Here is a 54,822-nt window from a genome sequence, read left to right as displayed (position 1 = left end):
ACAGAGTGAGTCTATGAATTCTTATTGACATTTCAGGTTTTCATTTTTAATTAATTTAGAAAAACGTATAATCCTGAATGAATTGTGACTAATGATGAGTGAGAAAGTTAGAGGCATAAATATCATACCCCCCCCAAAATGCTAACCACCTCTGTTATTGTAATGGTGAGAAGTTAGCATGTCTTGGGGGTATGCTATTTGTGCGTCTAACTTTCTCACTCATTATTCACAATTCATTTGAGACTATCCAAATTCACACGTAAGTGAATTTGTCCCAATACCTTTGGTCTCCTAAAATGGGGGGACTGTTCAAGAAGTGGTGTAATTTCTAAATGGTTCACCCAATATGGATGAAAATAGCCTCAAATTAAAACTGACAGTCTGCACATTAACCTCAGTCATTGTATCATTTCAAATCCAAAGTGCTGGAGTACAGAGCAAAAACAACAGAAAATGGATTTGATTTTTATACCTGGAGAGACAGAGGTAGACTGCTGCTTGCCTCAAACCACACAGTTCTAGGATCAGACTATATCCCTAACCTTATCCATCAGGGGGATGATATACAGTATCTGACCCTTGACCAATGGTTAGTTTCAACTTCTACAGGCCTAGTCCTGCTTCCTTGCCGCTTACCACAACTTTTTCCAACTCTTGCTGACTTACCCGTAGGTCGTTGTGCCTGACCTCCATGTCGCAGACAGCGTGTCCGTGGCTGGAGGAGCAACAGTACTGAACAGTGGAACAGCTGGTATTTGATATGCCATTTTCCCCCACCGACAACTTCTCACCTGAACGCATTCCATTTTTTTCTGAAGGTGTTGGGCAAAGTCTGAAATTGGGGTTGGGAGTTACCCTTTAAAATAACAACTCATCCGCAAAATATCAGCAAATATATGGCTCTGGGGCAACTCATCCGAGATTCTCATTATGATACCCAGGGGGGTGGAATCATATGAAAGTTATCGTTCTGCTTCAGTCTTTGTCCTATGTAGGCCTACCACTGCGAATGCATGTATCAGAGCGTCTCTTCAAGATGAGAATACTACAGAGGAAATCATTGGTAGATTCTCAAATTGTTTTTTCTCAACTCCTCCATCCTCTGGAAAAAGTTCAAAGGTAATCGAGGAGAGGGAGCGAGGAGAGGAAATGTAGAAACAAATGCGCTTGTATGAAATTACTCTCCTTCACTACTGGGTCATGCAAGTGACATTTACAGGGGTGGAATCCCAAAATAAATGTGTAAAGTAGTAAACAAATGTAGCTAGTTGTGCTAGAAATGTTATAGATAAAAACTATATGCTACTTATTTTAAATATATGCATGCTTTTCTCCTCGGACAAAACAGGAGCTGATTCAAACGGCGTGGCGGATTTCAAAACTCTTCCACGAAGGACTCTCTTGTGCTTCCTCGATGGGAAGAGGCAAGGAGGACACTCCTCCATTCACCTACTAGCCAATTGACACCCTCCTAGACCACTTATTGGTTTCCCGGTCACGAAGTAAAGGAGGACGGAGTCGTCGACAAGAGGATGAACTTTTGCCCAATTGAGAATCTCCCATGTCAAAACAATACCAAAACATTCCATACACCTTTCTACATATCTAATTATATATTCAATATATGGAAACAATTAAAGAGATTCGCCGGTACTTTTGGATATTTTTCAGCCAGTCGTTCTGAAAGTAGTGCCCAAAAGCGGTTACCGAAAATTGCATACTTCATCACGTGTAGATATGTGCACCACGTTTTTGCTCCCTCTCTCGCTCTAGTGGATGCATCATGCGCATATTGCTGGCTCTCACTCATATTTAAAAAAAAAAAATACTTCGTAGTCACCGAAGCATGTCTTTCATTTATTTACACTTCAGTATGTCAATAGACCATTAGACCAAAAACCACTGACTTTAATGTACATTTATGTTTAATGCACTTGTGATTACATAGAAACAGGCTGTTAAGTAATTCATTCACTCATTATAAAATAACAGTATTACAAAACTCACCTTTCAAAAATGCCCTAATAAAAGCTCTTTTACATTTTCACTCGGGAATAAAAACAGAAAGACATAGTAAAATACATATTGTGAACAGGAGGCCACTGTGGAAAGAGAAGAAAGAGTTACTTAGCTCCTGTTCTTGACTATCTAGCTATGGAATGCAGTCACGGCATTAGAGATATCTGGGATGCTGTATGTCTATGAAGACCGAGGTCCTTGATTGAAACCGATGTACATTAAAATACAGGAGCAGTAGGCAGTGGATAGTCTAGACAATACATGGAGTCTAAACACTAAGGCCTTGGTAGACAAATGGCAGCGAGCGTCAATCTATGAGAACCCAATACATTAACGTAACAGTTGAGGACATGCATTGTGACAGTGATAAAAGGACAAAGTATCACAAGTTTTGGCTTTGGAATCAACTAAAGAATGAGTTCCCAAGAAAGTATTGATCAGAAACGTGGAGTCGACCAAGGGTTTGACAAGTTCTACTGACCTAAAAACAAAACACAGAGATGGGGGAATTAGCGTGAGTTCTATCAACAACTCTGATTCAATTAAAGGACAAGAAACACAATACAGTAACTGTTAATCAGTGAGAAAGTTATACTAAACTTTGTGTGGCCACATGGGACGTTCTCTGAAACGCTCTCCCACATTTCACTCTCTCTCAGCCCTTATAAAAACTCTTACAAACACAATCTTTCCACTGACAGTAGTTGAGTCATTGCAGAGCTTTAGAGATACATTTCATGAGCAAGTTACATAATAGGGTAATTTTGATCCAAAATCAAATGAAGGGAAAATACACACAAAAAAATCTTACTCTATAAAATAATTGGGCTCTCTAGGCAGAGGGAGAACTAAAATTTGAACTAATATTTGACAGACACACAATAGAATGAGAGGATTATGTGGTTTGATTGATTTTCACAGTCGGCATCCAAAATGGCACCCTTTGCCAGGGGTCAAACTTTTCTTGCCCAGACAAAATAAAAATAAGATCTCATCAGGTGAATGATAATGGCAAAGAGAGATGATCAATAATTAAAAATGAATAGATTTGGTATAGTTTTTCATTATTTTCACCTCACCAGTTATAATTAGCGACATTCATGAAAACATTGAAATAAACAAGATCCCACAAAAAAAACATATGTTTGAACTAAATCAACTGACCCTGCATCTTTGCTTGTGTTACAAACGTATCGAGTCTAGTGGATGTCTCATTATAACTAGACATTTGACCCATTCACAAGGCATGGCAACCACGTCTCATCTAACAAGGCAGCTATTTGGAGAAACAGTTTCCAGAACATTTCCAGATGTTTCTAAACGTTTGAAAAACCCAGTAGAAAAAGGTGGGTAGGTCAGAGAAGGCAGTAACAGTCTACAGTCAAAGGAAGATGTGATAGACATCCTGCAGTAGCTGGGTCAGATTCTCTCACCCTGGGTATACAAGGCAGACCAGAGCCCCTGGAAAAGAGCATGGTTGTGTTCAGTAGGCACAAAATGAGAGATAAATGTCCGAAACGTGTGTGTGTGTGTGTGTGTGTGTTACAGGAGTTACTATCTGAACTTGTCCAATAAAATTTAAAAAAAAATGTTTTCATATTCTGTTGCAAAACACTTTGCTACAATTTGTCCTAATGAACATGACCCATTTAAAGGCTGGGTGAACAGGTCCATCCATGGGAACTGACTGTGTAAGGAGGTCCAGAGTATTCTGAAAAGAGGAGTGGATCCCAGTCTCACTGCAGAGGGTTGTCAAACACAGAGTCAGGCAGGACCGAGATCTTCAGTTTCTTCTCTGGCCAGCTATATTCCTTCGGTAACTTGGTCTGGAAGGAGGAATCAAAACAGGGGAAAAACATTTAATGACAGATGCAGATCAAAGTTAAAATTCCAGAAACTTTGCAGGGTTTTTCCTTCCCTGCTTATTACGGTAATTCTCAAACCAGGATTCTAGAAAAATCTAGGAAGTTTTCTGTAATTTTGCAACCGTAATATTACAGAACAGCTTCTTTATAGGCCGAGGATGCAGATCCATAGGTAGTCCCCCCCCGGAAGCCTTCCCCAGAGATCCTAATCTCATTCGGTGCATGCATTTCTTTACCTCTACTTTATGCACACATTTTCATGGTCACCCTCCCTTCACATTTCTCACCGTCAATCGTGAGTGATAATTCTTCAAGTTTTACCGGCGAAACAGCCATGCAGCATCTGCATACCAAACTTTTGACCTCAATCAGTTTCATGGAAATATGCATTTATATGAGTGTTGATTTCAATTATAGTGCATTCGGAAAGAATTCAGGACCTTGACTTTTTCAACATTTAGTTATGTTACAGCCTTATTCTAAAATATATTAAATTGTTTTTCCCCCCTCAATCTGAACACAATACCCCATAACGACAAAGCAAAAACAGGTTCCTAGGAATGTTTGCAAATGTATATACAGTACCAGTCAAAAGTTTGGACACACCTACTCATTCCAGGGATTTTCTTTATTTTTACTATTTTCTACACTGTAGAATAGTGAAGACATCAAAACTATGAATTAACACATATGGAATCATGTAGTAAGCAAGAAAAAGTGTAAAACAAATCAAAATATTTCATATTTGAGATTCTTCAAAGTAGCCACCCTTTGCCTTGATGACAGCTTTGCACACTCTTGGCATTCTTTCAACCAGCTTCACGAGGTAGTCACCTGGAATGCATTTCAATTAACAGGTGTGCTTTGTTAAAAGTTAATTTGTGGAATTTATTTCCTTAAGTCAATCTGGTAAATTTCAATAACTTTGCAAGTTTCTTCAAGTGCAGTAAAAGCATCAAGTGCTATGAGGAAACTGGCTCTCATGAGGACCGCCATAGGAAAGGAAGTCCCAGAGTTACCTCTGCTGCAGAGGATAAGTTCATTAGTTACCAGCCTCAGACATTACAGCCCAAATAAATACTTCAGAGTTCAAGTAACAGACACATCAACATCTACTGTTCAGAGGAGAGTGTGAATCAGGCCTTCATGGTCGATTTTCTGCAAAGAAACCACTACTAACGGACACCAATAAAAAGAAGAACAGACTTGCTTGGGCCAAGAAACACAAGCAAAGGACATTAGACCGGTGGAAATCTGTCCTTTGGTCTGATGAGTCCAAATTTGAGATTTTTGGTTCCAATCGCCATGTCTTTGTGAGACGCAGAGTAGGTGAACGGATGATCTCTGCACGTGTGGTTCCCACCGTGAAGCATGGAGGAGTGATGGTGTGGGGGTGCTTTGCTGGTGACACTGTCAGTGATTTATTTAGAATTCAAGGCACACTTAACCAGCATGGCTACCACAGCATTCTGAAGTGATACGCCATCCCGCCATGACCCAACACACCTCCAGGCTGTGTAAGGGCTATTTGACCAAGAAAGAGAGTGATGGAGTGCTGCATCAGATGACCTGGCCTCCACAATCACCTGACCTCAACCCAATTGAGATGGTTTGGTGTGAGTTGGACCACAGAGTGAAGGAAAAGCAGCCAACAAGTGCTCAGCATATGTGGAAACTCCTTCAAGACTGTTGGAAAAGCATTCCAGGTGAAGCTGGTTGAGAGAATGCCAAGAGTGTGCAAGCTGTCATCAAGGCAAAGGGTGGCTATTTGAAGAATCTCATATATAAAATATATTTTGATGTGTATCACTTCTTTGGTTACTACATGATTCCATATGTGTTATTTCATAGTTTTGATGTCTTCACTTTTATTCTACGATGTAGAAAATAGTACAAAGTCAAGGATTATCAATGGAAACAGGATGCACCTGAGCTCAATTTCGAGTCTAATAGCAAATGGTCTGAATACTTAGGTAAATAAGGTAGTTTATTAATTGTGATACATTTTCTAAAATTCTGAAAACCTGTTTTCACTTTGTCATTATGGGATATTGTGTGTAGATTGATGAGGAAAAATGTATAATTTAATCAATTTGTCGAAGGCGGTGACATAAAATGTTGAAAAAGTCAAGGCGTCTGAATACTTTCCAAATGCACTGTATGTACAGTGATGGTGTTAAACTGTAGAATACCTGTGTGTTGTTTCAATCAAAGCACATACAGTGCCTTCAGAATGTATTCACAACCCTTGAGTTTTTCAATATTTGTTGTGTTACAGCCTAATTTTTTTGGTCAATGGCCTACACACAATACCCCATAATGTCAAAGTGGAATTATGTTTTCAGAAATGTTCACAAATTAATAAAAAACGTAAATGTCTTGAGTCAATAATCATTCAACTCCTTTGTTATGCCAAGCCGAAATAAGTTCACGAGTACAAATGTGCTTAACAAGTCACATAATACGTTTCATAGACTCATTCTGTGTGCAATAATAGTGTTTAATATGATCTTAGAATGACTACCTCATCTCTGTACCCCACACATACAGATAATTGTTACCGTCCCTCAGTCTAGCAGTGAATTTCAAACAGATTCAACCACAAAGACCAGGGAGATTTTCCAATGCCTTGCAAAGGGCACCTATCGGTAGATGGGTAAAAAAAAAAGCAGAAAAAAAGCAGACATTGAATATCCCTTGGTGTTGGTGTTAATTACACTTTGGTGTAATTAATTGTGTTAATTACACTTTGGATGGTATATCATTACACCCAGTCACTACAAAGGTAAAGGCGTCCTTCCTAACTCAGTTGCCTGAGAGGAAGGACACCGCACAGGGATTTCACCATGAGGCCAATGGTGACTTTAAAACATTTTATTGGCTGTGATAGGAGAAAACTGAGGATGGATCAACAACATTGTAGTTACTCCACAATACTAACCTAATTGACAGAGTGAAAAGAAGGAAGCCTGTACAGAATACAAATATTCCAAAACATGCATCCTGTTCGCAACAAGGCACTAAAGTAATACTGAAACAACAAGAAAATGTGGCAAAGAAATTGACTTTTTGTCCTGAACATTAAGTGTTATGTTTGGTGCAAATCCAATACAACACATAACTGAGTACCACATTCCATATTTTCAAGCATAGTGGTGGCTGTATCACGTTAAGGACTGGGGAGTTTTCAGGATAAAAAAAGAAACCGAATGGAGCTAAGCACAGAGGAAAACATGGTTCAGTCTGTTTTCCACAAGTCACCAGGAGATCAATTCACCTTTCAGCAGGACAATAACCTAAAACACAAAGCTAAATCTACACTCGAGTTGCTTACCAAGAAGACAGTGAATATTCCTGAGTGGCCACAATACAGTTTTGACTAAAACTGTTTGAAAATCTATGGCAAGACCTGAAAATGTATTTCTAGCTATGATCAACAAACAATTCGACAGAGCTTCAAGATTTTTGAAAATATATATATATTTTTTTTTAAATGGGCAAATGTTATACAATCCAGGTGTGGAAAGCTCTTAGACTTACCAGAAAGACCCACAGCTGTAATCAATGCAAAAGGTGCCTCTACAAAGTATTGACTGAATACTTATGTAAATTAGATATTTCATTTTCAATACATTTGCTACAGTTTCTAAACGCACATTTTCACTGTGTCATTATAGGTTACTGTGTGTAGATAGGTGGAAAAATAAAATCAATGTAATACATTTTGAATTCAGGCTGTAACAACAAAATGTGGAATAAGTCAAGGGGTATGAATATTTTCTGAATGTACTGTATTTTGCCAACAGTAGTGCACAGTTGAATTTTGGCCACATGAAAGAAAAATGCAACCACTCGCACAATCCATAAATCTCCTAAGAAAATGTGGTGTTTTTGTCTTACAGTAATGTTATATTGTATTATATTCTCTTGTGTAGAATACTATCGTTGATCTCGTAGACATTGATTCACCTTCGATCTAACTTTATTAAACAAACACCATTCTCAATTCATCACACAGAGTAAGTAGCCTGTTCTCTGAGCAGCCGAACGAGTAGAGCAGAGTGTGCATAAAGTAGAGAATCCCACACATGCACAGAAGCTTCGTACCTTCAGCTGCCGGGAAGAGGGTTCCAGAAAACTCGAATCCACAGCCACTCCATTCTTTATATTACCCCTGTAAAGAATGTAAAAGGTGTTTCCCTCACCTCCTCTCGAGTGTTGAGCTCCGATAGGTCTCCAAGCATCTGTTCAACAAACTCTTCAGTCAGCAATATCTGAGGAGGAGATATGGTAACATAAATACATGCAGCAAGTATGCACTTGAAGCAGTTTGTGTGTGTACCAGGAGCCAGTGTGTGTTTACCTGAAGCCAGGGTCCATGTGCGGCGTACGGGTGTTCCTCAGTAGCAAAGGCCCCCTCTACTCCAGTGGATACGAAGGTGATGGCTGTGTCTCCATTAATACTCTTATAGGTGAAGTGTCTACCATGGAGCAAACGACCCCTAAGCATAGAAGATGACCAGCACAATATCATTAAACATCAATGAATACATACTGTATGTAAGAAGTTTGCTGGATTGGAGAGCCTGCTTCTTCTCACCCTCCGTCTCTCTCTCACACGCCACTCCCAATCTCTCCCGCTTTCACACACAAAGGGCTCAGATGACCCTGGTCTTGTTTTATGTAATCTGTATGTATGTGGGAAGACCCAGGCTCACCCCCAACTCCAGTGTGTGTGTGTGTGTGTGTGTGTGTGTGTGTGTGTGTGTGTACCTGAGACAGAGGGGCAGCAGTGTTCCTGACTCCTGGTTGAATTTCAGATGAACACTTTCCAGTTGTCTGGTACGAACTAGCTCGTGAGGAATGATGGCCGCGGAACTCTCACTCTCCAGACTGTCCTTACGACTTCTAGAGAAAGAAGGGGAGTCAGAAAGAGATTTAAATTACCACTTATGTTCAGGGGAAACAAGTCCGATGGTGGCGTGTAGCTCCCTATAAAGTGTGTGAATGAGTTTGTTAAGGAACTGGACATGTACGGAGAAACCAGGGGGAGAATTGTACCACATACAATTTCATACACCTATCATGTGTTGTTCAATGTCCCAATACTGTGTACACACTTGGGTCTCATGGCGTGGTCTCTGGATGGGTTAAGGGGAGGTGTATGCATGTGTATAGTCTACTCTAGAGAACACTACAAAGGAGGGGGTGAAAGCTGTTGATGTGACATCACCGCTTGAGAGGAAAGAGAAAAACATGAGTGGAGTGCGTGTGCCTGAATGCTGACTCCGAATGAACATTTCGAGTGGGAAAGTGAGAAAATAACAGCTGCACTGTGTGGGTATGTACTCACTGAGGCCTGTCGTGTCCTTGTTTCTGTGAGTTGATAGGGGGTAGTGCTGCTTTAGTGTTGAACTCCAGTCCTTTCCTCAGGGCTTCTCTGATCTGCTCTGTATCTGCAGTGGACAAACCATTGGGTTAGTTTTTGGACATACAGTAACATTAGGACACAAAATCACTCCGTAAGGACTTTACCTGTTGAGGACAGATGTTCCGCTAGCGGAACCCCGTTCCGCCTGCGGAACCCCTAGCCAACAGCATCGCACGGCGCGAAATACAAAACCAACTAAATTACCACAATTCAATTTTCTCAAACAATAAACTATTTTACACCATTTTAAAGATAAGACTCTCGTTAATCTAACCACATTGTCCGATTTCAAAAAGGCTTTACAGCGAAAGCAAAACATTCGATTATGTTAGGAGAGTACATAGACACAAATAATCACACAGCCATTTTCCAAGCAAGCATATATGTCACATAAACCCAAACCACAGCTAAATGCAGCACTAACCTTTGATGATCTTCATCAGATGACACTCCTAGGACATTATGTTATACAATACATGCATATTTTGTTCAATCAAGTTCATATTTATATCAAAAACCAGCTTTTTACATTAGCATGTGATGTTCAGAACTAGCATACCCACCGAAAACTTCTGGTGAATTTACAAAATTACTCATGATAAACGTTCACAAAACACATAACAATTATTTTAAGAATTATAGATACAGAACACCTTTATGCAATTGCATTGTCAGATTTTAAAATAGCTTTTCGGCGAAAGCACATTTTGCAATATTCTGAGTACATAGCTCGGCCATCACGGCTAGCTATTTTGACACCCACCAAGTTTGGGGCTCACTAAACTCAGAATTACTATTAGAAAAATTGGATTACCTTTGCTGTTCTTCGTCAGAATGCACTCCCAGGACTTCTACTTCAACAACAAATGTTGTTTTGGTTCCAAATAATCCATAGTTATATTCAAATAGCTCCGTTTTGTTCGTGCGTTCAGGTCACTATCCGAAGGGTGACGCGCGAGCGCATTTCGTGACACAAAAATTCAAAATATTCCATTACCGTACTTAGAAGCATGTCAAACGCTGTTTAAAAGCAATTTTTATGCTATTTTTCTCGTAAAATAGCGATAATATTCCAACCGGGCAACGTTGTATTCATTCAAAGGGTGAAAGAAAAAAATGGAATAGTCTGGTCTCCAGTCTCACTGTCCCCAGGCTGACCACTTACAAATTCTCCTGCTGTTCTTTGCCCAGAGACAGCAGACACCCCATTCCACTTTCTGGCGGCTTTAGAGAGCCAATGGAGGCCTTAGAAAATGTCACGTTACAGCACAGATGCTGTATTTTCGATAGAGATGCAACAGAAGGACAACAAATTGTCAGACAGGGCACTTCCTGTATGGAATCTTCTCAGGTTTTGGCCTGCCATATGAGTTCTGTTATATTCACAGACACCATTCAAACAGTTTTAGAAACTTTAGAGTGTTTTCTACTAATTATATGCATATTCTAGTTTCTAGGCAGGAGTAGTAACCAGATTAAATCGGGTACGTTTTTTATCCGGCCGTGAAAATACTGCCACCTATCCCAAAGAAGTCAAATCACAATTTTGCTTACACTTATCTGGTTAGTGCCCAATAGATTTGCTGCATAGAAACCACTACTAAAGGACATCAATAAAAAGAACAGACTTGCTTGGGCCAAGAAACACAAGCAATGGACATTAGACCGGTGGAAATCTGTGCTTTGGTCTGATGAGTGCAAATTTGAGATTTTTGGTTCCAGACGCCTTGTCTTTGTGAGACGCAGAGTAGGTGAATGGATGATCTCTGCATGTGTGGTTCCCACCGTGAAGCATGGCGGAGTGATGGTGTGGGGGTTCTTTGCTGGTGACACAGTCAGTGATTTATTTAGAATTTAAGGCACACTTAACCAGCATGGCTACCACAGCACTCTGCAGTGATATGCCATCCTATCTGGTTTACGCTTAATGGGACTATCATTTGTTTTTCAACAGGACAATGACCCAACACACCTCCAGGCTGTGTAAGGGCTATTTGACCAATTGAGATGGTTTGGGATGAGTTGCCCGCAGAGTGAAGGAAAAGCAACCAACAAGTGCTCAGTATATGTTGGAAATCCTTCAAGATTGTTGGAAAAGCATTCCAGGTGAAGCTGGTTGAGAGAATGCCAAGAGTGTGCAAAGCTGTCATCAAGGAAAAGGGTGGCTACTTCAAATATTTTTTGACTTGTTTAACACTTTTTTGGTTACGACATGATTCCATATGTGTCATTTCATAGTTTTGATGTCTTCACTATTATTCTAAACCTTTTCCTTCATCATGTTCAACTGTTGCCATGCACCCTTTTTTCACTATTATTCTACAAAGTAGAAAATAGTAAAAATAAAGAAAAAACATTTAATGAGTAGGTGTGTCCAAACGTTTGACTGGCACTTTATGCATGTATGTACGTACGTACGTACAGTTGAAGTTGGAAGTTTACATGCCCTTAGGTTGGAGTCATTAAAACTAGTTTTTCAAACACTCCACAAATTTCTTGTTAATAACAGACAGATTATTTAACTTATAATTCCCTGTATCACAATTCCAGTGGGTCAGAAGTTTACATTCACTAAGTTGACTGTGCCTTTAAACAGCTTGGAAAATTCCAGAAAATTATGTCATGGCTTTAGAAGCTTCTAATAGGCTAATTGACATCATTTGAGTCAATTGGAGGTGTACCTGTGGATGTATTTCAAGGGCTGCCTTCAAATCAAGTGCCTCTTTGCTTGACATCATGGGAAAATCAAAAGAAATCAGCCAAGACCTCAGAAAAACAATTGTAGACCTCCATAAGTCTGGTTCATCGTTGAGAGCAATTTCCAAATGCCTGAAGGTACCACGTTCATCTGTACAAACAATAGTATGCAAGTATAAACACCATGGGACCACGCAGCCGTCATACCACTCAGGAAGGAGACACGTTCTGTCTCCTAGAGATAAACGTACTTTGGTGCGACAAGTGCAAATCAATCCAAGGAACAAAGGACCTTGTGAAGATGCTGGAGGAAACAGGTACAAAAGTATCTATATCCACAGTAAACGAGTCCTATATCAATATAACCTGAAAGGCTGCTCAGCAAGGAAGAAGCCACCACTCAAAACCGCCATAAAAAAAAGCCAGACTACGGTTTGCAACTGCACATGGGGACAAAGATCGTACTTTTTGGAGAAATGTCCTCTGGTCTGATAAAACAAAAATAGAACTGTTTGGCCATAATGACCATCGTTATGTTTGGAGGAAAAAGGGGGAGGCTTGCAAGCCGAAGAACACCATCGCAACCGTGAAGCACGGGGGTGGCAGCATCATGTTGCGGGGGTGCTTTGCTGCAGGAGGGACTGGTGCACTTCACAAAATAGATGGCATTATGAGGATATATTGAAGCAACATCTCAAGATATCAGTCAGGAAGTTAAAGCTTGTTCGCAAATGGGTCTTCTAAATGGACAATGACCCCAAGCATACTTCCAAAGTTGTGGCAAAATGGCTTAAGGACAACAAAATCAAGGTATTAGAGTGGCCATCACAAAGCCCTGACTTCAATCCTATAGAAAATGTGTGGGCAGAACTGAAAAAGCGTGTGTGAGCAAGGAGGCCTACAAACCTGACTCAGTTACACCACCTCTGTCAGGAGGAATGGGCCAAAATTCACCCAACTTATTGTGGGATGCTTGTGGAAGGCTACACAAAACGTTTGACCCAAGTTAAACAATTTAAAGGCAATGCTACCAAATACTAATTGAGTGTATGTAAACTTCTGACCCACTGGGAATGTGACGAAAGAAATAAAAGCGAAAATAAATCACTCTACTATTATTCTGATATTTCACATTCTTAAAATAAAGTGGTGATCCTAACTGACCTAAGAAACTGAATTTTTACTAGGACTAAATGTCAGGAATTGTGAAAAATGTAGTTTAAATGTATTTGGCTAAGGTGTATGTAAACTTCCGACTTCAACTGTATGTGTGTATGTATGTATGTATGTATGTATGCATGCATATAGTTTTGCAACAGAAAACAAATATGAGCCGTTCTTGTTGGAGAAGTCCAGATAGTCCCTCCCTGTCTCAAAAATAACAAAATTTAAAAAAAGTTGGTGACTATTGAACACAACCCAGGTCAGATCTATGACGGTCCATTAGAATTGTCTAGGGATATAAGTTAGGTGTGTGTGTGTGTTATACCTTTCTCCGACAGTCTTCGTGGCTGAGATCCTATACAGATGGAGCGGCTGTCCTCTTCATCCTCGGAAGGCCGGCTGAGGTCGTCCCACACACACTTTGCGCTCACGCCACTCAAGTTGGATCCCTCTGTCTCTATACCCTGGTCCACACGCTCCTGCTTAGGATGAGCAAACACACACGCAAACCTTAACACTAGCCCACACACATTAATGCACACTCAAACACATTGTGGGGACTGAACCAGCAGGTGGCGCTGTTTGAATGAAAATACAATTTGAATTAATACACAAAGTAACTAATCAAAGCCTTACTTGTAAATGCGGGTCGATGTCAAACATGGTCTCTCCTCTCCTCATGTCAGTTATCAACCAGGGTCCTCCGGCACTGAACACAGACAGCATGGTGGAGAAAAGTGAATCATGGACTCGTTCACACTGGGTTAATATGAAATAAGACTGGTAGTCTGGTAGGGAGGTATGTCATATTTCAAACTCACACATGGACCCCTCGGAGAAGCTCCAGTATTCCCTGGCCGTTCCACTGTTGGGCCGCCTGCAACTCTTCTGTACACACACCCACAATCTACAGAGGAGAGGGAGTTAACACACAAAAAGAAAGAAAGAGGGTAAAAGGACACACACAGAAGGCTATTATAGACTCAACGGAGGGAGTTGAGGGAGTAGGCCGGAGAACTTGGGGCTAGATTAGCTCACCTGCAGGAAGTTGACCAGGCCGAAGGGTGTGTGGACCGGCGATATCTGGGGGTCCTCAGTGAGCAGCATGTGTTGGATACGAGACTCACTGTTGTCCAGGGGACTGTGCCACGATATGTGGTCTCCACTGCAAAATGTGTTTTCTACAGGAAAGATGGATGTGAAAGACCACTCTGTGATATATTGGAAAATATGTTACAGTTCTCTCATCACTAGCCTAACAGCAAACGAGAAAGGACCATCAGACAAAGAAAAGAGTGATGGTAAGAATGATAGGAGAAAAAGGGATGAAAAAAGGGAGAGTATGTATACAGTGCATTCGGAAAGTATTCAGACCCCTTTACTTTTTCCAGATTTGTGACTGACCGGCTCGATTCGGTCTTATGTAGCAACATTTTAAAATTGTGTTTTTTACATTAGATAAAAGTAGAGACTCAGAGCTAGAACATGGTATATCATACACTACATTTGAGGAACAATGGGAAAGTAATTCTGCTTTTTAAGTTGAAAACTTGTAAACCTCACTTTCCAGAAAATTGCCCTTGAATGTTTTGGTACACTTACTGGAGAGCTCTTCTTTGTCTACACCCATTGAGTATCGTTCACACCCTCTTAAGCTTTAGCTCCACCCATCTCTAAGTATTTACATGTGAGGCCATTTACTAAACAACCAAAGATTTAAAGACTAAAGGCTTGTTTATACTACGGGTGTGTTCGTAAATTTAATTTGGAGCGCCAGAGTGTGCTCTGGGCGTTCGAAAACTAAGAGCGTTGTCCGTTTGTAAATTCAGAGCGCTTCACTCTCGGAGCGTTCAGACCTAACAGCAGTAGTCAAGCACCCAAGCTAACTGGCTAAAGTTGGCTAGCTTGCTAGCTGCTGCCAGAACAGCTCACTCTGACCATTTTACTCGCACTAGCAGAGCTGGTTAGGCTGTTTTCATGTTATCCAGAGTGTTGGTGACTGCAACTGCGCTGTTTACTGACACTGGTCATATTCAACGGGTGTTGAACGTTCATAAATTCTAAAGTCATTCTGCACTCTGCCACACTCAGTGCTCTGAAATCGGAGTAGATAGCTGGTAAATTCGCTCTGGCTACGTCTATCGACAGTTGTTGCAGTGACATCATGAACATTCTATTGAAATGGTTACTTGCATAGTGAAGTCCTTTCTTTAGATATTTAGCTAGCTCGCTAAACAATGAACCATGTTGCCAGCAGCACAGTATTTATGCTGCAGTAGTTTATGTGTCGGGGGCTAGGGTCAGTCTGTTATATCTGGAGTACTTCTCCTGTCTTATCCGGTGTCCTGTGTGAATTCAAGTATGCACTCTCTAATTCTCTCTTCCGGAGGACCTGAGCCCTAGGACCATGACTCAGGACAACCTGGCATGACGACTCCTTGCTGTCCCCAGCCCACCTGGCCGTGCTGCTGCTCCAGTTTCAACTGTTCTGCCTGCGGTTATGGAACCCTGACCTGTTCACCAGACGTGCTACCTGTCCCAGACCTGCTGTTTTCAACTCTCTAGAGACAGCAGGAGCGGTAGAGATACTCTCAATGATCGGCTATGAAAAGCCAACTGACATTTACTCCTGAGGTGCTGACCTGTTCCACCCTCGACAACTACTGTGATTATTATTATTTGACAATGCTGGTCATTTATGAACATTTGAACATCTTGGCCATGTTCTGTTATAATCTCCACCCGGCACAGCCAAAAGAGGACTGGCCACGCCTCATAGCCTGGTTCGTCTCTAGGTTTCTTCCTAGGTTTTGGCCTTTCTAGGGAGTTTTTCCTAGCCACCGTGCTTCTACACCTGCATTGCTTGCCGTTTGGGGTTTTAGGCTGGGTTTCTGTACAGCACTTCGAGATATCAGCTGATGTAAGAAGGGCTATATAAATAAATTTGATTTGATAATCACAACTCATAATGTTCCTACCCTGCATGAATCAGCAGGTAGCTAACCAACAAGGTTCAATGTTAGCTAGCTAACATTAGGCTATAACTAGCAATGCAAATGGCTCTGAGATACGAATAATATTACTACACAGATCATACACATAACGTTAGCTAGCAAGCTAACAGTACACTAACTTGTAAACGACTTTGACTAAATTTGAAATGTGTAATATCTGAAAATGTAGCTAGCTAGAATATCTTACCCGTAAACATGGAAGGACACTTCTCCCTCTCTACCACGGATGCCATGGTTGACCTTAGAAGGCTGTTGTATGAAACACTTTTCGCTCTATGTTGTCTTTTCGACAATCAAACACCAGAATTAGCTATCATACTCTAATTCCACTGATTTCAAAACTCGGTCCTCCTGAAAGTGAAGAGCAACCCTTATGCAGTTGTACTGTGATATCTTTCAAAAAAAGCCGTGTTAAAAAGGATTACCTACACATACCGACCAGCTCATGTTATAGACAGAAGCCGGCTACATGGCAGACCAATCCGAACTCATCTCTCGGCATGTCCAGCCCACTCATCTCAGCCAATCATGGCTAGCGGGAAGGTTGTTGTCTTTTCCCATGGCTAAACCAACTAGGCTCATAATTTAACAATTTGATTTGTATTTACAGATGACATACACATTTGTTATTAAGGCACATGAAACTTCACGTTCCAGAAGGCATCTGCCAAAAAACGTATTTTGATCAAATCAAAGTTGTCGTTCAAATGGCTCTCCTGTGAAGTAGACGCGCAACATACGCGTAGTTTCCTAAAACAAGTCACATTGTTACATTACAGCCGCATTCTCAAATGTATTAAATCATTTTTTCCCCTCAATCTACACACAATACTGCATAATGAGAAAGCATAAACAGGTTTTTAGAAATGTTTGCAAAAACCAGAAATACCTTATTTACATAAGTATTCAGACCCTTTTTTATGAGACTCGAAATTGAGCTCAGGTGCATCCTGTTTCCATTGATCATCCTTGAGATGTTTCTACAACTGGAAAATGTATCAAAAAAATGCCTGCAGCATTCAAGGACCCCAAGAACACAGTGGCCTCCATTCTTAAATGGAAGAAGTTTGGAACCATCAAGACTCTTCCTAGAGCTGGCCGCCCGGCCAAACTGAGCAATCGGTGGAGAAGGGCCTTGGTCAGGGAGGTGATCAAGAACCTGATGGTCACTCTTACAGAGCTCTTGAGTTCGTCTGTGGAGATGAGAACCACTTCTGCAGCACTCCACCAATCAGGCCTTTATGGTGGTGGCCAGATGGAAGCAACTCCTCAGTAAAAGGCACATGACAGCCCGCTTGGAGTTTGCCAAAAAGGCACCTAAACGACTCTCAGACCATAACAAATAAGATTCGCTGGTCTGAGAAACCCAAGATTGAATTTGTTGCCTGAATGCCAAGCGTTACATATATGGAGGACACCTGACACCATCCCTACGGTGAAGCGTGTTGGTGCCAGCATCATGCTGTGGGGATGTTTTCAGTGACAGGGACTGGGAGACCAGACGGGATCGAGGCAAAGATGAACGGAGCAAAGTACAGAGAGATCCCTTGATGAAAACCTGCTCCAGAGTGCTCAGCACCTCAGACTGGGGTGAAGGTTCACCTTCCCACAAGACAACGACCCTAAGCACACAGTCCTGAATGTCCTTGAGTGGCCCAGCCAGAGCCCGGATTTGAACCCAATCAGACATCTCTGGAGAGACCTGAAAATAGCTGTGCAGCGATGCTCCACATCCAACTTGACAGAGCTTGAGAGGATCTCCAGAGAAGAATGGGAGAAACTCCCAAATACAGTTGTGCCAAGCTTCATACCGTAACATCATACCCAAGAAGACTCGAGGCTGTAATCGCTGCCAAAGGTGCTTCAACAAAGTACTGAGTAAAGTGTCTGAATACTTATGTAAATGTGATATTCCAGTAGATTTTGAATACATTTGCAAAAATTTCTAACCAGTTTTTGCTTTGTCATTATGGGGTATTGTGTGTAGCTTGATGAGGGGAAAAAAATTAGAAGCGAAAGAAGCAGTGAGAGTAAGCAAGAGATCCTGCCAGAGGAATCCTCACAAAGTAATCATTGCGCATGGTTAAGTGATTTGAAAGACTTAGCAAAGTGGAGCACACACACACACACCACACCACGAAAGGTCTGGGAGAAAAGAGGGAAACTTATTTTTCACAGATGTAAAGAAAATACTATTAAGATGAGAGGAAATTTGTCAAGTATGACAAAGTTTAAACACACTTCCCCCATCAGAGAGAGAAATGGAAATTAGACTTCCTGAGTTTCCCCAGAGCCCAGAGGAACTTAACAGTGATATGTGAATGCTAACATACACCATTACACCTTATCTAGTACAATGCACTCGAAGCAATTTTTCAACTAACCTTTACTTGGTGATCATTTCTTCGCTCACGATTCGTAAGAAAGAAACTCTAATAAACATAGGTGTGTAGTTGCAGGTGGTATTCCAAGAAACAGAGAATATTCGCCATTTTAGCTGCCAGACATCTTACATTTCCCAACATCTTTGCAAGAACTAGTTGTTTCAATGCGATGTGGCCTCAGCCACATGTAGTAGTAGATGACAGGAAGCTTGGCCCAGTGATGTACTGGTCCCTACGCACTACCCACTGTAGCGCCTTATGGTCAGATGCCGAGCAGTTGCAATACCAGGCGGTGATGCAACCGGTCAGGATGCTCTCGATAGTGCAACTTTTTGAGGATCTGGGGACCCATGCCATATCATTTCAGTCTCCTGAGGGGAAAAAGGTATTGTCGTGCCTTCTTCACGACTGTCTTGGTGTGTTTGGACCATGATAGTTTGTTGGTGATGTGGACACCAAGGAACTTGAAAATCTTGACCGCTCCACTACAGCCCCGTCGATGTTAATGGGGGCCTGTTTGGCCCGCCTTTTCCTGTAGTCCACAATCAGCTCGTTTGCCTTGCTCACATTGAGGGAGAGGTTGTTGTCTTAGCACCACACTGCCAGGTCTCTGACCTCCTCCCTATAGGCTGTCTCATTGTTGCCGGTGATCAGGACTACCACTTTTGCGTCATCAGCAAACTTAGTGATGGTGTTGGAGTCGTGTTTGGCAAAGCAGTTGTGGGTGAACAAGGAGTACAGGAGGGGACTAAGCACACACCCCCTGGAGGGGCCCCAGTGTTGAGGATCAGCGTGGCAGACATGTTGTTGCCTACCCTTACCACCTGGGGCAGCCCGTCAGGAAGTCCAGGATCCAGTTGCAGAGGGAGGTGTTTAGTCCCAGGGTCCTTAACTTAGTGATGAGCTTTATGTGCACTATGGTGTTGAACGCTGAGCTGTAGTCAATGAACAGCATTCTCACATAGGTGTTCCGTTTGTCGAGGTGGGAAAGGGCAGTGTGGAGTGCGATTGAGATTGCGTCATCTGTGGATCTGTTGGGGCAGTATGCGAATTGGAGTGCGTCTAGAGTATCCGGGATGATGCTGTTGATGTGAGCCATGACCAGCCTTTCAAAGCACTTCATGACTACCGACATGAGTGCTATAGGCGGTAATCAGGCAGGTTACCTTCGCTTCCTTGGGCACAGGGACTATAGTGGTCTGCTTGAAACATGTAGGTATTACAGACTCGGTCAGGGAGAGGTTGAAAATGTCAGAAGACAGTTGCCAGTTGGTCCGTCCATGCTTTGAGTACACGTCCTGGTATTCCGTCTGGCCCCGCAGCTTTGTGAATGTTGACCTGTTTAAAAGTCTTGCTCATATCGGCTACCGAGAGCGTTATCACACAGTCGTCCGGAACAGCTGGCGCTCTCACGCATGCTTCAGTGTTGCTTGCCTCGAAGCGAGCATAAAAGGCGTTTAGCTCGTCTGGTAGGCTTGCGTCACAGGGCAGCTCATGGCTGGGTTTCCCTTTCTGGACCGTAATAGTTTTCAAGCTCTGCCACATCCGACGAGCGTCAGAGCCGGTGTAGTAGGATTCAATCTTAATCCTGTATTGACGCTTTGCCTGTTTGATGGTTCGTCTTAGTTGGGGCATGTACATACGATCACTGTGGGGACGACATCGTCAATGCACTTATTGATGAAGCCGATGACTGAGGTGGTATACTCCTCAATGCCATTGGATGAATAACGGAACATATTCCAGTCTGTGCTAGCAAAACAGTCCTGTAGCGTAGCATCCATGTCATCTGACCACTTCCGTATTGAGCGAGTCACTGGTACTTCCTGCTTTAATTTTGCTTGTAAGCAAGAATCAGGAGGATAGAATTATGGTCAGATTTGCCAAATGGAGGGCGGGGGAGAGCTTTGTATGCATCTGTGTGTGTGTGGAGTAAAGGTGGTCTAGAGTTTTTTCCCCCTTTGGTTGCACGTGACATGCTGATAGAAATGAGGTAAAACGGATTTAAATTTGCCTGCATTAAAGGTCAAATGTCCCCGACATTTACTTCTATTTAGTCGTTATTCTACCAGGTAAGCTGACTGAGAACACATTCTCTTTTACAGGCTACATGAGGAAGTTGCGGTGGAGAAGCAAGGGGTTGAAAGAGCCAATTTGAAGCTGGAGTGCTCTCCTTAGCGAAACGTCACCGACGTAGAGTGACATAAGGTTACAAATATTGACATGCACCATTATCTCAATATGGAGGTAGCGGAGCCCTCTGTGCTGTGTGTGGTGGAGAGTAACAAAACGGTCCGAGCGCCTGGCTTATAATTGGTAGATAACTACCATCTCCTAACCTTACTCTAATTACTAAATCCCTTCCACACTAGACACACACACAGAGCCTGGGTTCTTACCTGATTGGAAGACGTAGCGGGCCAGGCCCTGCATGAGTTCAGCCGGCCAGGTAGGGGGTGCGGTCTCTCCCACCTCTCTCTTCAGCCTGAACGTCAGCTCAAAGCCAAAGCCACTGGGGCCTTCCTGACCTGTAAACCTGACAATGCACATATAGAATACACACACTTAATTCAAGCTGTCTAACCCACCTCTCTCTTCTGGTGTACATGTGTGTGTCTTCCGCTCAAAAAACCAAACCCTGGGCCGTCCTTATTTGACCATGAGTCAACACAACCCACGACAACACAAACCCAATACAGATTAGCCTTCCTTTTAGCTTAATTCCATTACTCCACTAGGGGATGTGACAAATGAAAAAAAAGCTCTTAACGTTTAAACTAGAATAACATTCGTAAAATTACACATGAATTCACATTGCACCTGTACGTCAATACCACCGTTCAAAGTTTGCATTTCCTTCTCATTTAACTTCTCAAAGTATTCACCTTCCTCTGTCATTTTCCCAACGATGGTAACGTAGTGGTGAAGAGTCCACTCCAAAATAATTGATTCCTTGCGCATCAACTCTAGTCATGTGCATTTTACAGGGTTCGTAGGACTTTTTCAAGCACTAATATTTAATTTCAAGGACCATCAATATTTAATAGTTCCTATTATGCAATTATTTCTAGTCGCCACCAGAAGGCAGTATATCACCACAACCTAATAAAAAAATAAGCACTATTCATCTACTCAATAATACTTGTTTCACTACTTATTTACTACATACATGAGTGATAAGTCAGTAATGATGAAATTCACTGATTTCCTGATATGAACTGTAACTCAGTAAAATCTTTGAAATTGTTGCATGTTGCATTTATATTTTTGTTCAGTGTACATGATAATAATTTTAAATTGTCTTTATATATAAATTGTCTTTATATTTCACAAAATGTTAAGTCCCACAGGCTGTCCCAACACAATGACATGGTAGTGAATTTTGACAGTGTAACAGGCCCTTAGTTGACTTTAAAATATTGTATTCTATTCCCATTTGAAGAGAAACAAGTTACTAATGTGTTTGAAAAGATGAAAGATTCTCTCCGGGGCCTCAAGTTTGGGTACCACTGTACTACTAACCGAGTCTCTCTGTGGTGGCCACCAGCTGCATTAAGTACTGCAGTGCATCTCCTCCTCATGGACTGCACCAGATTTGCCATCTTCCACCAAGGCACCTGCAAGTTCCCAGACATTTCTGGGGGGAATTGCCCTAGCCCTCACCCTCCGATCCAACAGGTCCCAGACGTGCTCAATGGGATTGAGATCTGGGCTCTTTGCTGGCCATGGCAGAACGCTGACATTCCTGTCTTGCAGGAAATCACGCACAGAACGAGCAGTATGGCTGGTGACATTGTCATGCTGGAGGGTCATGTCAGGATGAGCCTGCAGGAAGGGTACCACGTGAGGGAGGAGGAGGTCTTCCCTGTAACGCACAGCGTTGAGTCTGATGATGCTGTGACACACCGCCCCAGACCATGACGGACCCTCCATCTCGATCCCGCTCCAGAGTACAGGCCTCGGTGTAACGCTCATTCATTCGACGATAAACGCAAATCCGACCATCACCCCTGTTGAGACAAAACCGCGACTTGTCAGTGAAGAGCTCTTTTTGCCAGTCCTGTCTGGTCCAGCGACGGTGGGTTTGTGCTCAACGTTGTTGCCTGTGATGTCTGGTGAGGACCTGCCTTACAACAGGCCTACAAGCCCTCAGTCCAGCCTCTCTCAGCCTATTGCGGACAGTCTGAGCACTGATGGAAGGATTGTGCGTTCCTGGAGTAACTCGGGCAGTTGTTGTTGCCATCCTGTACCTGTCCCGCAGGTGTGATATTCAGATATACCGATCCTGTGCAGGTGTTGTTACATGTGGTCTGCCACTGCGAGGACGATCAGCTGTCCGTCCTGTCTCCCTGTAGTGCTGTCTTAGGCGTCTCACAGTACGGACATTGCAATTTATTGCCCTGGCCACATATTCTGTCCTCATGCCTTCTTGCAGTATGCCAAAGGCACATTCACGCAGATGTGCAGGGACCCTGGGCATCTTTCTTTTGGTGTTTTTCAGAGTCAGTAGAAAGGCCTCTTTAGTGTCCTAAGTTTTCATAACTGTGACCTTAATTGCATACCGTCTGTAAGCTGTTAGTGTTTTAACAACCGTTCCACAGGTGCATGTTCATTAATTGTTTATGGTTCATTGAACAAGCATGGGAAACAGTGTTTAAACCCTTTACAATGAAGATCTGTGAAGTTATTTGGATTTTTACGAATTATCTTTGAAAGACAGGGTCCTGAAAAAGGGACGTTTCTTTTTTTTGCTGAGTTTAGCTGGCTAGCTTAATTTCAGCCAACTGCTCCTGCTGAGGTCAGGCTCCATTCAACTTTAGCTTTGAATGTCATCTTTCTAGCCAGCTAGTTATAGCTAGCTACCTGGCTAATAGCCAGAGCCCTTGAGCTGGCTAGCTAGCTAGACATCTGACTGAAATATCAGCGACTATTTACCAGTTATACGATCTCTCTGCAACTTGCCACTGTAGGTCTGGGCTAGGTAGTTCGTTTCACATCTTGGCTTATGTCGTGGGTGGAGTTTTCCATTGGGCAGAGTGGTGAATGAATGCAATGCTAACAAAAAAAATCAGGGGTATTGGGCAAACATAATGAGGATACATGAATCATTCATGATTCCACTCATTCACAGAGGTAAGCGCGATTAGAACTCAGATCAAGAAGCCTTCTGAGCGTTGATCAACGCTGGGAACGCAACAATAAGTGGGTAAATGATAATTAACTAAATAAAAAGGTGAGTAAACTAATTCACAAATAAAAAGGTGCCTATATGGCATTTACTCTCCACTAAATCCCTGTTTGGGTCTGGCAAAACCCATTAATAAACATATATTTCCTGCCAGGCAGGATTGAATGTACAATCTAGCTATCAATGTGACGTTTGGCAGCACCTAATCAGTCAGTTCTGTACCTGCCTGGCTGAGTGGCAGTGTGGGTGGAATAAGCGAGCTCACCTGGCTGCCAGCGTGCAAAACACGTGAGGAAATAAAACTTGCTTGTTTGCCTGGAAATTAATTAGCAAGACCAATACATTTCTATTATTTTTCATATTAACATTTGCTAATTTTCTGTTCTCCATTTTAATTAAAGTAGTTTTCAAGAACCAACTTGAAAAAACGTCTGATTTTCAAGGTACTCCAGTACATGAATTTCAGAGTTTAAGCACCTTGTGCGAACTAGAGGTCGACCGATTATGATTTTTGTTTTATTTATTTGTAATAATGACAATTACAACAATACTGAATGAACACATTTATTTTAATATAATACTACAATAAAATCAATTTAGCCTCAAATAAATAATGAAACATGTTCAATTTGGTTTAAATAATGCAAAAACTAAGTGTTGGAGAAATAAAAGTGCAATATGTGCCATGTAAAAAAGCTAACGTTTAAGTTCCTTGCTCAGAACATGAGAACATATAAAAGCTGGTGGTTCCTTTTAACATGAGTCTTCAATATTCCCAGGTAAGAAGTTTTAGGTTGTAGTTATTATAGGACTATTTCTCTCTATACCATTTGTATTTCATATACCTTTGACTATTGGATGTTCTTATAGGCACTTTAGTATTGCCAGTGTAACAGTATAGCTTCCGTCCCTCTCCTCGCCCCTACCTGGGCTCGAACCAGGAACACATCGACAACAGCCACCCTCGAAGCATCGTTACCCATCGCTCCACGAAAGCATCGAACCTTGCAGAGCAAGGGGAACAAATACTTCAAGGTCTCAGTGCGAGTGACGTCACCGATTGAAACGCTATTAGCGCGCACCCCGCTAACTAGCTAGCCATTTCACATCAGTTACACTAGCCTAATCTCGGGAGTTGATAGGCTTGAAGTCATAAACAGCTCAATGCTTGAAGCACAGCGAAGAGCTGCTGGCAAACGCACGAAAGTGCTCTTTGAATGAATGCTTATGAGCCTGCTGCTGCCTACCGCCGCTCAGACTGCTCTATCAAATCATAGACTTAATTATAACATAATAACACACAGAAATACGAGCCGTAGGTCATTAATATGGTCAAATCCGGAAACTATCATTTCGAAAACTAAACGTTTATTCTTTCAGTGAAATACAGAACCGTTCCATATTTTATCTAACGGGTGGCATCCATAAGTCTAAATATTGCTGTTACATTGCACAACCTTCAATGTTATGTCATAATTACGTAAAATTCTGGCAAATTAGTTCGCAATGAGGCCCAAACTGTTGCATGTACACTGACTCTGCGTGCAATGAACGCAAGAGAAGTGACACAATTTCCCTAGTTTAATATTGCCTGCTAACCAGGATTTCTTTTAACTAAATATGCAGGTTTAAAAAAAATATACTTCTGTGTATTGATTTTAAGAAAGGCATTGATGTTAATGGTTAGATACATTCGTGCAATGATTGTGATTTTTTTCGCAAATGTGCTTTTGTTAAATCATCCCGTTTGGCGAAGTTGGCTGTCTTTGTCAGTAAGAAATGGTCTTCACACAGTTCACAACGAGCCAGGCGGCCCAAACTGCTGCATATATCCTGACTCTGTTGCACAGAACGCAAGAGAAGTGACAACTTCCCTAGTTAAAAGAAATTCATGTTAGCAGGCAATATTAACTAAACATGCAGGTTTAAAAATATATACTTGTGTATTGATTTTAAGAAAGACGTTGATGTTTATGGTTAGGTGTGCAACGACAGTGCTTTTTTCGCAAATGCGCTTGTTAAATCGCCCGTTTGGCGAAGTAGGCTATGATTCAATGGCACCGCATCGATTATATGCAACGCAGGACAAGCTAGATAAACTAGTAATATCATTAACCATGTGTAGTTAACTAGTGATTATGTTAAGATTGATTGTTTTTTATAAGATATGTTTAATGCTAGCTAGCACCTTACCTTGGCTTCTTGCTGCACTCGCATAACAGGTAGTCAGCCTGCCACGCAGTCTCCTCGTGGAGTGCAATGTAATCGGCCATGATCGGTGTCTAAACATGCCAATTACCGATTGTTATGAAAACGTGAAATCTGCCCTAATTAATCGGCCATTCCGATTAATCGGCCGACCTCTAGTGCGAACCCTGATTTTAGTCATTTGTTTCACCGACTGAGATATGGGTTTGACCTACTAGCGCTGGCCGCAATGAGACCTACAGCTGGATCAATAGCATTGCACATTCCTCACAATGACAAAGCAAAAACAGGTTTTTAGACATTTTTGCACAAATATCACATTTACCTAAGTATTCAGACCCTTTGCTCAGTACTTTGTTGAAGCACCTTCGGCAGTGATTACAGCATCGAATCTTCTTGGATATGATGGGAGTTTCTCCCATTCTTCTCTGCAGATCCTCAAAGCTCTGTCAGGTTGGATGGGGAGCGTTGCTGCAAAGCAATTTTCATGTCTCTCCAGAGATGTTAGATCTAAGTCTGGGCTCTGGTTGGTTCACTCAAGGACATTCAGAGACTTGTTCTGAAGCCACTCCTGCGTTGTCTTGACTGTGTGCTTAGGGTCATTGTCCTGTTGGAAGGTAAACCTTCGCCCCAGCCTGGGATCCTGAGCACTCGGTAGCAGGGTTTCATCAAGGATCTCTCTGTACTTTGCTCGGTTCATCTTTGCCGGTCACCCAGTCCCTGTCGCTGAAAAACATCCCCTCAGCATGATGCTGCCACCACAATGCTTCACCGTAGGGATGGTGCCAGGTTTCATCCAGACGTGACCCTTGGCATTTAGGCCAAAGGGTTCAATCTTGGTTTGATCAGACCAGAGAATCTTGTTTCTCATGGTCTGCGAGTCTTTAGGTGCCTTTTGGCAAACTCCAAGCAGGCTGTCATGTTATTTATTTTTAATAGATTTGCAAACACTTCTAAAACCTTTTTTCACTTTGTCATTATGGGGTATTCTGTGTAGATTGCTGAGGAAAATACATTTTTGAATAAAGCTGTAACGTAACAAAATGTGACTTGTTTCAGGAAACAAGGTGTATGTCGCGCGTCACTACTTCACAGGAGTGCCATTTGTAGGTAAACTTTGTTTTAGCAAAATGCGTTTTTTGGCAGAAATGCCTTCTGGAACATGTGAACTTTCATAACAAACTTGTTTAACCTGTTTGGGCTAGGGGGCAGCATTGAGAATTTTGGAAAAAATATGTTCCCATTTTTAACTGCCTCCTACACCAACTCAGAAGCTAGAATATGCATATTATTGTTCAGGTTTGGATAGAAAACACCCTAAAGTTTCTAAAACTGTTTGAATGGTGTCTGTGAGTATAACAGAACTCCTATGGCAGGCAAAAACCTGACAAGGTTTCATGCAGGAAGTACCCTGTCTGACAAGGAGTCGTGCGTCTTGCATCTGTTTATTGAAAAGTAAAGATCTTAGCTGTAACGTGACAATTCCCAGGGCTCCGATAGGCTCTCAGAACCCGGGAAATACCTGAAGGTTGACGAGGCGGCCTCTGGCTGAAACAGATTATCGCCTTTGGTAAGTGGCCGATCAGAGGACCTTTGAATGAGGCGCGTGCACGATTCGCCCCCGTGGAGAAATTTAATTCGGCTGTTTAGGCTCATTGCAGATTCCCGGTCGGAATATTATCGCTTTTCTACGAGATAAATGGCATAAAAATTGGTTTTAAACAGCGGTTGACATGCTTCAAAGTACGGTAATGGAATAATTTAGAATTTTTTTGTCAAGCCATGCGCGAGACCGTGATTTAGTATTCTGATAGTGTCTAGAACTCATGAACAAAACGCCGCTGTTGGAACATAACGATGGATTATTTGGGACCAAACCTACATTTGTTATTGAAGTAGAAGTCGTGGGAGTGCATTCTGCCGAAGAACAAGAAAGGTAAGAACATTTTTCTTATAGGAAATGTGATTTTGATGAAGGCTAATCTTGCCGGGTGTCTAAATAGCTAGCCCGTGATGCCGGGCTTTGTACTTAGAGTATTGCAAAATGTGCTTCATCCGAAAAGCTATTTTAAAATCGGACATAGAGTGCATAGAGGAGTAATGTATCTATAATTCTTAAAATAATTGTTATGCTTTTTGTGAACGTTTATCGTGAGTAATTTAGCAAACTGTTAGTAAATTCCCCGGAAGTTTGCGGGGGTTATGCTTTTTCTGAACGTCACATGCTAATGTAAAAAGCTGTTTTTTGATATAAATATGAACTTGATTGAACAGACATGCATGTATTGTATAACATAATGTCCTAGGTGTGTCATCTGATGAAGATCATAAAAGGTTAGTGCTGCATTTAGCTGTGGTTTGGGTTTATGTGACATGATATGCTAGCTTGAAAAATGGGTGTCTGATTATTTCTGTCTGGGCACTCTGCTGACATAATCTAATGTTTTGCTTTCGTTGTAAAGCCTTTTTGAAATCGGACAGTGTGGTTAGATTAACGAGATTCTTGTCTTTAAATAGCTGTAAAATAGTCATATGTTTGAGAAATTGAAGTAATAGTATTTCAAACGATTCAAAAATCGCGCCACTGGATTGAAGTGGCTGTTACGTAGGTGGGACGAGTTCGTCCCACATGCGCCAGACAGGTTAAGGCACATTTTAGAATAAGGCTAGTAACAACATTTGGAAAAAGTCAAGGGGTCTGAATACTTTCCGAAGGCACTGTACACAGCCTCTGCTTAACAAACTCAAACTCACTGTTTGGGGGGCTACAGTTCGAGAACGACTGATTATCACCTTGCCTGGTTACCCAGGCTCTGGCCAAATGCTATGCCACAGACGTTACTTTCTTCTCTGCAGCAGTATGTAGCGAACGACGGTACGAGTCGTCAGACTACTTTTCACCCTCACGGCAGTCAAGCAATGCATTCTGCCAAGAGTCGGTCACGATCTAGTCCGGTTGCAGCTACAACTAGACCTTGTTTCAAACGTATTAAGAAATAATCTTATTTGTATGCCTAGCAATCAATACTTAAGAGTCTAAGCCCGGAGGGGGAGATTGTTTTAAAAGTCATACCAATGATTCCGTGACACTTGTGGGGGTCGTAGAGCAAAACGGAGAACACCATCGTGTTTGTGAGAGTCTCATCTCTCCATGGAGTGGTCATAGTAGTTTGTGGGCCTAACCATAGTATGTCATGGGCCTAATAGCCGTAGCTCGGCCACCTTGCACCGCAGATGCGGAAAGCTGCCATTGGCGGATGCAGTGGATTGAGACACAGCCCCATGCAAAAAACAGATCTCAATCTTAGTCAGATTTTTATGATATGTATTACGCAAATTAGTTTCTTTCTTGTCTTTTAATGTCTTGCAACTTCAGTAAAGCAGGGCCTATCATCAATGAATAGGCTAGGAAATTCTAAAACGCAACAGACCGAAAACTGAACACACACTCGGCATCATTAGCGAAGAGAAAGAGCAGGTGGGCCAGCGTGAGGCTGTATTGCATTACTGGAAACCAAAACTATTCTGAGGACAGGTCTCCCAGTTTTGAGTAGCATAATTGCCTTTTTGTAGCAGGTTAGGAGAACTTACGCAGCAGGGTAGGAGAATTAGGTTACGGTTAGCTAAAATTGTCCCAGACAATCAGGCCTGCCCAGAGAACGGTCTTGTTTTCCACTAATGTGATGCTGCCAGCACAAGGGAGAAAGAGGAGGGGGCAGGCAGAAAGAACCGTGGTACGCCTATGTCTTGGTAATCTGTATCTCGTCTTGTATGTCTCGCAAATTCACCAATGTAGCCTAAAGTTAGCCTCTTCCTGTCTGGTTTTATTAAAATTTCCACTTCCTTGAGCTCTTTCTAGACCTGGGGAAAATTGTGTAATTTATATAACTGAAAATAATATGTTCAGCGCTGGCAAGTCTAATCAAGAACACTACAAACGGGGGTGAAAGCTGTTGGCTTGACATAACTGCTTTAGAGGAACAAGAAAAATACAAGTGGAGTGTGTTAGTGTCTCAATGTTGATTCTGCAGGATGATACAAAGGAGTGAAAATGAGTTAACAACAGCTGCACAAGCCATGTGTGTGTTCTTAGTAACCTGGTCTGATGGAGCATTAACCTGAAGTACTATACTTACTCATGTACTCTGTTGTCTCCATACAGGTCACTGAGTCCGAAGCTGATGTAGTGCCAGTGCTCCTGTACATCCTGCGCTGCACAGCCCACGTTACGGTACATACTGATGTAGTCCAATGGATCAGGACCCCCTAACCTGTAGAGATACACTACTGATAAGTGCGATCTGCAATATTTACTCCCCTTTTAAATAATTATATAACCATTGATTATTAAATGTAATGTCTAATAAGCTTAGGACAACTATCTAATAGTTGCACTCACAACCCAAAATATGAGGCGATTTACACACCATTGTTTGTTTACAAACTCTGTAGGCGTTTAGTGGTTAATGTTACATTTCTCCAGCCCAACTCCTCACTGGCAATTTAGTCAACAATAAAGAGCAATCACATCAAATCATATGTTTTCTATGGCTAGCAAGCTAGGTAACTAACCATAGCGTTTTCAACATATATTATGTTAGCTAACTAAACTAACAACATTGCAATCCAAGTTAGCCTAGCTAGCTTTCGAGGAATCCGACTTTGTTGCAAAGAAATGTATCCATAATAAGACGTCGTTAACCATCTCCTCACCAGTATTTGACAATGGCTGTAACTTGTAAGGGGTTGGCCTGGTCGGGGTAGAGGCGCCTGCATTCCCCGTAGATTGCCTGCAGACCCGGGGGGAAGATTGACGCCAGCCCAGGGGCTACTGCTGGTCCGTTGTTAGGCCGCACCTCGTCCATCCCTCACTGCTTCTTCAAAAATGTGGTAATACCTGAAAGTGCGACAGAAATGACTTTCTTTGCGAAGATAAGGAAGGATCCCTTGGTTAACTGTTGGTTGATGAAACAGTCCCTGTATTTTTTGTTTTTGTTGAAATTGCTTCCAATATATATTTTTTTACTATCGGGCCCCCTATTCCTTGCCCTACTCAACTGCCTGACTTGTTGCTCGTTCCACCACCGAAAACTTTTCCTCATTGGTTGGAGCTGTGGAAAGGAAGGGAGGAACGGCTTGAGTGACATTTGCTCAATCCAATCAAAGTGCCAGTTTTTGGTAGGCGGTTCCAAATACAGAGTTGTGTTTGGCTAATTAATTGTCAATCATTATGTTAGAACATGTACAAGAGCAAGATATGGATTGAAAAACTTTCCCCAGTTTTTGATCGTATTGAAATTCATCATATTGTGTGTGTGTGTATTCAGTTGCAGTTATTTCTCACCTATGCCACATATGATATTTGTTTCCAATACAGAGTTATTTACAATGTACCCTTATTTTACCAGGTAAATTGACTGAAAAAATAAGTATTATCTTTGAAAGCAAAAACCTGTGGAAGAGTTACAGGTGGGAGGAGAAGTGATGAATAAGCCAATTGGAAACTGGAGTTGAATAGGTGGCCATGATGGCATGAGTGTAGGGTTAACACCTCTACTCTTTTTAGGATAAGTGTCATAGGATATTCAAATCAAATTTTATTGGTCACATACAAATGTTTAGCAGATGTTATTGCGGGTTTAGCGAAATGCTTGTGTTTCTAGCTCCGACAGCACAGTAATATCTGACAATTTCACAACATATCCCCAATACACACAAATCTAAGTAAAGGAATGTAATTAAGAATATATAAATATATGGACGAGCAATGTCAGAGCGGCATAGACTAAGATACAATAGAATAGTATAGAATACAGTGTATACAGTTGAAGTCGGAAGTTTACATACACCTTAGCCAAATACATTTAAACTCAGTTTTTCACAATTCCTGACATTTAATCCTAGTAAAAATTCCTTGTCTTAGGTCAGTTAGGATCCCCACTTTATTGTAAGAATGTGAAATGTCAGGAGAATAGTAGAGAGAATAATTAATTTTAGCTTTTATTTCTTTCATCACATTCCCAGTGGGTCAGAAGTTTACATACACTCAATTAGTATTTGGTAGCATTGCCTTTAAATTGTTTAACTTGGGTGAAATGTTTTGGGTAGCCTTCCACAAGCTTCTCACAGTAAGTTGGGTGAATTTTGGCCCATTCCTCCTGACAGACCTGGTGTAACTGAGTCAGGTTTGTAGGCCTCCTTGCTTGCACATGCTTTTTCAGTTCTGCCCACAAATATTCTATGGGATTGAGGTCATGGCTTTGTGATGGCCACTCCAATACCTTGACTTTGTTGTCCTTTATTGCCATTTTGCCACAACTTTGGAAGTACGCTTGGGGGTCATTGTCCTTGTGGAAGACCCATTCACGACCTAGATTTAACTTTCTGACTGATGTGACAACCCTCCCACTCTGTCTGCTGAATTCTTTCTTTTTCCTCTCGTTTTCCTTATTAAGATGCCGGTGGGCGGAGCCGGGAGGGTCGTCAGCGACATGGGACACACCTGGGCCCGGGTGTGTCCCAGGATAAATACACCACTTCCCCATTCATGGAGGAGATTCTCTCCATGCAGACACCTTCATAGATGTTGTTGTTGTTGTTGTTGTTGTTGTTGTTGTTGTTGTTGTTGTTGTTGTTGTTGTTTGTTTGTTTGTTTGTTTGTTTGTTTGTTTGTTTGTTTGTTTGTTTGTTTGTTTGTTTTGGCACCTTTCAACACCCCGCGTTATCACATTTATGCATGCAAACACTCACTTACACTACTGATTACACACACCATTTTTAATTGTATTTAGTTTACTACTAGTTTATTTAATAAATATATTTTGTTATTCCTTGTTTCTACGTTGTATCCCTTTTGTTACGAACTTCGAGCCGGTTCGTGACACTGATGTCTTGAGATGTTGCTTCAATATATCCACATACTTTTCCTATCTCATGATGCCATCTATTTTGTGAAGTGCACCAGTCCCTCCTGCAGCAAAGCACCCCCACAACATGATGCTGCCACCCCCGTGCTTCACAGTTGGGATGGTGTTCTTCGGCTTGCAAGCCTCCCCCTTTTTCATCCAAACATAAAGATGGTCATTATGGCCAAACAGTTCTATTTTTGTTTCATCAGACCAGAGGACATTTCTCCAAAAAGTACGATCTTTGTCCCCATGTGCAGTTGCAAACCGTAGTCTGGCATTTTTAAGGAGGTTTTGGAGCAGTGGCTTCTTCCTTGCTGAGCAGTCTTTCAGGTTATGTTGATATAGGACTCGTTTTACTGTGGATATAGATATTTTTGTACCTGTTTCCTCCAGCATCTTCACAAGGTCCTTTGCTGTTGTTCTGGGATTGATTTGCACTTTACGCACCAAAGTACGTTCTTCTCTAGGAGACAGAACGCGTCTCCTTCCTGAGCGCTATGATGGCTGCGTGGTCCCATGGTGTTTATACTTGCGTACTATTGTTTGTACAGATGAACGTGGTACCTTCAGGCATTTGGAAATTGCTCCCAAGGCTGAACCAGACTTGTGGAGGTCTACAATTGTTTTTCTGAGGTTTTGGCTGATTTCTTTTGATTTTCCCATGATTTCAAGCAAAGAGGCAGGGAGTTTGAAGGTAGGCCTTGAAATACATCCACAGGTACACTTCCAATTGACTCAAAGGCTAATTGACATCATTTCAGAAGCTTCTAAATCTATGACATAATTTTCTGCAATTTTCCAAGCTGTTTAAAGGCACAGTAAACTTAGTGTATGTAAACTTCTGACCCACTGGAATTGTGATACAGTGCATTATAAGTGAAATAATCTGTCTGTAAACAATTGTTGGAAAAATTACTAGTGTCATTACTTGTCACCCTCTGGAGAGGGCAGTGTGCAGTGTCATGGCTATTGCATCGTCTGTGGATCTATTGGGGCGGTAAGCAAATTTAAGTGGGTTTAGGGTAGAGGTGATATGATCCTTGACTAGTCTCTGAAAACACTTCATGATGACAGAAGTGAGTGCTACGAGGCGATAGTCATTTAGTTCAGATTCCTTTGCATTCTTGGGTACAGGAACAATGGTGGCCATCTTGAAGCATGTGGGGACAGTAGACTGGGATAGGGAGAGATTGAATATGTCTGTAAACACACCAGCTAGCTGGTCTGCGCATGCTCTGAGGACATGGCTAGGGATGCCATCTGGGATTTCCTTTAGTGACTACAGAGAGTCAGGACAGCCGTTTTAACTCCCCATCTAAAAGACAACACCCTACGCAGGCTAATATGCCTGCGTAGGGCAAAAGTCTGCCTAGTGTGCAATTGAGTACCACAGTATGAGTCATAATACCCATAAAGTCTAGCGGTAAATCCCGGAAATGTTTCCAATAGATTTTCCACCATACATTTTTTTCCACATGGGATTTTAGAACTACTTAATGTAAGGTCAGTGTTTCGTGTAGGCTTACCCTGGTGTGACGTTTCGATAATTGCGTAAATCTCTCTCGGACTAGGTAACTTTTATCAAGATAATCGCCTGTAAATACCCCCCCCCCCCAAAATGAAACGCTAATTAGCCACAATGTGGCTATCATACAGAACTACACATCCTATCACAAGCTTTGACGTCATCGCTCAAGGTGCAGTATACCTTCATGCCATCCTCTTTGTTATATGTGCCCAACTTTACAGACAACACCCCATCTAACAACTGTGATCTGAGGACCCTCTTTTAGCAGCGACAGAGTAACGCACTTGGCCTTAACCACTGCTCCATAATTTCTGCCTGTCAACCTCCCTCTCCTCATGGTGTGCCAGTTGGGGTTGGCACACTGTCCAACTGTTGCCTGCCATATCACTTCCTGTTGCTCCACCGACAGCTCGATGCCAGCCAGGATCCCTGCAAGCCCCAGGTGCCCTTGTTTTTTAAAAATAATGTCCAGTACAGACAGGGATGACAGGGAGGGTAGTGATTGTTCTGGCTCAGGTTCAAAGAGACATGCCATTCCACTGAACCTGGCCTGGAGACGGTTCCTTAGCCACTGAAGATGCTCCTCTGTGGGCTCTTGGGACAGAGGGTTGTAGTCTTCTCCCGGGTACAGGTCCTCCACAGACGGCACCTGGTTGGCCACGGCTGGCATCGTCCATTCGCATTCTACTTTGGTACGGCCGATATTGTGAGCCGCCAAAATAGGCTGCATGGCCACACTTATGAGCTCCAGAGATGCATTTGCAAGTGGTAGAGAGAATCCACTGGTCACCTATAGAGACCTGCCAAGTGGAAGGATGTTAAGTGCCACATGTCTTCAATGCATGACTTTGAACACCTTGAAATTAATTTGTTGTAAGAAATGTGCTATATAAATAAGGTTTGATTAGATCGATGACATTACGTGTTGTAGAATATTTAATAAGCTGTAATTTTCACATGAGGATGAGTGCAGTTTTTCCATAAACTTCTAATTGATTACTTGGGATTGTATCACTTGACATATCAATCATATACTGTAGTGGGAAGGATCCTATAAATCAAGACTGTGTGAATGCATGTACCACTCTGAGTAAATCAGTTCTGTGCCTTTGAAGATTTGTCTCTGGTCATGAAACTACAATACAGGCTGGATGTCTAAACAAAGTCAATTCTGAATGTCAATAGATTAGATTCATAATAGATTAGATAATTCATAATAGATTAGATTTAGATTCATTCTCATCAATAACAACATTATAGAACTGAGTTATCACTCATTTAAGTCTGGTATCCGGAGTATTCTGATTAATGATTATATAATTGATTAAGTGGCTCTTTCCTAGTAGAAGCTGTATAGAACACATTGTATTGTGAAGATGTTCAAATGAACTTAATAGCGACACTTACTGACACAGGATAAACATTATCCCTCATGCTGGCCCTCAAACCAGTAAGTTGCCCCTCACTATAGCTGCACTTCTCCACAAGGCCAGACTTACTGTAGAGGTCTTCTCCCATTTTAATGCTCTTATGCTCACCCTTGAAAAATGCCATGTTTGAAATAGACAGGGGCGCAACTTTCACTGGGGACGGGGGTGACATGTCCCCCCCACTCCACATTCTAAAATTACATTTTTGTCCCCTCCAGTTTTAGCATTAGAATGTGATACAAAATGAGGCAACTATCTAGGCCAATTATCTAGGCCAATTTTTTGATCTACTGCTCTGCTAACGCTATGAACTATGCCCATGTAACGTGTCTGCAACCAGTATATAAGGGAACTAAACAGGACTGCCCGGTTAGAGCTTCTGACAAACATTCACTATGGTGTTTCAAGTTTGTTGGAACCTCTCCAGCGCGCTGACAATAAACAATGATTCATTTAAGAATGACTTGGAATATCGCTGTGTAAGAATTTCCACAACAATTTGGCGTCAACGAACAGGATCATTGATTCTGCCTGCGGAGCTTTCAAGTTAGTGTCTGCAAGGAAAACTGGTGGTGCATTTTATTCAAGCGTGAGGGAAATTCCCGTCTGACTAAAAGACAACGAGACCTGCCCAGACCAGACCCTTTCTGTGATCTGCCCAGGAGGAGACACATCATCCGCAAACAATTGAGGGATGGCAACTGATTTCAGTAAGTCAATATAAATGAACCTGTATAAAAAAAAATTAAAATAAGATATAAACTAAAATCAAGGCGAGTAATGTATAAAAAGGTACTCATAGTCTTATAGAGAGAAGGCTATTCACTAGTTTTATGAAGACTTGAGCGAGGACATAACGGTACCATGGGAAGCCCCGCTGACAGCTGTCTGTAGGCATTTATAAAAAACATAATTGTGGCCTGCAGCCACTACAAATAACACAAGGTATATTTGAATACGGTGTGTTATTTATATTTATAGCAAGATACATATGGTGCATAGCAAATAATGACAAGAATCTTTGTTCTCCTGCCTTAGACTATGGCAGAATGCCCAGAATATGTTCTTTAAATTAAGTTAGGAGACGGTGCCAGACACATGTCGGAAACAACGCTATGAACTATGCCTATGTAATGTGTCTGTAACCAGTATATAAGGGAACTAAATGGGACTTCTCGGTTAGCGCTCCTGACAGACGTTCACTATGGTGCATCAAGTTTGTTGGAACCTCTCCAGCAAGCTGAAAATGAACAATGATTCATTTAAGATTGACTTTGAGTGTCCCTGTGTAAGAATTTCCACAACAAGAGTAAATTGAGGTGAATAGATTGATTAAACTTGTCACGCCCTGATCTGTTTCACGTCTTTGTGATTGTCTCCACCCACCTCCAGGTGTCTCCTGTTTTCCCCATTAGTCCCTGGTGGATTTATACCTGTGTTTCCTGTCTCTCTGTGCCAGTTCGTCTTGTTTTGCAAAGTCAACTAGCGTTTCTCCTAGCTCCTATTTTTCCCAGTATCTGTTTTTTCCTAGCCCTACTGGTTTTGACGCTTGCCTGTCCTGACGCCGAATCCACCTGCCTGAACACTCTGCCTGTTCTGACCTCGAGCCTGCCTATCCCCTTGTACTTTTTGGAGTCGGACCTGTTCACTGAACCCCTGCCTGTCCTGACCTCGAACCTGACTATCCCCTGGTACTGTTTGGACTCTGACCTGGTTTATGAACTCGACTGTCCCCGACCTGCCTTTTGCCTACCCCTTTTGGTACAATAAATATCATTACTCAACCATCTGCCTCCTGTGTCTGCATTTGGGTCTCGCCTTGTGCCCTTATAAAACTCACCTTGTTACATGGTTAACAAAACATCACGCCAAGGTAAGCCTACACCAAACATATAAGTGTTTGTAAAATTCACTATGTGAAAAATGAATGATGGAAAGATGATTGGAACAATTTCTGAGTTTGACCACTAGATTTTCTGAGTATTATGACACATTCACTGTGGGGCTCTATGCAAACACACATTTTACTAGGCCTATGGTGCTCACTACTGTTTGAGCTCCAAGTAGTATAGCAGGAACAGCAAGGGAACTCAAAGGTGCCACAGTCAATGATAGGCTGTCCTAAAATGCAATTTGGTGTTTAGATTTTATGACCTGACAACGACACTGACTTATTGTTTACCCATTGAGTATAACGTAGTTCATTGAGATAAGATATAGTCACCATCTTATCAGGATCTATGTACATAACTGTTGTTAACTGCAGCCTAGATACTGTAACAAAGAGTCAGGTGACAGGCTTCTGTGCCACAAGTTATATCTGAATGTAGGGGAGGTATGGCAGACACTTTCTAAACTTTTATTTTAATTTTATTTTATTTCACCTTTATTTAACCAGGTACTTAATTGAAGTGCATTTCATTTTCTGACAAACGAACACCAAACAACAATGGCTTTGCGAGTTTATCACTTCATATTCCTTCAGGTGAGGAACACATTGTTGATTTACTTTTGTCTTCTTGTGCAAGTTGTCCACAGTCTTTTCACAACTTTTTAGATTTTCTGACAAACTCAGCCTTTCTGTGTTTCTTTTTTCAGAGTTTAGCTTTACTGGAAATGGGAGGTAGCTACATTGTTGAATTGTGAAAGTGCTTTCATATACCTTTAATGTGAGTACTTTTCACCTCTTTGTTTTGTATTTGCTGTTAATTTCAGCAGAGTGAGATCCCTGTGTGGACGAAGACAACCCCAACCTGCCTCTGAGGCCAGGGGACCATCTACCATTCTCTCCACACCACCTGTCTCTTAGAACATGAACTCTCCCTACTTTTACACATCACCTCGACCTGCACCTACACACCACTTTTACAGATCTATGTATCCCACCGTCATCACCCCACCGATGCAGTGGCCCAACATCTACAGTCTCTACCCTCCATTTATCCCCATCCAGTATCAATTCCCCTTAAACTTGGTCTCCAGGAGCACTAGGGGATTCCAGGGATCTGATCCCAGCGCGTTCCACCACTATCATCAACCTTCTCCTCTGCCCTGGTGTAACTATAGACTTATGTCTAACCCTTATTGGAACTACCACCAGCGCCTGTATGCCAATCTTTCTGCTCAAGTGGCTCCTGTGGCCCCTACTCTAACCAGGCCCCAGAGGTTCCAGAACCAGGGAGGGACCTGGCCCGAGGGCTTCACCCTGAGAGGAGAGCTTCGCTGGGGCAGGCTGGAGAGGGTGTATGGCCCCCGCAGGGAGCTGCCTGAGTTTGTGAGGGAGGACCTGCGGAGAGTGTACGGTACCTATCCCCGGACGGACGTTAGTATCACCTACCAGGGAGGGGAGTACGTGGTGCGAGGGGACACCCATGTTGGGGAACAAGAGTACAGAGTGGAGAGGAGGATAGTGAGGCAGCAGGAGAGTCCTGAGGGGGATAGCATGAGTGAGGTAGTAGAGAAGAGGAGGAGAAAGATGAGATGATTGTAATGGAGGTATGGCTAATAACTTAGTTGACATATGAAAATGTATTTACATAATGTGATAATTTTTCCCATAAGCATTGAACAAAAGTATAACTGTTATATAGTAGTCGCTGTATATTAGTAAATGTTAATAGTAGAAATGCTATTGATAAATATTCTACATCAAATTTTATTTGTCACATGCTGAATACAACAGGTGTAGACCTTACAGTGAAATGCTTACTTACAAGCCCTTAACCAACAATGCAGTTTTAAGAAAATACAACAACAACAAAAAGTAAGAGATAAGAAACAAATAATTAAAGCGCAAACTCCAGATAAGTAGCATTTGACTGCTTTGTATTAAACGTATTTGTTAATATTCTCCATCTCATTATATGGAGCTACCTCAGGCAACTACAATGCTGGAGTCATTCTGGTCTAGTATTTTCATTAGGTGGTGTGCTACCGTGTACTACTGTCACGTCCTGACCAGTAATAAGATTATTTGCTATTGTAGTTTGGTCAGGACGTGGCAGAGGGTATTTTGTTTATGTGTGTCGGGGTGATGGTTTATGTAGTGGGGTGTTTGATTCATTATTTCCGTGGTTTTTGGTCACTGCTATATGTTAGTCTATTTCTATGTTTTTTCTAGTTAGTCTGTTTCTATGTTTAGTTAATTGGGGTGTGGACTCTCAATTGAAGGCAGGTGTTGTCTAGTTGCCTTTGATTGAGAGTCCTATATATTAGGGTGTGTTTGTAAATTGTGGGAGGTTGTTTCTTGAATTGCTGTCTGTGCCTTCAAGTCTGTATTCGTCGTCCATCGTTTTGTTTAGTGTTTTTCTCATTAAAGTTAATTATGAGCACTCAACCCGCTGCGCCTTGGTCCTCCATTCCAGACGACAACCATTACAACTACTATGATTTTCACTATCAAGGTTCCTGTAACATTAGCATTAACATTAGCAAGTTTGCTTAAGGAAAGTGCTTTCCCACTCTTGTTATAAATTCCTGTCATTTGCCTCTTATCTCTTACTGAAAAACCCATGTCATGCAGTTAAAACTTCTCTCATAACATGCTGATGTTCTATCCATTGTCTATCATATTAGTAATTTCTCATCTCTTATACTATAACCCTGTGTCATATTGTATTAAACCCGGTCCAATCTCTTGTATCTCATCACTCTTGTCACAGTAGACTTTGTCCATCAGCATAGAAATCTAATTACTAGAATGGATATTCTCATTCAGGTCAATAACTAGTAACTCTGACTAGTATGACTAGTCATTCTGTTTCTGTCTGTCCTACCAGTCATTGACGTTTATGGACCCTGCTCTTCTCTCTGTCATCTCCATGACTCCAGGTTCTATGGAACAGGCTTTGGGTCTGAGTCACCTCTCGCAGTATAGAGTGATAAGACATAGCTGTGGCCAGGGTGTGTGGGTTGGGTATGCTGCATTCTATTACTTCACTTTAGAATGTTCCTTGTACTGCACAATTTCCAGTAATATCTATGTGCTTGAGCACACATCCTGTTTCTCTATAAATAAGTGTCACATATGATTTTACAAAACATGGATATCTGACTGTCATTTATAATCCTCACCACAGTGTAAATAAACATTAATTTTGATGAGATTGTAAATATTAATGAGACATAAAGTGTATTTTCTGAATAGGAAAAGTTTATTCATTTACATGATATGTATACATACAAAATACATACCCCAATTACAGACGTTTACAGTTTATTACGACACACAATGCTGAACTGTAACATGCTGGATAAATGTAATCTACAGAAGGACACAATAATGATTTTATTTGAAACCACAAGTTTGCCGTAGAAATCCAGATAATCCATATTCCTCATATGAAAGTATAAGTGATGTCTTATTATGCTGATAAGCAGTGCCTTGCCAGAAGAACTGAGCCCATAGATGACATCTCCAGTAGCCACCATCTATGGAATTCAGTTCTCAGGGCACAACACCTCTCACACCTCTCACTCTCCTCCCATACTGTGTCTTCTCTCTCCATTTAGGCTTTAGCACCTTTCCAATCCATTCAAATTGCTTCTGTAATACCTGGCTCAAAATAGTATTTGGTTTTTTTTTCAAAGAAATTAGGTACTCTTGTTCAATTGGTCCCATCAGGCAATTTCAATCAAGCATACCTTAAGTATTTTAAAGACAACTAATACTATCAAAAACTATTTTGACCCAGGTATTGAACAATTGTGTAGTGAAAATTGTATCAATACCATAGTTTCCTAGTCTCAATAGCATAGACACTTCTGTGTCTACCTCTCTACCATGTTGACACGTCTTTTAAAACCTCAGTAAACAGAACTGCCCAGGCTCCTATTCAGAATGAGACAGACTGATAAAAGCCAGGGGAACGACAAGCAGTAGACCAGTGGAGACATTGCTCAACCTCTTATCACCCCCAGCTTTGCCCTGTGGTGACCTTCCCTATTTCTAGAAAAAGTCACTAAGATGGCGACGAGAAGATGGTGATAGTAGATACCAGCACCTCTTCCTCCTAAGAGTACAACGCTATATGGTTGAGCATGTTCCATCTTCATTTAAGACTGAACCATGAGCCTGTTTATTAGAGGGGTATGAAGTTCATGATTCTAGATCTGTGCCTAAGGTTTACGCCTACGCTTAACCTTGCTAAAGAATGTTTAAAGGATCCATCTGCAGCATACAAGATTCCTGGAAGTGTTTCACAACTTCTCTGATGGCAGTTGGCGGGGAGGAAAGGAAATATTTTGTGGTGGGGTGATGCAGGGCCTGATTCAGATCGCACTGAGAGATACTGTACAGTACTGGTCAGTTGCACGCACGCACGCACGCACAAACACACACATGGCACTGGTCAAGCCGAGAGATGACTCGTCACATACAACAGTTTCACACAATCCAGGGAGTATTCAGGAAGGTGAAACGTTCAGATAAAGAAAGGAAATCATATCTGTTCTAAGTCGCTTAGTATATCTTTAAATCCTCAATAATAGAAATACATGGTTTGCCACTCATTGTAATCTGAACAATTTAAATTGCAGGAATATAACCCATTCAAATAACTAGAGTCAATATTGCCAGTGTGAGTACGGTTTGAGGAACCTTCAGCGTTATCTCCTGGTGGTTTATAGTGTATTCCTGAGTGGGCACACACACACGCACACACACACACACACACACACACACACACACACACACACACACACACACACACACACACACGAGAACATTGTGAGGAAGAACATAACTCAACCAGCTAGCACATTTGGTTCCTTGGAAGTTGTGGGAACATATGTTTTTGGTATCAATTGGCTGTGGGAAAAAAGTTTGTTATTTTGAGGTTTTTTAATAACTTCCTTAAAACTTGTGTGTGTTTCAATAAGATGTTTAGTAAAACTGCTAGCTTGTTTTGGATCTCCAAGCACAGATAGGACACATAGAAATTCATTTCCTTAGGCATTAATCAAGCAAATACATGTATTTTTTCATTATGACACGGTAGCAGTGAGATTCAAATCTATGATCATCTGTCCTCTATCCATGGAATTAGTTCACTGCGCCACCAGGATGAAGCGATCATACCATGTATTTTTTACGCATACAAAGCTGTTCATTTTAGTCTATTGAAACAGACCCCATTTCAAAGGAAACAAGCACTCATTAAAAACAGGTGTGGCTACCACACCTGAACACACTTAACAAGATAGAGGGAGAGAGAGAGAGTTTTGTTGACGCCTTAGAACGAAATGTATATGTTTTTAAAATAACACTCTTAGAACGTTCTTTGAACGTTACAAAATTTTCTTGTGGTTTTGATGGAAAGTTTTCTTAAAGCTCTGAGAACGGAATGTATGTTTTTAAATAACATTCTTTGAATGTTCTCTGAACGTTACTTAAGTTTTACAGTGGTTTTCTTAACTTTCTCAGGATAATTTGAGAACATTACTTTAGCGTAGCACCCCGTATTGTCGTCATATTCAACAGGGTTATCTTGTGATCAAGCCATCAATGTTTTGTGATTATTGGTGTTGTAAAAATGTTAGCTGATGGGTTAGCAATTAGCATGTTTGACATTTCAGTGGAAATACTACTACTACTACTACTACTACTATCAGCAGTTTAGCAAAAAAATCTGTCCTGTATTATCGGCATACGTCCCCAGTTGTTGACCCACCTTACTATTTTGTTCAATTACAACATAAATCCGTTTAATTTTGTTAAAAAAAAGAGACAGCAACCTCATATCCGAAGTGTTTACTAGTTGACAAGTTGGCTAGCCTTCCTGTAAAAAAAAAAAAAACTTGCCTGTCAACTTTTCATTGCGTAGCCCAGTGCACCCTCCTGTAGACTCTTAAAAATTCACTGTTGTAACCAAATAATGTCTCATTATTTGTTTTACTGATTAAAGTAGATAACAGTTTAATACTAACATTTAAATGAGTATGAATAATTTAGGTCAAAAGTTGGATATTAAATGGTGTGTGTGTGGTCTGTCACGCAGTCAAATGTTTAAATATACAACACGTCCCACAAAATGTGTATATGTATAACTTTTTTGAAAACTTTCAAAACCTAACTTACATAAACTGCAAAGAAAATCGGTGGTCAGCTAGCTAGAAGGGTGTCTTTAGTCGCAAAACATACCGTTATTTTCCAGGCCCTTTAAATGTTGAGCTCGAGGTGATTTAATCCTCCAATCGCTAGTGAGTGTCCGAAGTTAGGGGTGTCCTATGTTGGGGGAAAATTAGCTAAATAGAACCATTACAAAAAACCTGTAGGAATTGTTTTGCTAAAGTACACAATTTCACACAGAAGAACATCGTTTCTTAACGTTCTTGGAACAATTTCAGAACAGACTTTAAATAGAACCATGAGGAAACCTGTAGGAAACATTACGCTAAAGTACCCACAGAAAACATTTTTTTAATGTTCTCTAAACTATTTTATAACATTCCCAATGTAAAACCAGTTGGGAGAACATTCTTAGAACATTACCAAAATTGAAATGAAATGTAACCATCTTGGAACTTTTAGGAAAACTTTCTGTTAAAGTAATAAATACCAAGAAAAAACATGTTTGTGCTTAGAATGTTCCAAAACCAAGCAACTATCCTGCACCATTCCCAGAAAGGTTGTATGCAAAATAACCACAGCACAACCATGCTCTCACCAAGCTCTAAGAATTTATATGGTTCTCAGAGTGTTATGTGCTAGCTAGGTAATACATGCTCAGGAAACTCCAGTCTTCCTGCCAGTCAGTTGAACTGAGCAACAACCGGTTGAACTGCCTGGTATTTAACTGGAATAAAGAAATAGTCGATATACAGAGGAACTGGCTAGAGAGTCCCAGTGTAGTGGAGATGGTTCAGTGAACCATGTTCACATTATGATTAACCTTGTCTGAGGCCTTGAGACTTGTGTTAGCTCCCAGAGCTAATGCCTAGGCTTTAGCTCTTTGGGCTAACACAGTTAAACCCATTCGGTCACTTACTAGGGACTTTTGTTATTAAAAAAGTAAATGTAAAGATAGGAATCACACACATATGGGGTAGACTAAAGCAGAGACAGATCTGGCTACCAGGCAAAGTCCAACAGTCTCTAATCTCTGATCAACCTCTAGCATCTATAACCCAGACAGACTAGCTAGCACATAATGTTCTGAGAACCATATGTTTGTTAAAGCTTGGTGAGAGCGTGGTTGTCCTAGGATAATTTTGTGTACAACCTTCCCACAACTTTCTGGGAATGGTGCAGGATACCCAGCTAGCACATAACGTTCTGAGAACCATATGTTTCTTGGGTGGGAACTTCAGTTTCCTCATGGTTCTATTTAAAGTAATGTTATCAAATTGTTCCAAGAACGTTATGAAACAACGTTCTTCTGTGGGAATGTCAGTACTTCAGCATAACATTTTCTGCAGTTTTCTTCATGGTTCTATTTAAAGTCATGTTCTCAGAATGTTCAGAGAATGATAACAAAAAACAAAAGTTATATTGTCACATACACGGATAGGTGCAGTTTTACAGGGTCAACCATAGTAGTACGGCACCCCTGGAGCAAATTAGGGTTAAGGGTCTTGCTCAAGGGCACGTTGACAGATTTTTCACCTTGGGGATTAAAACGAGCAACCTTTTGTTTAGTGACCCCCAACACTCACAACCTCACAACCAACAACATTCTTCTGTGGAAATTTCAGTACTTCAGCAAAAACATTAAGGGCAGCTTCCTAATATTGCGTTGAAACAGCGCCACGTAATCTCTTCTCCAATAAAGAATTATACTTACACAGATGAAGACGTTTGCTACTCAAATACTTACATAAACACTGTCCCATTAATTAGGTACATCTCAGAAATTCTGCATTGTGGCTTTCCTAGAAACAATGTTATTGCTAATAGTGAAATGAAACTCACAATAGTGATATGGCCCTCACTCAACAAATAGTGGTATAGCTCCCATTTTGGCATCTGATATCTCCAGTTAAACACCATTGAGGATATTCTGTTTCGGTCTGAAATCCCTACTGGAAATCCATCTGCATTTCTCTCTCCACCAGCCTCCACCGACGTCTACCTGTACTGTCCAGACAGGTCCTCACTGTCTTCCCTATCCCAGTCCACACACTCCCTGCCTGACATTCAGAGTTGAGACTCGCTTAAATACACTCCCCTCCACACAAGCCTCCTGCTCTCTCTCCCCTCCTTCTGCTTTTCTCTCTTTCTCTGAATGATAAGCCAGGCAGTCACTTCCCAGTAAGGAGGAAATAGTGGGAGTGAGGCTCTCACCCACACACAGTGATTAAACAGAGCTGTTTCTGAGGAACTCCATTAGACCAGCCCCCCCCCCCCCCCCCCCCCCCCCGGGGAGAGGCTAGTGGGGTGGCTTAATAGTCTACAGTGGCTTCCTCGGTTTGTCCTCCTCTTTTCTCTCACCTTTACCTCCTCACTTCTTTCCTTTACTGATCTTTGACAAGGTTAAAAACATTTATGTTGGATGCCTATGAGGGACTGTGTCGTCAACTCTTCTGTCAAATAAAGGAGGGGAGACAAGGGTAGGAGAGGAGGAACCAGTGTTAGAGTATTGATGTGCAGCCTTGGAATGGTGAAGAAAAACAGGAATTCCCCCTCAGCCCCAGAACAGCTGCTGAGAGTAGGTGATGAGGCACAGGGAAACACTTCTTGCTCTGGTATCTGTGTGTGCGTGTGGGTGCAATTGAGTGAAAATTAGGTGACGTTTTGAAGTGCACTTCTTTACCTTTTTTAAATGAACACAGTCATGCTTCAAAGTAGGTGGCATACAATAAGGTTCCCATTAGACCGCAAAGGTATTCTACAGGGGTGCACATTGTTATTATTGCTCTAGCACTACAAACCTGATTCAAATCATCAAAGCCTCATGATGAGTTGATAATTTGAATCACCTGTGTAGTGCTAGGGCAAAAACAAAAATGTGCAGCCCTTTGGGTCCCCAGGACCAGGTTTGAGAACCAGTGATCTAGACCAATCTAGACAAGCCTGAAGCCTAAAAAAGAACATTGTCTCCACTATGTGCATGTCGAAACCTATGATGTCATGGATGAAACAGGGCACTCGAGGGGTAGTGTGTACAAGTGTAAACGAGTGGAACAGATCAGTCATATAGAGATGAATGTGACAGACAGTATATAGATGAATGTGTACACAAACTATCGGTAAGTGAAACATGACACATATGATAACCGGAAAACCCACATGAATCCTTCTTCCTCATCATGTTATATTGACAGCTACTCTGGTGTAAGCAGCTAGGTGGTTCTGCCTTGTTTGTTATTCTTCCTAGGAAATCCCCCTTTCTCTCCCACTGGTTTTACTGTATTTCCCTCCCTTCTCAACGTCTTTGTTACAGTATTTCCGTGATGAAGCTAAAAAGGGGATTCCACTCTAGCTATACCGGTATGTCAGCATGCTTGACTTCTCTTACTCTACATAATCTACCCTGGTTGGTCCCCACTCATAGGGTTACTGTAATAACCCAGTCACCACATTTGGTTCCTTGGAAGTTGTGGGAATGTACATTTTTTGGTTTCCCATTAGTTCTGGCAATGAAGCCAGAAGTTTCCTGAATAGTAAAATTTAACGTTTTTTAAACATTCTGAGAATGGAAGTGAAAATTTGTCCTGTTCTGGGAATGTAACTATTTTGGTAGTCGGGATGTTCTCTGAACGTTTTACTATGGTTCACAGAAAGTTTTCCTGGAAGGATTTATTAATGGAAATTCTAAGTTTTTGGAGGTTTTTTAACAACTTCCTTAGGGACAGATCTAAAATGACTGCCGACCCTGTGTTTATAAAATTGGATATCGACTTTGCTACTTCAGCATGCGTTTGTGGCACAGTCGATGCCTGTAGCAAGAAGATTGAGGGTTCACCAACCACCACAGACGAGCTCACTCTCACTGCCTGTTTCATTACTTCATGATCAGAGCCTGTTGCAGACAATGATCAGCTAGGGTAAATCATATTTTCAACATTTTGATGCCATATTTATAATTATATGAAATATATGCAACACTAGTCTAGTGGTTAGGATTCGGCGCTCCTACCGCCGCAGCCCGGGTTCGATTCCCTGTCACGGAACTGCTCTTAGGGCTCCCGGGTGGCGCAGCGGTCTAAGGAACTGCATTGCAGTGCAAGAGGTGTCACTACAGTCCTTGGTTTGAATCTAAGCTGAATCACATCCGGCAGTGATTGGGTGGCGCACAATTGGCCCAGTGTCATCTGAGTTTGGCCGGGGTAGGCCGTCATTGTAAATATGATGTGGTGTTGAAGTCGGCATGTTTTGTTTATTGGTTGTGTGGTGTAAAATTAAAATAATAATACAAATAAAAAACATTTTTCACCAACAGGTTTTTGCACCACACAACCAATAAACAAAACATACCGACTTCAACACCACAAAAAATAGAATACAGTGCCTTGCAAAAGTATTCATCCCACTTGGCGTTTTTCCTATTTTGTTGCATTACAACCTGTAATTTAAATAGATTTTTATTTGGATTTCATGTAAAGGACATACACAAAATAGTCCAACTTAGTGAAGTGAAATGGAAAAAATTACTTGTTTAAAAAAAAAAAAGGAAAGTGGAGCGTGCATATGTATTCACCCCTTTTGCTATGAAGCCCCTAAATAAGATCTGGTGCAACCAATTACCTTCAGAAGTCACTTAATTAGTTAAATAAAGTCCACCTGTGTGCAATCTAAGTGTCACATGATCTGTCACATGATCTCAGTATACAGTTAAAGGCGGAAGTTTACATACACTTAGGTTGGAGTCATTAAAACTCGTTTTTCAACCACTCCACAAATGTCTTGTTAACAAACTATAGTTTTGGCAAGTCGGTTAGGACATCAGTGCCTCTTTGCTTGACATCATGGGAAAATCAAAAGAAATCAGCCAAGACCTCAAAAAACCATTGTACACCTCCACATGTCTGGTTCATCCTTGGGAGCAATTTTCAAATGCCTGAATGTACAACTTTCATCTGTACAAACAATAATATGCAAGCATAAACACCATGGGACCACGCAGCCGTCATACCGCTCAGGAAGGAGACGCGTTCTGTGTCCTGGAGATGAACATACTTTGGTGCGAAAAGTGCAAATCAATCCCAGAACAACATCAAAGGACCTTGTGAAGATGCTGGAGGAAACAGGTACAAAAATATCTATATCCACAGTAAAACGAGTCCTATATCGACATAACCTGAAAGGCCACTCAGCAAGGAAGAAGCCATTGCTCCAAAACCGCCATAAAAAAGCCAGACTACAGTTCGCAACTGCACATGGGGACAAAGATCGGCGGGCTTAACTTGGAAGATTTCCAGTGTTGTGTTGGATAGTCATAGCCAGCTAGCTGTTTCAGCATAGTGTTTCAGCAGGCTAAACTAGCTAGCTGCATTTTCTAGCAAAGTAAGTGAAACTGAAAAAAATGACACTCTCTCTCTCTCTATTTCTCTCTTGCTTCTTAATTTGTTTAACCATTGTTATTATCTCTTTCAGTCAACTACTCACCAGCTAGCTAGCTGCAGCTTATGCTTTGAGTTCTAGATACATTCTCTGATCCTTTGATTGGGTGGACAACATGTCAGTTCATGCTGCAAGAGCTCTGATAGGTTGGAGGACATCCTCTGGAAGTTGTCATAATTATTGTGTAAGTCTATGCAAGGGGGTGAGAACCATGAGCCTCCTAGGTTTTGTATTGAAGTCAATGTACTCAGAGGAGGAAGGAAGCTAGCTGTCCTCTGTCTACACCATGGTGCTACCCTACAGTGCTGTTGAGGCTACTGTAGACCTTCTTTGCAAAACAGTGTTTTAATCAATTATTTTGTGACATGTGTGGTTATATTTGGAATATTGTTTTATCTAAAAAGGATAACTTTAATGTTTTACAATTTTTATTTTTTATTGAAATTCACTGAGGAGGATGGTCCTCCCCTTCCTGCTCTGAGGAGCATCCACTGCAGTGCATTCAGTATCAGAATTAAAAATACAGCCAGAATGGCCTGCTACTGTGCCTTTCTAGACCTTATAAACTGTCGAGAATAGACCCACAACTGATCCAAATCGAATTAAACATTCAAATCACAGGGCTTTTGCTCCATTATTCAAATTACATTTTCACTGCAGCCTAGAGAAGAATTTTGTTTTCACTTGAAAACAATAATGCAAATATTCATTGTACTGTGGTGTTGTAGGCTAGTATAGGTAGGGTAATTGTATTGTCCCTAAACAAAATCAATAGGGGAGCTGTTTGAGCTGTGTGTTTCATGTGCAATGACACACCTGGCCTCTCTGCTGCCTATCAGCTATTCCTATTTGTTCTTGTCGATTCATATTGAAAATTGATTCAGGTTTGAATGTTTTTATGTGTGGTATATTGCTAGTTAGCCTATTTCAGATCTGAATATTATCACTATAGAGAGCAGGATAGACTGGTAGACTATATTGACCTGTGGTATAGTAAAAGTTAGCGTGCGGAAAAGTGTACAGTGGCTTGCGAAAGTATTCACCCCCTTGGCATTTTTCCTATTTTGTTGCCTTACAACCTGGAATTAAAATAGATTTTTTGGGGGTTTGTATCATTTGATTTACACAACATTTGATTTACACCGTCATGCCTAGCACTTTGAAGATGCAAAATATGTTTTACTGTGAAACAAGCAAGAAATTGGACTAAAACACAGAAAGCTTGAGCCTGCATAACTATTCACCCCCCCAAAGTCAATACTTTGTAGAGCCACCTTTTGCAGCAATTACAGCTGCAAGTCTCTTGGGGTATGTCTCTATAAGCTTGGCACATCTAGCCTCTGGGATTTTTGCCCATTCTTCAAGGCAAAACTGCTCCAGCTCTTTCAAGTTGGATGGGTTCCGCTGGTATACAGCAATCTTAAAGTCACACCACAGATTCTGAATTGGATTGAGGTCTGGGCTTTGATTAGCCCATTCCAAGGCATTTAAATGTTTCCCCTTAAACCACTCAAGTATTGCTTTAGCAGTATGCTTAGGGTCATTGTCCTGCTGGAAGGTGAACCTCTGTCCCAGTCTCAAATCTCTGGAAGACTGAAACAGGTTTCCCTCAAGAATTTTCCTGTATTTAGCGCCATCCACCATTCCTTCAATTCTGACCAGTTTCCCAGTCCCTGCCGATGAAAAACATCCCCACAGCATGATGCTGCCTCCACCATGCTTCACTGTGGGATGGTGTTCTCGTGGTGATGAGATGTTGGGTTTGCGCCAGACATAGCGTTTTCCTTGATGCCCAAAAAGCTCAGTTTTAGTCTCATCTGACCAGAGTACCTTCTTCCATATGTTTGGGGAGTCTCCCACATGCCTTTTGGCGAACACCAAACATGTTTGCTTATTTTTTTCTGGCCACTCTTCCATAAAGCCCAGCTCTGTGGAGTGTACGGCTTAAAGTGACCCTATAGACAGATACTCCAATCTCCGCTGTGGAGCTTTGCAGCTCCTTCAGGGTTATCTTTGGTCTCTTTGATTAATGCCCTCCTTGCCTGGTCTGTGAGTTTTGGTGGCGGCCCTCTCTTGGCATGTTTGTTGTGGTGCCATATTCTTTCCATTTTTTAATAATGGATTTAATGGTGCTCTGTGGGATGTTCAAAGTTTCTAATCTTTTTTTATAACCCAACCCTGATCTATACTTCTCCACAACTTTGTCCCTGACCTGTTTGGAGAGCTCTTTGGTCTTCATGGTGCCACTTGCTTGGTGGTGCCCCTTGCTTAGTGGTGTTGCAGACTCTGGGGCCTTTCAGAACAGGTGTATATACTGAGATCGTGTGACAGATCATGTGACACTTAGATTGCAAACAGGTGGACTTTATTTAACTAATTATGTGACTTCTGAAGGTAATTGGTTGCACCAGATCTTAGTTAGGGGCTTCAAAGCGAAGGGGGTGAATACATATGCACACACCACGTTTCCGTTTTTGTCATTTTTGAATTATTTGAACAAGTTCTTTTTTTCATTTCACTTTACCAATTTGGAATATTTTGTGGATGTCCATTAGATGAAATTCAATAAAATCAATTTAAATTACAGGTTGTAATGCAACAAAATAGGAAAACGCCAAGGGGTGAATACTTTTGCAAGGCACTGTAGTGCATAAGGGAAGTACCAAAACACCTTGAAATAGGGGAGGTAAATGCAAGCAGAGGAGGATATTTGGCTAGGATGGAAGAAATTATATACTGCTCAAAAAAATAAAGGGAACACTAAAATCAACACATCCTAGATCTGAATGAATGAAATAATCTTATTAAATACTTTTTTCTTTACATAGTTGAATGTGCTGACAACAAAATCACACAAAAATAATCAATGGAAATCAATTTATCAACCCATGGAGGTCTGGATTTGGAGTCACACTCAAATTAAAGTGAAAAACCACACTACAGGCTGATCCAACTTTGATGTAATGTCCTTAAAACAAGTAAAAATGAGGCTCAGTAGTGTGTGTGGCCTCCACGTGCCTGTATGACCTCCCTACAACGCCTGGGCATGCTCCTGATGAGGGTGGCGGATGGTCTCCTGAGGGATCTCCTCCCAGACCTGGACTAAAGCATCTGCCAACTCCTGGACAGTCTGTGGTGCAACGTGGCGTTGGTGGATGGAGCGAGACATGATGTCCCAGATGTGCTCAATTGGATTCAGGTCTGGGGAACGGGTGGGCCAGTCCATAGCATCAATGCCTTCCTCTTGCAGGAACTGCTGACACACTCCAGCCACATGAGGTCTAGCATTGTCTTGCATTAGGAGAAACCCAGGGACCAACCGCACAAGCATATGGTCTCACAAGGGGTCTGAGGATCTCATCTCGGTACCTAATGGCAGTCAGGCTACCTCTGGCGAGCACATGGAGGGCTGTGCGGCCCCCAAAGAAATGCCACCCCACACCATGACTGACCCACCGCCAAACCGGTCATGCTGGGGGATGTTGCAGGCAGCAGAACGTTCTCCACGGCGTCTCCAGACTCTGTCACGTCTGTCACATGTGCTCAGTGTGAACCTGCTTCATCTGTGAAGAGCACAGGGCGCCAGTGGCGAATTTGCCAATCTTGGTGTTCTCTGGAAAATGCCAAACGTCCTGCACGGTGTTGGGCTGTAAGCACAACCCCCACCTGTGGACGTCGGGCCCTCATACCACCCTCATGGAGTCTGTTTCTGACCGTTTGAGCAGACACATGCACATTTGTGGCCTGCTGGAAGTCATTTTGCAGGGCTCTGGCAGTGCTCCTCCTGCTCCTCCTTGCACAAAGGCGGAGGTAGCGGTCCTGCTGCTGGGTTGTTGCCCTCCTACAGCCTCCTCCATGTCTCCTGATGTACTGGCCTGTCTCCTGGTAGCGTCTCCATGCTCTGGACACTACGCTGACAGACACAGCAAACCTTCTTACCACAGCTCGCATTGATGTGCCATCCTGGATGAGCTGCACTACCTGAGCCACTTGTGTGGGTTGTAGACTCCATCTCATGCTACCACTAGAGTGAAAGCACCGCCAGCATTCAAAGTGACCAAAACATCAGCCAGAAGCATAAGAACTGAGAAGTGGTCTGTGGTCAACACCTACCGAACCACTCCGTTATTGGGGGTGTCTTGCTAATTGCCTATAATTTCCACCTGTTGTCTATTCCATTTGCACAACAGCATGTGAAATTTATTGTCAATCAGTGTTGCTTCCTAAGTGGACAGTTTTGATTTCACAGAAGTGTGATTGACTTGGAGTTACATTGTGTTGTTTAAGTGTTCCCTTTAATTTTTTTGAGCAGTGTATATTAAAACCTACAAAAGAGAGAATGTAAACCAGCGAAAAAAATGCACCATTTTGGAGGGGATAACCCTCCTCTATTTTGGATGCGCACCCCCCGCCCCCCTAGGTAAATTGCAATTTGTCCGTTAAACTTTCACTAAATGTTTCCAATAATACTGCCAGCTTGTGTTAAATGTGTTGAACTCTAAGCACAGATAGAGGACATACTTGCTTAGGCACTGATCATGCAAAGACATTTTTTTGGGGTAATGGTATCAGGGAGATTTGAACCTATGAACTTCTGTGCCACCAGGACGGAGCTAGCAAGCCATGTGTTTTAACTCATACAAAGCTGTTCATTTAGTCTATTCAATCTGATCAGGTGTGGCTAATTAGTGGGCGCGAGTTCACAAGTTGGTCTGCAGGGGGACTGGAGTCTGACGACAAAGAAGAATTCAGAAGACATTGGATGCTGCGTTCTATTCAAAATAGCCCCTTCCAAAGACGGCCAGCCCTGAGATCTGTCTGGGATGTGTTGACTTAAACAAGACAATATACAAACAACATATACCAAAGAAAAAATAAACTAGTCCGCCCACCAAGGCAACCGTAATCTTTTGCCTGTGTAGCATCTCAGGTGCTAGGGCGGACTCGACCAAATAACCGTACCCTACCTGCCTAACGAATAGACACAAACTAAAGCTACAGTATGAGCAGCGAAAGGCTTATTAGCTTTACGTCGGTAAGCAATACTCTTTCCAGACTACACAACCATCAAAAGGCATCAATGCTGAGTCTCTGACAACATTGAACGCCTCTCCCAACCACATCACAAAAGTTTCACAGAATTCGACCAACAGAGCCAACGCATGAACAGGGATGTGTACATTCCCTGTCCTCCAGGGCGGAACCAAAACTCTCACCTGAAAGGTTCTGCTCAGGTATTTATGCACTGCTCCCCTCCTCTTATTCATACCAGACACTATGCACCACTGGCTACAGTTCTCCACTGTTTTAATCAAAACTCCAACGGCACAGCGATAAGTCGTTGGCGACTAAGACAGAAGCTTATACTATACTAAATAAAAACAAATCATTTTATCAACAGTGCAGAAAGGTGTGGTTTCACTAAAACAATTTTCAAAACATCTTCAACAGGATCGAACCTCATGTCCCTGAATGTTCCATAGAT

At 41.8% G+C, this 54,822-nt stretch overlaps 2 protein-coding genes across 4 annotated transcripts; one reads left to right on the top strand and one right to left on the bottom strand.

Moving 5' to 3' along the window:
* Window positions 1-1,836: 1,836 nt before the first annotated feature.
* LOC115194035 (suppressor of fused homolog) lies at window positions 1,837-31,092 on the bottom strand. Of its 2 annotated transcripts, none has more exons than XM_029753303.1 (12): window positions 30,684-31,092; window positions 30,107-30,241; window positions 20,974-21,110; window positions 14,215-14,357; window positions 13,998-14,083; window positions 13,813-13,885; window positions 13,502-13,658; window positions 9,238-9,340; window positions 8,658-8,792; window positions 8,248-8,386; window positions 8,090-8,158; window positions 1,837-3,845 (listed from the first exon to the last, which is right to left on the bottom strand). In XM_029753303.1, the coding sequence occupies exons 1-12, from the start codon at window positions 30,833-30,835 to the stop codon at window positions 3,756-3,758; spliced, it is 1,419 nt and encodes a 472-aa protein (XP_029609163.1). In that variant the 5' UTR covers window positions 30,836-31,092; the 3' UTR covers window positions 1,837-3,755. The 2 variants fall into 2 exon arrangements, with proteins under 2 accessions (XP_029609163.1, XP_029609164.1); XM_029753304.1 differs by having other exon boundaries at window positions 13,502-13,655.
* A 6,541-nt stretch (window positions 31,093-37,633) lies between these two features.
* LOC115193400 (uncharacterized) lies at window positions 37,634-39,511 on the top strand. 2 transcript variants are annotated; one of them, XM_029752115.1, is made up of 3 exons: window positions 37,634-37,709; window positions 38,235-38,321; window positions 38,555-39,511. In XM_029752115.1, exon 3 carries the CDS (start codon window positions 38,649-38,651, stop codon window positions 39,318-39,320), a length of 672 nt encoding a protein of 223 aa, XP_029607975.1. In that variant the 5' UTR covers window positions 37,634-37,709; window positions 38,235-38,321; window positions 38,555-38,648; the 3' UTR covers window positions 39,321-39,511. The 2 variants fall into 2 exon arrangements, with proteins under 2 accessions (XP_029607975.1, XP_029607974.1); XM_029752114.1 differs by lacking the exon at window positions 37,634-37,709 and having other exon boundaries at window positions 37,986-38,321; window positions 38,552-39,511.
* Window positions 39,512-54,822: the final 15,311 nt, after the last annotated feature.

This window comes from Salmo trutta, chromosome 5 (genome assembly GCF_901001165.1).
Source record: "Salmo trutta chromosome 5, fSalTru1.1, whole genome shotgun sequence".
NCBI classification, from domain to species: Eukaryota; Metazoa; Chordata; class Actinopteri; order Salmoniformes; family Salmonidae; genus Salmo; species Salmo trutta.
The sequence above is the reverse complement of the archived record's forward strand: the minus strand, read 5'-3'. Positions and strand labels throughout refer to the sequence as shown.

What these genes read in the sequence shown, in the direction of transcription:
- LOC115194035 (XM_029753303.1), bottom strand. Translation starts at nt 30,835, where the DNA reads ATGGACGAGGTGCGGCCTAACAACGGACCAGCAGTAGCCCCTGGGCTG. An exon ending in ACATCGACCCGCATTTACAA is followed by an intron (nt 13,659 to 13,812) that starts GTAAGGCTTTGA and finishes GCTCATCCTAAG; the next exon opens with CAGGAGCGTGTGGACCAGGG. An exon ending in CTGCTGCCCCTCTGTCTCAG is followed by an intron (nt 8,387 to 8,657) that starts GTACACACACAC and finishes TTCTATGCTTAG; the next exon opens with GGGTCGTTTGCTCCATGGTA.
- LOC115193400 (XM_029752115.1), top strand. Translation starts at nt 38,649, where the DNA reads ATGAACTCTCCCTACTTTTACACATCACCTCGACCTGCACCTACACAC.